This window comes from Balaenoptera physalus (assembly GCF_965194825.1).
Source record: "Balaenoptera physalus genome assembly, chromosome: 5".
Classification (NCBI taxonomy): Eukaryota; Metazoa; Chordata; class Mammalia; order Artiodactyla; family Balaenopteridae; genus Balaenoptera; species Balaenoptera physalus.
In genome coordinates, this window is record NC_138884.1 from 63,357,452 (window position 1) to 63,427,807 (window position 70,356).

The 70,356-nt window shown below is 34.4% G+C and overlaps 1 protein-coding gene, 1 long non-coding RNA gene and 1 pseudogene across 3 annotated transcripts; 2 read left to right on the plus strand and 1 right to left on the minus strand.

The window, feature by feature from the left end:
• Positions 1-2,466: 2,466 nt before the first annotated feature.
• LOC309661900 lies at positions 2,467-7,424 on the minus strand. Its single transcript, XR_014264352.1, has 2 exons — positions 7,352-7,424; positions 2,467-7,131 (listed from the first exon to the last, which is right to left on the minus strand). It is a non-coding gene; the product is annotated as an uncharacterized lncRNA (long non-coding RNA).
• A 138-nt stretch (positions 7,425-7,562) lies between these two features.
• Positions 7,563-60,300, plus strand: LOC309661868 (UDP-glucuronosyltransferase 2A2-like). Its single transcript, XM_082464009.1, is given in 10 exon segments — positions 7,563-7,636; positions 11,108-11,876; positions 24,056-24,327; positions 24,331-24,439; positions 24,442-24,684; positions 48,738-48,886; positions 51,060-51,191; positions 53,685-53,772; positions 54,240-54,459; positions 58,774-60,300. Coding segments are annotated over 9 exon segments (2,211 nt in total). The 5' UTR covers positions 7,563-7,636; positions 11,108-11,158; the 3' UTR covers positions 59,054-60,300.
• Positions 25,050-40,946, plus strand: LOC309661819 (UDP-glucuronosyltransferase 2A3 pseudogene; annotated as a pseudogene). The gene has a single exon. The product of its transcript is annotated as a UDP-glucuronosyltransferase 2A3 pseudogene (transcript).
• Positions 60,301-70,356: the final 10,056 nt, after the last annotated feature.

The window sequence follows — 70,356 nt, forward strand, 5'->3', positions numbered from 1 at the left end:
CGCCCTATCAAATTATATTGTTCTTCCTTGAAACTATTTTTATAGACTTGTTTTTATTTAAAGTTTAATTATTTTTTATTTGGTCAAATGTTCCTATGGAAAGAAGATAAAGAGTTTTGAAACAACATTTTATATTATTACATAGTATATAATTGCCATAGCTTTAGTATCTTTCTTAAGTTTTGCAAACTAAATCCCTCTCTCTCTCTCTTTCTCTCTCAACTTTAAACTAATAAGAAAGTAAAAGATTACCCTGTGATTCCTTCCCCTTTATATCAAGCAGCCATCTCTATGCTCTTACAAGTACCCAGGAAAAGAGATGCCAGGTGATCCTCCTGTTGTAGGCCATTAAGAGAAATAATGTTGTTCAGTTTTATTTTGTTTTGTTTTTCCCTAAGATTAAGAGATTGTCACATCTATGATTATAGGAAGAGTAAGATTCAGACATATTTTTATTACACATTAAATGTGGCATTATTTGAATTATAAAATATGTCTCCACATGTATGCACCAAATTTTAATAGCTATTGATTAAATCCCATATCAATATTCTAATGCTATGATTTTTTCTCTCTTTATTCTACATATGTTTCATTTTATATTTTTATCTTTTAGTAATGTTTCCTTGAGTTTGTTTCCATTGTTCGTGTAATTACCTTTAAACTGATATCATGGTTCTGTACTTGTACTACTATCCTACTACAGAGATAAGTATGGGTCTTGTTATATTTTTAGCAATTGTTAAATTATTCTAGCAGAATATTTATGTTTTAAACTGAAGCTGATTCAGGTGCAAGTTACTGGCATCTTACAATATAATCTTATTAATATGGAGAGTTGTTCAATGGTTATAAAGTTTGTTATGCTAGATGATAAATTCTAGAAATGTGCTGTACAACATAGTGCTTATAGTTAACCAAGTGGTACTGTGCACTTCAAAATGTGTTAGGATGTTAGATCTTATGTTAATTGTTCTCTACACACACACACACACACACACACACACACACACACACACACGTACACACAAAGGGACAAAGGAAACTTTGGGAGGTGTTAGATATATCTATTACCTTGATTGTGGTGATAATATCACTGGTGTTTGTATGTGTCAAAATTCATCAGATTGTATGCGTTACATATTTGCAATTCACTGCATATCAATTTTACCTCAATAAAGCTGTTAGAAGAAAACTAGTGAGAATGGAGGGAAAAAAGAATTTGAAGAATTTAAAGATAATGGGAAGCAAAAGCACCTATTTGATTTAATGAAATGTGACCATTTTTGTGTACTTCTGGAGTGTTTACAATTGCTCCTCATACAGGTTCTGTGTATTTCTTGTTAAATTTATGGCTACTAATTTTATGTTTTTGTTAGAATTATGAACAGCTTATTCATTTCATTGTTTCACTCACTTCAAACGTTCATTAAACATTTCATGTTTATTCTACTGGCTACTTTTGCATATATAAAATTCTACTCATGTTTCAATTTAAATTATATATCTTGCTATTATCCTATACTCTCTTGTATGTTGTACTAGTTTTCCAAATATATATTTATATAAACTGCAACTAAAAATAGATTATCTCTTCCTTTCCAATTTTTTGTAACTGGTTATCTTCTCTTGTTTAATTTTATTGTCTGCATCTCCAAACACATGTTTCATAGCAGTGGAGATATGGCCTTCATATTTTCTTTTTAAATATAGTGGAGTACCACAATGTTCACTGCAGCTCTATTTACAATATCCAGGACATGGAAGCAACCTAAGTGTCCATCAACAGATGAATGGATAAAGAAGATGTGGCACATATATACAATGGAATATTACTCAGCCATAAAAAGAAATGAAATTGAGTTATTTGTAGTGAGGTGGATGGACCTAGAGACTGTCATACAGAGTGAAGTAAGTCAGAAAGAGAAAAACAAATACTGTATGCTAACACATATATATGGAATCTAAAAAAAAAAAAAAGGTTATGAAGAACCTAGGGGCAGGACAGGAATAATGATGCAGATGTAGAGAATGGCCTTGAGGACACAGGGAGGGGGAAGGGTAAGCTGGGATGAAGTGAGAGAGTGGCATGGACTACTATATACTACCAAATGTAAAATAGATAGCTAGTGGGAAGCAGCCGCATAGCACAGGGAGATCAGCTTGGTGCTTTGTGACCAACTAGAGGGGTGGGATAGGGAGGGTGGGAGGGAGATGCAAGAGGGAGGAGATATGGGGATATATGTATATGTATAGCTGATTCACTTTGTTATACAGCAGAAACTAACACACCATTGTAAAGCAATTATACTCCAATAAAGATGTTTTAAAAGAAAATATTAATTGATTTCTCTTTTATTAAATGCATTCTTTGTAAGTTAGAATTGAGTGTCATATTTCATCAACTGCTTTTTTTCATAGAGAGGAAATTATATAAATTTCTCCTTAGTTCTATTAATATATAAATTATATTAATGGATTTCCTTTTTTTTATTAATTAATTTATTCTTATATTTATTTTTGGCTGTGTTGGGTCTTCGTTTCTGTGCAAGGGCTTTCTCTAGTTGTGGCAAGAAGGGGCCGCTCTTCATCGCGGTGTGCGGGCCTCTCACTATCGCAGCCTCTCTTGTTGCAGAGCACAGGCTCCAGACGCGCAGGCTCAGTAGTTGTGGCTCACGGGCCTAGTTGCTCCGCGGCATGTGGGATCTTCCCAGACCAGGGCTCGAACCCGTGTCCCCTGTATTAGCAGGTAGATTCTCAACCACTGCGCCACCAGGGAAGCCCCAATGGATTTCCTTTTAGTGAATCATTTCTGCAACAAACCCCACTTAAGTGTGATGTATTTTTTTTACAATGTTTTTGGAATGTATTTCTAACATTTTACTTGAGATATATTTATAAGCAGTTTACACTTCTGTTATTTATCAGCAACAGATAGATATCATCTAATTCTGTCAATAAGAACAATATTTATTGCTGCACTCAGAATTCACAGGGCATAAAAAGGACAAAAAGACTATGCTTTTTAAAAAGCTCCCTTTAATCGTATTATGGTTAAGCATTCGGTCAGTCTCTGTAGTCAGATAGCCTACATTCAAATTGTGGCTGTGTCATTAAATCTCTGAATGACATGAGCAAGTTACATACTTTTCTATGCCTTGGATTTTTCATCTGAAAATAGAGATAATAACATTACCTTCCTCAAAGGGTTGTAAGAATTAAATGAGTTAAGGTACGTGAAGTACTTAGAATAGCACATGACATATTGGAAATGCTCAATAAATGTTAACTTACAGAAAATGGAAAATGCAATAAGGGATAAAAACTCGTATAGAAATTACTAAAGTGTAAAATTGATCACATGAAAAGAGACTCATTCACGAGGATGTTAAATTTGAGAATCTCTTCAAGGATGTACCCTGTGGTAGACTGTTCGCAATATGGACACCATGATTCCCCTCTCTTTCTGGCTCTAGGTTTGGCCAGATAACTTGTTTGACCTTCAGAACTCTGCAGAAGTAAAACATGACTTTATAGCATAGGCCTTGAGAAGCACTGCAGGTATTGCCTTCACTCTCTTGGAACAGTACTCTGAAATTGTCATTCCAGGATGTTCTATCTGGCTGGATCCTGGAACCAAACAGTCAACAACCAGCACCAACCACTGGACATACCAGTGAGGCTATCTTACATAATCTAGCTAAAGTGGATTATATTGGGGTTCTCCAGAGAAACAGAACTATCAGGAAGTGTAGATAGATAGATAGATAGATAGATAGATAGATAGATAGATAGATAATAGATAGATAGATATAGAGGTATATGTAGAGAGAAAGATTTACTTTAAGGACTTGGCTCATACAATTGTGGTAGCTTGGTAGGTACAAAATCTTTAGGGTAGAACAGAAGGCTGGAGACCCAGGTAGAGTTGTAGTTCAAGTCCAAAGGCAGTCTGTTGGCAGAATTCCTTCTTACTTAGGCAAGATCAGTCTCTGTTCTAATAAGGTTTTCAACTGATTGGATGAGGCCCACACATATTATGGAGGATAATCTGCTTTACTTAAAGTCCACCAATTTAAATGTTGATCTCATCCAAAATACCCCTTTACAGAAACAACCAGAATAATATTTGATCAAATATGTGGGCACTGTGGCCTAGTCAAGTTGACACACAAAATTAGCCATCACATAGAGTCACTAGATGACTTTAACAGAAGGAGGGATATCTAGTGAGGTCAGCAGAACTGCCCAGCACAAATTGCTGACCCACAAAATTGGTAGAAAATAAAATGATTGTCATTTAAATTTTGGAGTAATGTTTTTCACAGCAATACATAAGTGATACACATAGGAAAACAATAACTCAGGTAAGAAAATGTTCAATACAAGTTTTACAATACTGAGATCCAATCGGAATAAGAAAGCACTTTTTTTAAAAATCAAAGTTATCAAAGAAAAATTTTTGAGTTAAAAAGAATACACATATATTGAATGAGTTCGTTACTGATGGAAGAACTTTTTACATATTAAAGTATGGAGAAGTCACTCTGGCTTACACATGATTTAACTTAAACTTTAGGCTAATCAAAACAGCCTGTTTGTAACCTGATTAAAAATGGACAGAAAAACTGAATAGGTATTTTTCCAAAGAGGAAATGCAGATGGCCAACAGGCACATGAAAATATGCTCAACATCACTAATCGTCAGAGAAATGCAAATCAAAACAACAAAGAGATATCGCCTTACACCTGTCAGAATGGCTATCATCAAAAAGAACACAAATAACAAATGTTGGCGAGGATGTGGAGAAAAGGGAACCCTTATACACTATTGGTGGGGATGTAAATTGGTGCAGCAACTGGGGAAAACAGTATGGAAGTTTCTCAAAAAACTAAAAATAGTGGGGAGCTGGCAGGGTCACGTTTCCCTCTTCTCCCATTTCTGCCAGTTTTGACTGTTGTAATCAACACTATTTTAAACATGTTTCAACAGAAAAAAAAAAAAAAACTAAAAATAGAACTACCATATAACCCAGCAATTCCACTCCATGGTATACAGCCTAAAAAAACAAAAACACTGATTTGAAAAGATACATGCACCCCAAAGTTCAAGCAGCATTACTTGCAATGGCCAAGATATGGAAGCAACCTAAGTGTCCATCAACAGATGAATAGATAACGAAGATGTGGTATATATAGACAATGGAATACTATTCAGCCATAAAAAATAATGAAGTTTTGCCATTTGCAGCAACATAGATGGACTTGGAAGGCATTATGCTAAGTGAAATAAGTCAGAAAAAAACAAGTACTGTATAATATCATTTACATGTGGAATCTAAAAAATACTACAAACTTGTGAATATAACAAAAAAGAAGTAGACTCACAAATACAGAGAACAAAATAGTGGCTACCAGTGGGAAGAGGGAAGCGGGGAGGGGAATTATAGGGCTGGGGGAGTAAGAGATACAGACAATTAAGTATAAAATAAGCTACAAGGATATATTGTATGACACAGGGAATATAGCCAATATTTTATAATAACTATAAATGAAGCATAACTTTAAAAATTGTGAATTGCTATATTATACACCTGTAGCTTACTTAATATTGTACAGCAACTATACTTCAAAAAAAACCCAAAAAACAAAACCAATAAACAACCTGTTTGTGCCCAATTAAACATGCATTGTACATCTGCTTTAACCATTAAAGAAAAGAATACATTTAAAAAATCAAAATGTTGTAAATATGGTTCAGGAATTCAAAATGGAGCTGCATGGCCATTGTGGACATGGGTTCAGACAATGTACCTGTGTCGCTGATAACTTACTTGAATTCTCTGAACTGTATTAGGCTCAAGGATATCACGAGTCATTCTCAAAATAATATCTGCCAGAAGTTGCCAACTGCAACCTTCTAGTCTCAAGGTCTCCCCTTGTACCTATGAAATAATTTCAGACCACAACCAATCTTTGTTTAACAAGCACTCTTCTTGCCAGGTCTGGTTATAATCCTTGACAAACAACTTATGTAATTTTACACTTTTTGCTTTTATAAGACTTCTCCATTTTGTAGGCTGGCAGGACACAATTCAAGTCCTTCTTGAATCTGTGTATCCTGGGCGATAGTACTCAGTTTGCCTCAAATAAAACTCTTTTCTATTCCTATTATGGATTTTTTATTGATTGTTTCCATCAACATTACCTAGACAAATTATGACAAAATAATTTATAGGAATAATGTAACTCAAACACACACATGCCAACAACTGCACACACATTGGCATTTTGGCAGAAAAAGTTGTTGACTTCATTGTTGTCTTTTGTAACAAGAGTTGGAAAAGGACAATACAATATGATCTACTAGATATTTAGTGAAAAATGTCAGGGTCAGAGAAATCAGTTATCACCCATGCTGTCATCCAGATGTGAAGGTGAAAAATATATTACTAGATGTGGAAAGATTCAGGAAAGTTTTTACCTATAGACTTATCTTGAAATATTTACTTAGACTTATTCTATTTAGTTGATAGGTAAATTATATTAGCGATTCGAAGATGGAGAATTATTCTATAAAACATGTACAGTACTGATTTTCTTTTATCTAGATTGAACTTTAACTCCACAAATTGAGAAAGAATAGCGGTAGTCACGTGTATGCAATCTAAGGGAATTAAACTTGAAATGCTGTGTGGCACCTCCACTGCTCTCCTTGTTTCCCCTCCATTGCCATCACATAAAATGCATCTCTGTGAGACTAATCCCTATTTACAATCCGTTTGAAATTTATTGCCACATCTGTTTATCAATTACAACAATAAATGGTCCAACAATAAATGGTCATGTTCTATTCCAGTACTTATTTACTAAATGACATATTTGGGACACTGCTAAAAGACATACTCAATTATTATTTTTTCCCCTTCAAAATGGTTGCACAAAGAAATGTCATTGTAATTTTCATTCTCAAGGATATTGCATAATGAAAGTGTGCAGCTTTAAAACACTTATTTAATGGTCTAAATTAGTACCTTTATTAAATATATAAATGCAAAGATCAGTAAAACCACCAAGATTTTCCAGAGATGTTTCTTCATTCTACAGAGCAATTCAGCTCTGCCGTGGTTCCTGTATTTGAATTAACATAAACTATTATCACCATTACAGGACTCAGCAGAAAAGAAGAAAGACACTTCAAATTTTAAAAATTATTCTCTTTATAATTAATAATAATAGTAATAATAATTTTATGTTGCATGAACTTGAGAGATATTAATTTTACCTACTTCTTATAATAACCCGATTATTAATCATTACCAGTAATTATTTCAGATACATCCAGACATACTTGGTTGATGTGGAGGTGGGAGGCCGCAGAGACCATGATAGCAAAGGCAATATTCAATTCAAATAGTTTCCAGGGAACCAGTAGAAGGATACACCTTTAACAAAATGTTAATCTGCTTTATAACGTAATGGGGGGGAATGCAAAGAGTAAAATGATCTGTATAATCTTTTCTCCACTTAAGATCACATTTCTCATCATTTATGCTTCCTCAACTAGCATTTATCTAAGTTCACCTTCTTCCTGGTGGCAAATGAGCACTATTAAAGTTCTGGCTGGAAACTTCAGGTAAGAAATTTTTAAATCTCATGACAAGCAATACATAAGCAATGCGTAATGTACATGTAGACTATATTTTATTCTAAAAGAAATATCAATCATTACAAGTTTGATGGTTAACTTCTGGTTTGTTCCATTGCTTCCCTTTGAAAAAGTTTTCAGTTTTCTGGAAATAACTTGAGGGTCCCTCCCCAACTCCAGTTATACAATTCACAATAATTTTATAGATATTGAGGGAGTTGTATTATAGAGCAGTAAATTGAGAGTTTTATCTAAATGTGAGCCCAAAGGCCTCTTTAAAACTTCACTTACCTCAGTTCCAACCAGTGGAAGACTTATTTCTTCCTGCATTAGCCAACACATAAAGTAACAAGTAAGACTTATACCGATGTATGATGAAGGCAAAGATGATTCTCACAAGTGACCACGATGGTCTTTAAGACAGAACATGTATAAAGATCAAGATGACATCCTTCAATGGGTATTTTATTTTCTTAATAATGTGCAGTGGATTTTTTTATATCTACATATTTTAAATATACATATATCTCAAATAAATCTCAAATAAGTTTATGCCAAGTCAATTTTATTTATTAAAAAAAGAAAATTTAAAGGTTCTCTAAACAAAATCCTGTTGTGCAACCAATTTTGGTATTGTAAATACTGTGTTTGCTTCCTTTGTGCAATTAAGTAAAGCACATTTTTTATTATCATCATCTATGATAAAAATATTCATATATGCTAGCTTCTTTTCAAATATGCTAGCTTTTCCTTAGAATTCAATTGATTTCACAAATATATTAATCATATTTTTAGCTGTAGTCTCTCAAAAATTTTCTGGAAAGAGTATATTAGCTTTTCAGTGCTCTTAAGGTCAGAATAATTAAAATCACATTTTCAGACCCTCACATTTCAAAAAAACCTTTTTTTACAACCTCTTTAAACGTCTATGGTCAATATAATTTCTTCATTTGGTTTTCTATTAAATTTAAGAACACAAACAAATCTAAAATTTAACCTCAATACTTTGACAAATTTCTTAATACTTGTCATATTACTAAGATATTTTTTTAAATCAAAAAGTTTATGACATAACACTGGTTTCTTTTGTGCACATTACTCATCACTAATGTCCAGATACTTTAGACTCCAAGATAAGTGTCATATACCACATCTCTCATGAAGACTCTCCTATCCTTATGCCCCACAAAAAGAAACCTGAAAGCAATCTCTACTCTGTAGAGCTTTGAAACATTTTTTTTACCTGTGTTATTTCATCTGATGGCACTTAGCATTTTCTCTAATTAAGAGAAGGAGAAGGAATTAAAAGAGAAAGATAATAGATTTTAAACATGTCCTTTACTCCAGGGACTATACTTGTTGCTTAATCAATATTATTTTATTTATTTAAATATATATTTATCTTATATATTGTATATATAATTACATAATTTATAGTATTTATTGTAAGTTATTCATTTATTATATATTAATAGATATTTTATTATCTATTTTGTTGTATTATCTTATACTCACAGAAGCATCCTAAGTTTTTTTTAATTTTCATTTTCCAGATGAAAAAACTAAGTTTCATAAATATTAAGCAGCATAATGTTAAGCTAGGACTTCTTCGCCTGATTCTAAAAACTAAATTCTTTTTATAATATCATGCTGACTTTAATATACTATGCCGATTTTTGTTACATTTATGTATGCAATTTTCTTATCTTCCTCTGATAGACTGTAAGATGAATATTAGTATCTCTTTGATTCATCTTTTGCCTAGTAGGGAGTTCTGTGCCTAGTAAGTACCCAGTCAACACATATAACCTGAATAAAGACTATATTTTAGTTGTTTAAACTGGATCTGATTCCCCACTAGTAAATAAAATGAATAAAATAGTAGTACACTGTGACCAGTTTTTCATCCTAGTGGATCAACTATTTGAAAGTCTCCTGGCAAGTAACTGTGGACCAGGGTGACACCAGCAGACAGAAATTTTGTGCATACCATAAAATCCTACTGCACAGAGCCTTGAATTGAAATCCACCCCATGAACTGTCTGATTACTCTGCTAAGCTTTGAATAATACTTTGTAAAAGGTAGTAACTGTTTTAATGAAGCAGTTAATGTTTCACTACAGATTATCTTTGGTGATGGGGAGCTCAGAAGAGACACCACTAAAAAAAAAATAAGATTTCTGATTTCAACAGACATTAAAACAAAAAGATTCATCTCTGCTTACTCATAGACATATGCATGCACATACACAGTTTTCATAGAGATTATGTTACTGGGATGACTTGATCCTACATTATTCAGTGTGACTTACACAAATTTATATTGTGCCGTTTATATTGTCTCAGCATGTTTGGGGTAGTTTATGGTTCATATACATAGGTGTCTTATAGTTGATAAGGGGACATGATATACTCTCATGGGCTAATCTATCCTAGTGTTTAACACAGTAGGCTATGGAAGGTAAGGAGCCTTAAAGCTGTTAATACCAGTTCCTTCTTTATTTTGCTGTATGAACTTGTCAAGTTACTCAGCTTCTCTGAGCAATGGTTCTTTCTTTATGTGGGAATAATTATAGTAACTGCTTCACTGGATCTTTTCTTTAGTGAGAAGTAAATGAGATTAATACATGTAAGACACTTTGCACAATGTCTGACACATAGTGAACACTTAAGTGCCAGTAACAATTTTAAAAATCTGAGTCTAGATGTAAAATAGTTTATTCACATAGGCTTAGCTAGCTTTGGGGCAGCACTTTCAATAGAAGGATGTTTGAATTAGCAATTCTCTTCAAATAGCTCCTATTCACATGTAACATTACCCATCATCTCTTGTATATATTACTTGCACATAGTTTATTTATTTACTTGTAATTTTTTCTCAGTAATTCATTAACATAAAATATTTTCCTAAACATATTATTAAAGTAGTACTAAATATTGCACTCACTATATTTCTTTGTTCTTTACATTTTATAAGTATTCTCTTTGCAATAATCCTATCTATTAACAACTAAGAACTACTTAAAAAGTTTAATGTTACTAATGACATTATATAAAATGTATTAAATTTTGGAAAATCTATAGCATTAGCAACTCTACATTTCTGAGTAAGTTCTAGCCCTGTCTGAGGTTTTGGTTCCTAGGCCTGAGTGTAGAGTTGAGACACACGGTGGCTTTAAGCAGCTTAGTAGTAATAATTTAACAATTATAAGATGCAAAGAAAGGGTTGAAGGATCAACTTCAGGAAAAGGATCGGAGAGCAAGAATCATCACCAAAGCTAAAGCAACAGGTTGAGAGACAAGATACATGATACCCCTAAATCTCCAATTATCACAAAATTATGACTATAGAGCTACCATGACTAATATCATTTTGTAGAGAGAAGGCTCTTAAGAGTATCAGTGGTTTGAATCAAAACTTAGAAATAATTTGTCTCTCCTTTTTTGCTTAAAAAACAGAGAAATTCATTTGCGCCACGCCTCATTGAATCTTCTACATCAAGCGACATCATGTTGAACAAGAACATTCTGCTGTTGGCTCTTCAGATAAGTCTCCTAGGAACCACTCTTGGTGGGAATGTTTTGGTTTGGCCAATGGAAGGTAGTCACTGGCTAAATGTTAAGATAATTATAGATGAGCTAATTAAAAAAGAGCATAATGTGACTGTCCTAGTTTCTTCTGGTGCACTTTTCATCACGCCGACCTCTAACCCACCTCTGATATTTGAAATATATAAGGTGCCCTTTGGCAAAGAAAGAATAGAAGGATTGATCAAGGACTTTGTTTTGACATGGATGGAAAATAGACCATCTCCTTTAACCATTTGGAGATTCTATCAGGAGATGGCCAAAGTCATCAAGGACTTCCATATGGTGGCTAGAGAAGTCTGTGATGGTGTTCTCAAAAACCAAAATCTAATGGAAAAGCTGAAGAAAAGCAAGTTTGAGGTCTTGGTATCAGATCCAGTATTTCCTTGTGGTGATATAATAGCTTTAAAACTGGGAATTCCATTTATATACTCCTTGAGGTTTTCTCCAGCCTCAACAGTGGAAAAACACTGTGGGAAGGTACCATACCCTCCTTCCTATGTTCCTGCTATTTTATCAGAACTTACTGACCAGATGTCTTTCACTGACAGAATAAGAAATTTCATTTCCTACCATCTACAGGACTACATGTTTAATATGCTTTGGAAATCATGGGATTCCTACTATAGTAAAGCTTTGGGTATGTTACCTGTTTTATTATTTAAGTTTGAACAAACAGAGCTTTGTATCACTTCTTCTTTATTTCCCTATGGCTATTCTTCTTCAATCCTACATATTGATTACTGTCTATTACTATCATTTGACAGCAGGAAAGAACATAAAAGACACTATGCTTTGGAACTACAGTGTGTTGTTTTCTAATTTTATGGACTTGAAGGTACCAAATAAGTTCTTTTATGGATAACATCTGGTGACAAATACCTAAGTTTAAAAATAGGACTAAATTCTCATTTAGATATTGCATTGAAAATAGAAATTGCCTAGAAACTTCAGTGGGGTATGGGAAAAGCTGGAAGAAATTAAGCTTTCTACAAGCCCATTATTATAAACATTTGTGCGTGTGTATTTAAAAACATACATGTTTATGGAAAACGTTTGATTATTGCACATAGATTTCCTACTGTTTACTAGGCTCTCCCTTAGATAGAGAGGTTACAACAAAGACTGAGATCAAGTTCTTGGATTCAAGGATTTCACAGTCAAGCAGAAGAGACGTCAGACAGGAAAAGGAATACTTACGGTATGAATGATGTGAGTAATGGAAATATGTATAAAGGACAGAGATAGTATAAAGGAGACAGGCAGTGTGTGATGAGAGAGAGTGGTATTCTGAAAAACTTCAGAGTTGAGGTGTTGCACCTCAAAAAGAAATCTTTAAACAGTGAATATAAATTTTCCTGCAAACTAAGTGTGGGGAAGGAAACAGTGTGCTCAATATTGTGGAGTCTTAAAATAGCATGTGTGTGCTGGGTATTACTGATGATTCAGTATTTATGAAGGTCAAAGTATAAAGTCAGGAAGCATGGGGAAGAATTTTGGAGATGTCAGGATTGCAAGAATGAATTTATTCAATACGTATTTACAAAGCCTCTAGTATGTCATGCTAAGCATTTTAGTGTTTAGCTAAAAAGCAACTGGGGAAAGTTGCATTATGGGAAAGAGATGCATTATGACTGGATTGCGTTTTATGTAAAATACTTGGATAGATGCGGACCTAGAGTGGGAGGGTTGTTAGACAGTAGGTTATTGCATCCCTCCTGGAAAGATGCCATAAGAGCATGCACTAGTGAAGTAGCTTATAGGTGGAGAAAAATAATGCAGATGAGACTATAAAGTAAGGCAGTTAGGAGAGCAGGCTCTTGATAACCAGTTTCCAATTAAGAGTATGTGATCACGGAGGGGTAATTAAGCCTCTTGTACCTGCACTTATTTATCCCATTTCTAACAGGGTTACTGAAAGAACTAAATGAGTTAACATATAAAAGGATTTTAAGATAGTGTCTAGGAACTAGTAACCATTCAAATTAGTGTTAGCTCTTTATCAGGTAAAATTAATAAGAGCTGATAATTGATTGGTGTGGAGTATTAAGAGGGATGAGGAAGAGATTAAAATGGTTTATTCTTGTGATATAATTGACATATAACATTAATTAGTTTCAGATGTACAACATAATGATTCGATATTTGTATATATTTGCTAAATGATCACCACAGTAAGTCTGGTTAACATCTGCCACCACGCATAGTTACAATTTTTTTTCTTGCGATAATAATTTAAAAATATACTCTTTTAGCAACTTTCAAATATACAATACAGCTTATTATCATTAACTATAGTCACCATGCTGTACATTATATTCCCAGGACTTATTTATTTTATAACTGGCATTTTGTACCCTTTGACCCCCTTCACCCATTTCACCCACCCTCTACCCCTCACCTCTGGCAACCACCAATATGTTCTACTGTATCTATGAGTTAAGGGTTTTTTTTGTTTTGTTTTAGGTTACACATATAAATGAGATTGTATGGTATTTGTCTTTTTCTGTCTTATTTCACCTAACATAATGTCCTCAAGGTCCATCCATGTTGTCCCAAATGGCAGGATTTCCTCCTTTGTTATGGCTAATATTCCATTATTTGCGTGTGTGTGTGTGTGTGTGTGTGTGTGTGTGTGTAGCCAAGACATGAAAACAACATTGGTGGATAAATAAAGAAAATGTGATACCACATGTAGCTATTGTAAATAATGCTGAAATGAACATGCGGGTATAGATATCTTTTCAAGTTAGTTTTCATTTCCTTCTATAAATATTCAGAAGTGGAATTGTTGGATCATATGGTAGTTCTATTTCTTATTTTTTGAGGAACCTCCATACTGTTTTCCATAGTGGCTGTACCAATTTACATTCCTACTAACATTACACAAGGGTTCCCTTTTCTCCACATCCTCACCAACATTTATCTTTTATTTTTTTGGTAACAGTCAAGAGGTGTGAGGTAATCGCTCAGTGTGGTTTTGATTTGCATTTCGTTGATGATTAGTGTTGTTGAGCACCTTTTCATGTATCTGTTGGCCATCTGTATGTCTTTGGAAAAATGTCATTTCAGATCCTCTGCCCATTTTCAGTCATATTGTTTGTATTTTTGCTACTAAGTTGTATAAGTTTTCATATATTTTGGATATTAGCCCCTTATCAGATATATGATTTGCAAATATTTTCTCCCATATGATAGGTTGCCTTTTTATTTTGTTGATGGTTTCCTTTTTTGTGCAGAAGCTTTTTACTTTGATGTAGTCCTACTTGTTTATTTTTGCTTTTGTTGCTTTTGCTTTTGGTAGTAAATCCAAAAAACATCATCAAGACCTATGTCAAGGAGCTTAGCGCCTATATTTTCTTCTAGGAGTTTTGTGGTTTCAGTCCAAACCATAAAAGTCTTTAAACCATTTCAAGTTAATTTTTGTACATGATGTAAGATAGGGGTCCAGTTTCATTCTTTCACATGTGGTTGTGCAGGTTTTCCAACATGATTTATTGAAGAGCCTGTCTTCTCCACTGTATATTCTTGGCTCCTTTGTTATAAATTAATTGACCATGTATGAGTGGGTTTATGGGTGAGGAGTATTAAGAGGAATGTAAGTTACAATTGGCTCATCATATTCTCTGGATATATTAAATAGTTACCCCCAAACTCAAAAACAGATATTTATCTCCTGGAATCCAAACAAAAGTCTACCTGTTCTGATTCTTAGAGAGAATAAACTCAGCTAATATGACAATCATGAACTACCTTATGAAGATAAAAGTGAATGGTCAACATCACAGGGCTAAAACTGGACCTTAAAAATTAAGAAAGAGGACAAAGAAATGGCAATTTTATAAGGCAGCAAAGCTGTCAAGATTTTGAAAACTCTTTAATCTCCTCATGCATGTAGTAAACTAACAGTGACATCTGAACATGTGCAGAATCTCAGTTAATGAACTAGAGGAATGTACATGGAGAGTTCCTTGGTCACAGTATGTGTCTACATTTTCATCTCATCACTTACGTTTTTATCAACTACTTGTTCTCAAGCTTGAGATAATAATTATCAGGATTACGATGTTCTTTATTTATGTTGATGAAATTATCCCTAGATAAACCTTCTCCATGCTGGCAATCTCAAGATCACATGTTTCATTGTATTTTGCTTGTAAGTTAATGCTGGTAATAAAACCACACTATTTTCCCGTCTTAAGATATTAGAATAATCTTTCTTAACAATTTGTTCATGGGAATGTAATGAAGATTTCTAGAAAGGTTCTTACCCTCTGATTTTGATAATCTCATGTTTCTAATCAAATTACACTCTTCTGACTTAGAATGGCTATTTAAACTTTGTTTTACTAAAACACAATATTCTTATTGATGTCCAGGGACTTGAGCACTCATAGTCAAAAGGTCAGGTAAAAAAATAAAAGTACTGACATGACAGAGTAATTTATTTTTTTGCAAGACTTTGTACATGTGGATTGATAAATGAGGATGATGAATGGAACTGACTTGAAAAATAACTTATTTCCAATTTGTAATTTGAATTTACCTTTTAATTTAGCTTGACTGCTCTAATCAAAGTCATTTCAACAAATCCATATCTACTCAGTTCTCAAATTGTCACACCTGAGTAAATAAATAGAGGACAACTTTCTTTCTATAAGATTATTTTTCTGCAGTGGTATGCTATAAGAACCTCAGAGTGAGTCTATCTCTGTTAATTGCTATGAATTGGATATTATCATGTGAGAATTACTTCTTTTATTCCAGGTAACAGGTATTTGGTTGAAACTCATGGATATCATTATAGTAAGAGCAGGCAATATTTGTTGATAAGTGCTTCACATGTAATATGTACCTTAATCCTTGCCATGAACTTGTGAAGAAAAATCTACTATCACAAGTGAGAATATTGAGGCTTAGAAATAGTGAACATGTTAAAATCAAATCATATAGCTACTAGGTTGAGAGAATTTTCAAACAAGTCTTTCTGACACCAAAGCATCTAGAACAATTTTTCTCTCCTTTAAAATCTTCAGGTACAAATTCATCAATTATTCAGAATATTTTAGGTTTAAACTTTCTTGGGTACTTTTCTTCTTCCTTTCTATGTATTTAGTTTTTACAGTCTACTATTTTATTTCTCACCTATTTAATTTGCCGAATTGAGTTTAATTGGGCCTTGTTATCACTAGGCACCTTGTTATTCCTTTAGGCATAGCAATTCTGTTGCCTGGGGTAATTTGCCTGAGGATAGCTTTCTGGTCTTAAGAGAGCTTCACTTTAACTGAAAGTTAGAAACGGCTTCTGCAGATTTCAAATATATTTGTCTAAAGTTGATCCACGTAAATTTTATTTTTGTTTATATTAACAACAAAAAAGCTGCCACCAAAATTGTGGAAACATTTAGGGAAATGATAATGTAGCATTTTAATGCCAGTAAAAATATTTATAATCCATAAATATTACCTCTTGCTACCAACAGTTTTACCCTGTGGCTACTATAAAAACAAAGAGTTTTTTTGTGAGTAACATTTACATATTAGATTTATATAAATATACAATGTATTTTTACATATGAATAACCTCTAAAAACGAATGCCATCCATAATAACAATAGACAATCATGCAAATATATTAAGTTCAATAGGAAAAACAGCAGACCTTCATAAAAGAAAAAATCTTGACCGTAGTATTCAGATCTTTACATGAACGAGGTACTCACTAAGCACAGGTAATTAATGTAAAATAAAGTGCTAGAAATGAGACATATTTGAGTGTTTGTATCTGCACAGTGCTTGATTTCCAGTTGTCATTTTAAAGGAGAAAATAATATATTGGAATATACTCTTCTTTTCCCTGAAGAATAATACATTTTGGTTTGGAATGTTCTTTTTCTTTCTTTTATTCTCTTCCTGTTTTTCCTTTGTTTCCCTCTCTCCTTCCTTCCTTTCTTCTTCTATTCAAAATTTAAGTTAATCTTGATTGGTTAGAATTTTTCAAATCACCACTGGTAGCATTCCCTTTTACACAATTACGCATCAGCTGGATGATAGCCATAGGCGGCATGACAACCAAGATGGAACTTGCTGTGGGACATGCACAATTCCCAGGAAGAGCTTTCACTCTTTTTTGCTCCCACTCACTGAAAGGGAATGAAGGTTATAATCTTTATAGGTATAATCTTGAGCTTTATATCTGTGTATTTCTTAAATCATTTTTGAACTTTGCAACTGAATATATTGTTAGTGATAGATCATTTGTGATGTGCCTGGAGTCTGAGCATGACTGACACTTGTGGAGGAAATTGCAAGTGTTTGGGAACATCTGCACTAAAGCTCAGGTGTCCCAGGGGGCTATTGTCTGAGGAGTGGAAGAGAGGAGGTGGGTCTAAGTGATGAGATCTAGGTGATCTGATCTGGTTAAATTGATCATTTTAAAGTCAGATTCTCTCCCTACAATATCAAATATAGCTAACATTTATTGAGTACAAATGCTATTCTGAATAATTTACATGCATTGCTTCATTCAGTCCTCATAACTACAGAAAATATGCACTGTCATTCTCCCCTATTTTGTAATGGTGCTGAGTAACTTGTCTGGGGTTACAATCAAGGAAGTGGTGAAGGATTTAATGCCAGACCAAGGGCTAAAAAGAAAGCTTTAGACAATACTCAGTTTATACAGGGTAAAACAAAGGGGAAAAAAGAAAGCTCACCTAAATTTAAAATTTAAAATTATATTTCTGTGCATTAATTTTGTATCTGGCTACTTTACCAAATTCATTGATTAGCTCTAGTAGTTTTCTGGTAGAATTAATGCACAGAAATCTCTTGCATTCCTATACACTAATGATGCAAAATATGAAAGAGAAATTAAGGAAACACTCCCATTTACCATTGCAACAAAAAGAACAAAATACCTAGGAATAAACCTACCTAAGGAGACAAAACACCTGTATGCAGAAAATTATAAGACACTGATGAAAGAAATTAAAGATGATACAAACAGATGGAGAGATATACCATGTTCTTGGATTGGAAGAATCAACATTGTGAAAATGACTATAGTACTCAAAGCAATCTACAGATTCAATACAGTCTCTATCAAACTACCAATGGCACTTTTCACTAGAACTAGAACCAAAAATTTCACAATTTGTATGGAAACACAAAAGACCTCGAATAGCCAAAGCAATATTGAGAAAGAAAAACAGAGCTGGAGGAATCAGGCTCCCTGACTTCAGACTATACTACAAAGCTACAGTAATCAAGACAGTATGGTACTGGCCAAAAAACAGAAATATAAATCAATGGAACAGGATAGAAAGCCCAGAGATAAACCCATGCACATATGCTCACCTTATCTTTGATAAAAGAGGCAAGAATATACAGTGGAAAAAAGACAGACTCTTCAATAAGTGGTGCTGGGAAAACTGGACAGCTACATGCAAAAGAATGAAATTAGAGCACTCCCTAACACCATACACAAAAATAAACTCAAAATGGATTAAAGACCTAAACGTAAGGTCAGACACTATAAAACTCTAAGAGGAAAACATAGGCAGAACACTCTATGACATAAATCACAGAAAGATCCTTTTTGACCCACCTCCTAGAGAAATGGAAATAAAAACAAATATAAACAAATGGGACTTAATGAAACTTCAAAGCTTTTGCACAGCAAAGGAAACCATAAACAAGATGAAAAGACAACCCTCAGAATGGGAGAAAATATTTGCAAACGAAACAACTGACAAAGGGTTAATCTCAAAATTTACAAGCAGCTCATGCAGCTCAATATCAAAAAAACAAAGAGCCCAATCCAAAAATGGGCAGAAGACCTGAATAGACATTTCTCCAAAGAAGATATACAGATTGCCAGCAAACACATGAAAGGATGCTCAACATCACTAATCATTAGAGAAATTCAAATCCAAACTACAATGAGGTATCACCTCACACTGGTCATGGTCATCATCAAAAAATCTACAAACAATAAATTCTGGAAAGGGTGTGGAGAAAAGGGAACCATCTTGCACTGTTGGTGGGAATGTGAATTGATACCACCACTATGGAGAACAGTATGGAGGTTCCTTAAAAAATTAAAAATAGAACTACCATATGACCCATCAATCCCACTACTGGGCCTATACCCTGAGAAAACCATAATTCAAAAAGAGTCACACAATGTACCACAATGTTCATTGAAGCTCTATTTACAATAGCCAGGACATGGAAGCAATCTAAGTGTCCATTGACAGATGAATGGATAAAGAAGATGTGGCACATATATACAATGGACTATTACTCAGCCATAAAAAGAAACAAAACTGTGTTATTTCTAGTGAGATGGATGGACATAGAGTCTGTCATACAGAGTGAAGGAAGTCAGAAAGATAAAAACAAATACTGTATGCTAACACATATATATGGAATCTAAAAAAATTAAAAATGGTTCTGAAGAACCTAGGGGAAAGACAGGAATAAAGAACAGACATAGAGAATGGACTTGAGAACACAGGGAGGGGTAGGGTAAGCTGGGACAAAGTGAGAGAGTGGCATGGACATATATACACTACCAAATGTAAAATAGATAGCTAGTGGGAAGCAGCTGCATAGCACAGGGAGATCAGTTTGGTGCTTTGTGTCCACCTAGAGGGGTGGGATAGTGAGGGTGGGAGGGAGATGCAAGAGGGATGAGATATGGGGATATATGTATATGTATAGCTGATTCACTTTGTTATACAGCAGAAACTAACACACCATTGTAAAGCAATTATACTCCAATGAAGATGTTAACAAAAAAGAGATAATCCATCATATTAAAAATGTATAAATGAAGAAAATAAAAAATAAAAATAAATAAAATTTCAAATGAATTAACTAAATGACAATCAAGGAACTCAAACAAAATTGAAGTACTAATGTAAGGCTAAAACTTTAAAGTTACTAAAGAGTTGATTACTCAGGTTCCTAAAACAGTGTGAAGACTGGTTTGTAGGCTTTTGTGGCCTCTGGAGCCACCTCCAAATCTGAGTGACAACGAGAAATGATCAGCACAATTAAATCCTAGCATCCAGGGCAATGTACAGAAAGAGGAAAGCTTCAAGCCAGGGCATGTGTTTGGGGAAAAAATTTGTAAGAAAAACTCCTGTACAAAAGTGTTGTTTTAAACATTCTCAATTCAAACTAATAGCATTATACATTTTAAGATACTTTAAGTCTAATTTAGTTTTAAACAGATGATTAACATTCTCCAACAAGTGTTATATACAAAACCTCATTAAATCTTATTCTGAGAAATGTATGTCTGTTTTATTCCCCTTTGGAGTCCTCTCTTTCAAAATAGAGAACGAAAAGGAGCAATTGATTCTGAAGGGGAACAAAATCTTCCACCCCAAAATGTGTCTCTTTGGCTTGAGGATTATCTGGAGCTGATTGCTTTTAAGAGACAAAGACTCAGGAAGTCTTTCTTTTTATCTTCCCTTTAACTGCTTAAAAGAATTTAGATAAGAGGCCCTGTCCAGGAAGTGCCCTCTCACCAGAGAAATCTACAGAGAACAATGGCTACTGTGGTAGGGAAACTCAGCAGGGCCAGGAGAGCAAAGTCCAATCTGCATCCCATTGTCTCTATGGCACAGCAAACATTCGTTTACCAAATATTTGTTTTTCCATCTATATGTGAATTGCCTTCCTCCACTCTAAAGCCCCAAACCCTTACCCCCTTCTCCTTCCCTCAGGTGGCATATAGGCCTCAGTTGCCTAATTTGTTCTTGGGCCTCATAGTCTTGAGGAGACCCCGCATGTCACTAAATTTGGTTTTTCTCCTGTTCATCTGTGTCACGTCGATTTAATTTTTAGATGAGCCAAAAGAACCTAGAAAAGGTAGAGGGAAAGTTTTTTTCCTCTCCAACAATTCAAAGTACAAGAACAATATCATAATTGGTGTAAATTTTCTATGACTATTTTTCACTCATGGTACTTATGTATTGTTTCACAGGCATATGTTTTCTAAATTATTTTCTGAGCTCTTTAGTTATGTTTAAGATGTCATTATCAAATATTCACCATTGTGAAATGTAATGTTTTCTAATTTTTACTGTTATAAAATATATCTCAACTATTCAATTTAAAAAGTAGATTACAGAAGAAGGAACATTGGACTGGGAACCAGAATACTTATGCATTTCCTGCATTGTGACTTTCAGATTATTTAAACCTCTGTTGATCTATTTTCTTACATACAAAATGATGGAGATGGGCAAACTGGATTTATGTTGGCTATAGAATGACAATCTCACATGCTATTACTGAAACCGTATCCAGAAGAGCTATAGTGAACTCATAAAGCAAACAAATACGTGGTCGTTTTAAATTACAGAACTTCATTTTTTCATGAAATTATGCATATTTAGCATATTATTTTTTCACTGATGGAAATTTAAATCTAAGCTTATACTGCATATGTCCCCAAACATAATTTATTTTTTAATCTCTTCATCATTTTTGAATTTGTAAATTATGAAGCATTTCAGGTATACAGGAAACCAGAGAATAAATGGAACAGACACCTACACTGATGGCAATGAGATTAAACACTTAACATCCAAGAATAATTTGAAAACAAAAATAATATATATATATCAGCTACTAATTAATTCTATTATCTCCTATTGTCTTTATTAAATTATATAATTTTGTTATTGTCCTGAAGAGACCACTTAACAGTGGAAAGTTAACTCCTTGAACTCTTGAATTTTTGTTTAAATTCAGGGTAATTTAGGGCTGCCTACCTGCATTTGATTCTTGGGTATATTTTGATAAGCTTTTAAATGTTATCATAGCAGTTGCTAGTGAGTAATGTCTAATTAATTATTATATTATACTTACAAGGACTTCAATAATTGAATAAATCTCAGTATTTTATAAATAAACTTTCAGTTATCCTTTACAGGTTGTTGTTTTTTGTCTCCTTTTTATAAGAAGGTCATGACAGCAACAGATTTCTTTATGAAGCTATTTTAAATTCTCTTCACTAGGCTATTTTAATGGCCATCAAGATTAGTCATACTCTTCTCCTGCTGTTTTGTTTCAAAATCTAATTAATTTTAAAATTACTGCCCCTATAACCAAATTGAGGCTAGCTCTTGAAAGGACACAAATACAATCATTCTAAAAACATCACTTCTCTCTCCCCTCTTTCCCTTTCTCTGCCTTCCTGGTCCTTTTGTTCCTTAAGGTGACACAATGACACAATTCAAGGGCAAAAGATCATAAAGAGAAAACCCAGCACTTAATTTCCAATCTCAGTTCCTGGTTTCTATCCTTTTAATCACTTTATTTGTTCTTATTTTCTCTTTTTAATGGCAGCCTTTAAAGATTTTAACTTTTAAAATAGCACCAGTATACAGTTGCCCTTGTTCAGTTTGGCATTCACTAAGAACCTCAACTAACAGATATCATTACATCCATGTCTAGCCAGTAATTCTGTAGCTAACCCACTGATTTACTGGTCAATCTTTAGACAAATTTATTAAACTGCTAACATTACTAAACTCTTGCTCTGAACCAAGCAGTCTGCAAAGCAGCTTTGCAGATATTATTGCTAATTTACAATGTAATATAACAAATTAGCATCATCTCTCATTTACACATGAGAAAACTAAGGCTGAGAGGGTCTAGATAATTCATCAGGGTCACAAATCTTGTTAAGGGTCAGTTTTTGAATCCGGGGCTGTTGAACTCTAGAGTTCACCTAATTTAAGCTACTAAACAGCTCTGAGTAAAAAGCGTATGGTTTCTCGGGTGCTGGTCGCTATCTCCTTGATTGTGTATAAAGATATCATAGGGAAGAAAATAAAAATTTCCCTGCAACAAGGAGACAGTGATCAATTTGCTTTATCAGAGAAGAAAACTGTCCTCTATCAAATGTGTAGTAATTTACTCTATTACCCAATTAATCTAAAAGTTCTTGAAGTGTTTGAGCAAACCTCCTCTAAGGGAAGCTTATTTTTAATAATTTTCCTAAATATGAGCCATGGGGAAATGATAATAATGCTGGTCACTGGGCATTGCCAAAGTTCCTGAAACTTAACAAAGATGAGACATGACATTGTAAAAAGCCAGAAATGAGTGAAATAGTGTTATGATTATCGTCCCAATTGTACTACTCTGTCAAATATGCTTCTGGATATTCTGAATTGCTTCTGCAATTCAACATTAGTTTCATTATCCATGAAATGGAGTAAATCACGTCTGCTAAGCAAGATTATGAAAAGGATTGAGTTAGACAATGCATGTAGAAATGCCTTATAATAAAGATAGCCAGCTTGAAAGTTCTGCAAGTGTTGGCAAAGTGACTTTAGCAGTGAGAAGTATTATTTTTCATTTAACCTAATTTGGGGAAAGATATACTAAATTGAAGGCACATTTTATAAATTATGGTTATTTTCACAGAGAACACAGATATCAGGCTTATAACCTGCCTGCTTCTTTTTCTTTAAAATAGGGCCAGATTTCATTTCTTTTGTTGGACTAATCATATTAATATATTCAAGAATTTGAGTTATATTGTTTTCCTTTTAATCTATAGATCAATTGACTTATGAATGAGTGTAGCGATCGCATTAGATATTATTTTGTTTGAAAAAATAATCTACCTAAATATACTTTGAAAGTTTCTTTTCGTCTTAAAAGATCTGTAGTAGGATGGTTTCCATAATGGATCTCACCATGCCAAAGAAGTTTTCCCATCTTCTGATTTTTAATTTGACTCTGATTGAAATTGTTCTAAGTGGGAATGTGCTAATTTAGCCAACAGATGATAGCCATTGGTTAAACATTAAGATCATTTTAGAAGAGTTGAATCAAAGAAATCAAAATGTGACTGTACAGGCTTCATCAGCGACTCTATTCGTCAACTCCATTGATGATTCTCTTGTGAATTTTGAGGTGCTATCTGTTTCCTACAAGAAAAGCAACATCGACTCCTTAATTGAACATCTGATAATGCTGTGGATAGATCACAGACCAACTCCTCTCACACTCTGGACTGTCCACAAAGAACTAGGAAAACTCCTACATACTTTTTTTTGAATTAATATACAAACCTGTGATGGAGTATTAAAGAACCCCAAGTTAATGGCAAGACTTCAGAAAGGAGGCTTTGATGTGCTGCTAGCCGACCCAGTAACAATCTGTGGAGAACTGTTGCTCTGAAATCGGGAATTCCATTTATGTACACGTCGAGGTTCTCTCCAGCCTCAGCAGTGGAGAGACACTGTGGAAAAATCCCAGCACCTGCCTCCTATGTACCTGCAGCACTTTCAGAGCTCACTGACCAGATGACCTTTGGTAAAAGGGTTAAAAATACCACATCTTATCCTCTGCAAGACTATATATTTCAGTCCTACTGGGGAGAATGGAATTCATACTACAGCAAAATCCTAGGTAAGTCTCTATAATATTCTCTTACTATTGATTCCAGATATCTTATTTATTCTTATTGTTGTTTTTTTTTTTAATTAATTAATTTTTTTTAATTTTTGGCTGTGTTGGGTCTTCGTTTCTGTGTGAGGACTTTCTCTAGTTGCGGCAAGCGGGGGCCACTCTTCATCGCGGTGCGCGGGCCTCTCACCATCGCGGCCTCTCTTGTTATGGAGCACGGGCTCCAGACGCGCAGGCTCAGCAATTGTGGCTCACGGGCCCAGTCGCTCCGCAGTATGTGGGATCTTCCCAGACCAGGGCTCGAACCCGCGTCCCCTGCATTGGCAGGCAGACTCCCAACCACTGCGCCACCAGGGAAGCCCTATTCTTATTGTTAATACAGCAGAAGGTTTCCATACCACTGCCCATGCCAAGCTGAAGTAAATACACTTATTATATCTTTGTACACATCCTTGAACATTATTTCTGGATAAATTCCTAGAAAAAGGAGTGGTGGTATTAATATGTATGTTGTTGTCTCAAAGCAAATAATGTTGTGCTTATGTAGGTAATAGCTTTTCAATGTGTAAATCAATCTTCAAATATAAATGAAAATACTTTTACTAGGGTAAATTATGACACTGCTAAAAAATACCTTGACACACATTTTGAAGTGATACCTGATTTACTTTCCCTTCTTCATTCTTCACTTTTTCTTTGTCTGAGGAAGCTTTAAAAAGCCTAGGTTTAGGCATTGGAAACTTGAATTTATACTCTTCTCTGCCTCTCACTATCTCTCCATCCTTAGGTTCCCCTGGGTGCTTGTGCCAGCACTGCCTCCAACTTAATTGGTCAGGGACCTTTGGCAAACCTCAAGGTTCCTTGTCTCACAGATCCCGTTATGGGCATCAAACAAAATAAAACAAACTGTCAAGGCCAGTTCTGGTTCATTGTATATATTATTTCTTTTTCTCATCTTCATGAGTCTTCCTTTCTTTATTTTTCTGTTTTCTTTTCTAATTAATGCTTTTTTTCTCTAGATCTATTAGTAGTAGCAGGGATACTAATTAACAGCAAAAATTAATAGTTGATGCTACCAATGGTACTTTCTTACAAAGGTAATATGCAAAATACTATTCTTTTACTCACATTTTGCCCTTCCTCTGTCCCTCCCTTTATTTCTTTTCTTCCTTCTTCCCTCTCTCCCTATCTTCCTTCATTTATTTTACTTTCTTCCTTCCCTCTTCCTTCCTTCCCTCCTCTTTCCCTCCCTCCTTCCTTCCTTCCTTCCATCCATCTCGCTTTCTTTGTGTAGAAAAGTTACCAAATACCAGCCCAGTACCTACCTCTTTTCTATGTACTGGGAATACAACAGTTAGCAAAACAGATCAAAATCTCTACTCTACCCTTATGGAGCTCACACTAGTAAAAGGAGGCAGTCAACAAATAAAATGAATCTATAAAATATACAGGGTGTTAGACTGTGATATATGCTATGTAGTAAAACACGAAGACTAGACAGTTTTGCAAGTAGTGTTATACTTATAAGTAGGGTGGCAAAGGAAGGTCTGAAATGAAAAGATGACATTCAGACAAAGACCTGAGAGCAGTGAGGGTGAGAACCAGTAGGATACCTGGAGGAAAATCATTTCAGGCATAGGTAAAAACAAGTGCAAAAACCCATGGCAGGCCATAGATGCAGGACTTATAAGGATTTACAATAAAGATTTAATATAACTTGACCTTAAATCTTACCTTTCACAAGTAGAATCTGTAAAATTTTTCTCTTTCCTTGATTTTGGAATACTCTTTATCCTGTTTTCCATCACTTTTAAACTTCTTTGTGGAATTAGTCTAGAGGAAAGATATTGAACATATCACACACATATAAATAAAACATATGCAAGGTAATTAAATTTTGCACATACTTTTGTGGATATGGTAGAATTTTGAAAGTAAAATTCTGTGTTTTTATATCTTTTATAATGTAATATAACTATATTTTCTTTTTTTCTGGGTTCCAAATTTCATATGCTTCAAAAACATATTTCGCTTTAAATTTAGGTGTTATTCACATGATTATTTCCCAAGACATTTGAAATGTGTGCTATAATAGTTATCACTGCGCATATATGTATCACACACCAACTACTGTGGGTTTTGAATAAGGTAACTGTCTATAAATAGGGAGATGTAAAAAGTAAAATAGTGAAGGGCCTTGCAAAGCACAGGAGAGTCTGGGTTCAAGTTCCATTTGCTAAATGTGTGATGTCAGGCAGGTAAACTCAAGTCACAGCACATCCTTCTCCTTAAAATGGGGAAATTATTTCACAGTACTCTTTAGGATGATCATATGACACTTTATGGATGGAAATGTTATGTCAATTATGAAGGATTATACTTATGCTGAATATTATTTACACCAAACTACACAAGAACTCTGTAATGACAATGCCCTAATTATACTATCATGGGGCTATGTACATAGAAAATAGTCAGTAAATATTTGTAGAAAATAAACGGCCTCTGGGATATACTAAATCTCCCTTCTCAAAGGAAAGCATGACAAATTATATAACGTGTGAAAAAGCCTTTGTGAAACAGAATGTTCCCAACTTCTCATTTGCACAGTATACTAATCTAGCTTCAGAAATCCCACATATTAAGAAATTAAATATTTTATTTACTTAAATCCTTTACGCTCCTCATGTTACTAAATGTAGTTGAACAACAAATAACTACCTTGAATATTTTATTTCAAATCAAGCTATATTTCCAAGAAGAACTGGTAAAATCCAATTTGTCTTTTGTTTTCAATTACATTCTTAAAGTATTAGAGACACCTGTTAAATGTAAATTGATACTGAAATAGGGCAGGTACCTTATATTTGATATTATTATCTTTGAACACAAGAGATTTCATAACGTCAAATTTCTGGGAAGTTTCCATTTCAATGACTGTTCTTCAGTTCTGTGAGAAAAATAGAAGAGAAAAATAGCATGCTTAAATGTGGTTAAAAAACAAACAAAAACCCTCAAAAATCTATTTTGAAAGAAATAGAAGTAAGTAACAAGGAAATATCTAACTTCACTGGTTAAAAATTCTGTTTTATTTATCAGTGAAGAAATCTTTTATGAATGAAGTAAATTAAAATTATCATCAATTCAATTTTAAATATGCTTCTAACACCTAATGGAACAGGCATATCTGGGAATATGCCGATATTGTTATTCATATTAAGGAGTGAATCTATTAATAAATCTTGCCCTGGCTAATTGTTCTGCAAGGCATCTTCAAATTGCACTGAGTCTGATCTCTCCCCCAACCTCAGAGAGATTTGCTGTACATATAGCACATAGGTAGTTCTCATGTGGGAAGGATTTGAGACTAGCCTTTGCTACAGCTATAGGAAGGCCAAGGACTTGAATGTTGTAATGAAAATAGTTAAACCGGTAAAGAAACTGAATAGTCCCATTTTGCCTGTGTCTTTTGGTTTCCTGGTCTGTCTCCATTTTTCCCAGCACACTGCAGACAGGAGAGAGGAAAGCCCAGTACTAATCTATGTAACACTCATCCAGTGCAGCCTGCTTTTACCTCTAAGTACCATGTGGGTTCCATGTTGGTCCCTCTTTCCCTGCTGCTAAATTTTAGATGGATTCCCTAGAACTATCCCTACCTTTTCCCAGACCATTAAAATAAATAAATTAATTAAATAAATAAGCCTCATAACATTTCCCATCTACCCCACTTGACTGAAACTGGGCTAGGTTACTCACTACGTTTTTTACATTTGATTTCTGGCTCCCTTTCTGGGCCCAATATTTTTTTATTTGTTTGTTTTTCTGTAACTCACTCCCATTCTAATCCTCATTGCCAATATCTCATCCTTTCCCTGGAAAACGTGGATCTCTCTGTTAATCTGCTCTCACATAGGCTTTTAATTCCTTCTCACATACGGTCTTCCTGTGGCCAGTGCTGTGAGATTTTTAAAATTCTCTGTAACCTTTCTTTGGAGGTAAAACATAAATCATAAATTGTACAGCTCATTGCAGTTTTGCAATATAAAGCCACCCATGCAACCAGCACCCAAGCCAATACGCAAAACATTATTACACCCATAACGTCTTATGCCTCCTCACATCAGTCCCTACAACTCCTATCTAAGGGTAACGACTTTCTTGACCTCTAACACCACAGATTAAACTTGCCTGATTTTAAACTGTATAATTGAACCACACATTATGGCTCTTTTGTATTTTGCTCCTTTTATTTAACATCATTTTTTTTTTATTTGTCCAAGTCGTTGCATGTAGGTATAGTATGTTCATTCTCAAATCTGTCTATTGAATTAATATACATTTTACTTACCTATTCTACTGTTGTTGGTCATGTAGGGTATCTTGGTTTTGGCTATGTATGATAAACACTGCTATGAACATTCTTGTGCATTTCTTTTGGTGAATACATGTATGTCATAGTATGGGGTATACACATAAGAGTGGAATTGCTAAGTCATAGGTTATGCATCTGTTTAGCTTTAGAAGATATTGCTAAAGTCTAGTTTCCCAAGCACTTGTGCTGATTGATAATCTCATCAGCCATTTACTAGGATTCCAATTGTTTTCCATTTTCATCTCACTGGGCATTTTCTTTTTTCTTTTATTTTAATTGTAACCATATTGTTGATGTGCTCATTATTATTTTTTATTAAAGGTTTATTTGCATGTTTCTTTTTAAAAAGTACATAAAGCATACAGTGCTTTGTTTTATCAGATGTATATACCTTTGTAACCAACACGTCAATCGATCTCTAAGATCCCTTTCTAACATGGCAGCTCTCCAGAACTTTTTAGACACTTATCAGACTGAATAACTCCTACCATTTAGTTCAGTTTTCTTACTTACTTCCATTTTTCTTTTTTTATTGAACTATAATTGATTTACAATATTATAATATATTTGTTTCAGGTGTATGACAGTGATTCAATATTTTTATAGATGATACCCCATTTAAAGTTGTAAAACACTGGCTATATTCTCTGTGCTGTACAATATATCCTTATTGCTTATTTATTTTACATATAGTAGTTTGTATCTCTTAATCCCACTTCCCCCTCCCCACTGGTAACCACTGGTTTGTTCTCTATGTCTGTGAGTCTGTTTTGTTATGTACATTTGTTTGTTTTATTTTTTAGATTCCAAATATAAGTGATAACTTAGAGCACTTGTCTTTCTCTGTCCAACTTATTTTACTAAGCATAATATCCTCTAGGTCCATCCACATTGTTGCAAATGGCAGATTTCACTCTTTTTTATGGCTGAGTAATATTCCATTGTGTCTATGTATGTGTATATATAAAAACCTCACATCTTCTTTATCCATTCTTCTGTTGGTGAACACTTAGATTACTTCCATAACTTGACTATTGTAAATAATGCTGCTATGAACATTGGGGTGCTTATATCTTTTTGAATTAGTGTTTTTGTTTTCTTTGGACTTCCATTTTTCTTTCTTGAGCTTTTTAATACACCCTATAATCATTTTAACTGTAAAAGTAACATCATTACATTGTCATTCATGTTCAATTTGTGATCCATCAAGCATCTCTGGTCTAGTTTTCTATTCAGTGATTTGGCAGCTAATGCCCTTCCTAGATGTACCAAGTGTACATCTAAATGTGAGTGGACTGGAATACCTAGAGAAGGTGTAACGAAGGGAACAGGAGAGGTGATGCTTGTAATCCCAGCAACTCAGCGCCAGAGAACATGGTTACAGCAGGGAAGGCAGTGCACACGACTCAGGCCTCCTGGCTGCAATGGTGCTTGCAGCCACAGGTAACCAGGCAGCAGTGGGAGCAGTGTCTATGACTCTGTCCCTCTAACCATGGAGACACCCACAACTCCAGGCCCTCGCCCCTGCCTCCAGTGGTAGTGCCTGTGAACCCAATAACCCCGAACACAGCAGAGGAACCTGTGACCCCCACTTCCCTCCATCTTCCCCCACCCCCTGTGGAGAACAAGCCCGTGCGTGACTCAGGAGATGGCAGACAGAGCAGAAGCACCCACTATCCTGGAGCCTCAGGCAGCAATGCCAGTGACATCAGCAGCAGCAAGGCACCAGGGACTCCAAAGCAGTGACAATGCCAGCACTAGGCAACACCCATGACAGAGTTAGCAGAGGGTGGAAAGTGCCTACTCTCAAATATAACCAGTCAGCGCAGGTAAGAGAAACGAAAAACCTTTGCTATGGTGCCACGTACTGGAAAACAATAGAAAGACAGTCACTACTTTGAATGTGCCAGCAGAGGAACAGCTCATCAAGCTCCATGAAGATCCACAGTAACATTGTACCACAAAAAGAAAATGACAGTTGTCCAGGAACCAATCTTAAAATCACTGAATATCACAATCTGATAGAGAATTCAAAATAGCTATCATGAAGAAACCCCAACAAGCTACAAGAGAACTCCGAAAGTCAATTCAATGAGCTCAGGAATAAAATTAATGAATTAATTAACAGAAAGAATAATTTACCAAGGAGATTTAAACTCTCAAAAGAATCAAACAGAAATTCTGGAGCTGAAGAACTCAATACACTGGAGGTACCACACTCCCTGATTTTAAGCTATATTACAAAGTTATAATAATCAAGACACATGGAATTGACTGAAAAACGGATACATAAATCAATGGAACAGAATTGAGAGGTCAGAAATAAACCCACACATATATGGAGAATTAATTTACAACAAAGGAGCAAAGAACATACAATGGAGAAAGGATGATGCTCTCTTCAATAAATGGGTACAGGAAAAACATTTTACACAGAAATTTACATTGCAATATTGAATTACACTTTGTTTTATTGAATATCTATAATGTTTTATTTTTTATTCTTACTGTTTTTTTATTCCAAAATTATCAGTATTATATATATGTGTGTGTGTCTATATTGATATTGATGTTGTATTGTTTAAAGTTGAACATATGCATCTATCTATATAAAGTGGTATTATATAATATTATATATAGTGTATATTATATAGATGTATCAACTTTTTTTCAGTTTATCAAAGCATTTTTATTAATTTTATTTTTACTTTTTAAAAAATTTATTGAGGTATAGTTGATTTACAATATTTTATAGGTTTCAGGTGTACAACATAGTAATTCACAATTTTTAAAGCTTATACTCAATTTATAGTTATTACAAAATATTAGCTATATTTTCTGTGCTGTACAATATATCCTTGTAGCTTACTTATTTTATACATAGTAGATTGTATCTCTTAATCCCCTACCCCTATCTTGCCTCTCCTCCCTTCCCTCTCCCTAAAAAGAATTTTATTTTTAACATTCTGCACTGACTCCCTGAATGAACATTAATATGGAAGTTGGCTTATCAAATGATGAACTCAATCTTCCCATTCAATGTAGGAACCTCTCATATTTACACAATAAGTGGGCCAGTTTTTTTTGGCCCTGTTAAAGGTAAACGTTATACCTGAAGGACCAGGAGATTGGTAATTCTTTGCATAGGGAGTCAGAGTTAAAGTTGAGCTAATTCTTTTTTTTTCTTCATAAGATGACATTTATTACCGTCAGTAAAATATAACACTAAAGACACTAAGTACAAAATAGGTTAAATATGTCACCTCCCCACCCAATTAAGAGCTGACCCACAAGATCCAAGCAGACAACAGCTCTGAGGAAGCAGAAGGGCCATTCATTCTGCAGGAACCAAACTAGACATATCAACTTAAAAACATTACATACGTTTAATATATATGTTTGTGTATGCAATATTATACTATGGATATGTTCAAGTTTGTAAAACATTACATATGCAGAACATCTCTCTATACATTATATATAATATTAAATATATATATATGTATAAGTTGAAAGTTTGTCTCTCTAGGTGCAGAGCTGTAACTTAGCAGTGGCTATATGTTTCTTTGAATTTCAATATAGACAACTATAGCATTTGAAAGTTATGGCAGTTTTATTTTCTTTTATTTTCCCCCTAGTGCATCCTTTTTTAAATACAATTTTTAAAAGTTACTTCCCATTTACAGTTATTACAAAATATTGGCTATATTCCCCATGTTGTTATATGAGTATTAGTATGTGCAAGTATATTTACTAGCTTTGTCTTCTGAATAAGACTAAAACCCCAGTAGCACTGAACACACCTAACATGCTCATCTTGATTTTTAAGTGCCATTCTGTAATAAAATGAACAAGCATTCATTGAAGAAATGGTTGATTTTTAAGGTTGGGGCTGTGAAAATAGTAGAAGATCCTGAAACATTTTGTGGTATCAGAAAGTAAAGAGTGCTTGAAAATGATGGGGCCATATCAAAAGGACATAGGAACTAATATATGAAAAAGTTTCCAAAATCTGTGACAATTTGAGCAATAAAATAAATAATGATAATAAATTAAATAGAATCTATAAAAATAAATTTTTGAGTTATAGCAATATAAGTAAATAAATAATTGAATAAGTAGGAAATTCTTTAAATTCTAATTAATAAATATAGAAGGAACAATTGAATTTTTTAATTGACTGGGTTTTTAACATTACATTTACACAACCATAATAAAATTATCAAAACTAGGAATTCTTATTAAAACATTGTCAATTATCCTGATGATACCCTTTTTTCTTTCCAATATACAATCCAGGTTTCCCCCTTGTGTTTACTTGTCCAGTCTCCCTACTCTTCAATTTGTGACAGTTCCCACAGTCTTTCTTTGTTTTTTCCTTTATGAAGAGTACTGGCTAGTTATTTTTCAGAATATCCCTCAATTTTTTTTTCTGGTATTCTCTTGTGATTAGGGTGAGATGATGCATTTGGGGTAAGAATACTACCAAAGCGATCTTGTGTCCTTCACAGTGTGACATAGCAGAGGCACATCATAGAGATAGGTTATTACTAGTGACCATATTTTGATCACTTAGTTAAGATGGTGTCTGCCAGGATTCTCCCTATTTCACCCTTTGTAATTAATAAGTATCTTGAAGGGAGATACTGTGAGACTATGCAAATCATGCTATTCATATGTTTGCACATATTTTTACAAACCTTTACAGTAAATTTCCAATTAATAGTTACAGAAGGAGTAATGGAAATAGAAAATCACTATTAGGCAAACTCATAGTAATAACTATTGCAGAGTATACAGAAATCTCTATACTTAATTTGAAACTTTTTATGTATAAAATGATTATTTATTTAAAAATTTAAAGTAATTGGAAGATTTGGTTAAAGGAACATAAATGTAGGGCTTAGCTGTGCAGACTGGTTGCATGAAAAATGCACAAGCTTTAAAGAGTGAAAAAAGACTTGAGAGAGGAGGCACCAAGTAGGCAAAACCACTAACTAGATTCAAGTCTTAAGTCTATTCTCCATGCCTCTTCACCATTCTATCATATTTCCTATTTCATTTTTTAATTCAGAACTTAATTCTACATAACATCTTCTGATTTCTCTTTTAGGTCACTGTTCATTTGTACAGTTGCATTTAATCTGCTCTTCAATCAAAATTGACTTTTAAATTTTATTTGTTGAATTCTTAATTTCCAGAAATTCCCTTCATTTCTTTAGCAAATTTTCACAATTATTCTTTTTAATCTCTTGTTCCTTGCCCATATTTTCGGACTTCACTTTCATAGCCTTAAATATATTGTACAAAATAATTTTATTTTTCATTTTAAACAATAATAATATTTCAGATCATTGTGCTAATATTTCTGGTCTCTGTTGCTTTTTCTGGTTCTCAGTCCTGAAGCCTTGTTTCCTTGTGAAAAGGAGCTGTTTATTTCCCTTGAAATTTTATCTGTGGGAACCTTTGAAGCTGGGGTCAAAGTTTCTTCAAAGAGCCTTTTCTAGTTTGAGCTGGAAATCCACACAAAAGCTGACTGTGTTAATTCTAAGGGAAGATTTTTTTCATCCATACAATACGAAGTCAAAAATAGCAAGTTTCCTTGTTGTAAACTTCTGTGTAAAGGAATTATTCATAAAAGTGAAGCCATATCTTGAGAATCTAACATTACATGAACATACGCAGGGTGTGGGGTCTTAGGCAAACCTTCAGACTTTCCTTCTCCCTACTCCTTCCCTATACTGTGTATTCTTCAAAGAAATGACAAGTTTGAACATCAGAAGTCCTGCTTTGATCCTGCTGCCTTTTTACTTTCTTGCCAAATCAAAAATGAATTTTAATGGGGCAATTTTATATTTTATCTAGAATTTTAAATGTTTCAGTTTTATGTAAGTGAAAAAATGCCTATACTTTTAAATTTATGCAAATAAATCCTTCTTCAAAATCTGAGTTCTACCTTAGCTTTCTCATATAATAAAAGAACTTAGAAATATTTCTCTACCAAATTACACATGTATGTTGTGGTCAATTTCTGAACTGTATTATATATCTCTGCTCTCTCTTTGACTTTGTTTAAGCTGTTTACAACATATGAATTTTGTCATAGTGAGTAGATAAATTTATCAGTCTTTTTTTTTGAATCACTTCTGGGTTACTTATCCTGTATAAAAGGACCTTCCTCCTTTAAGATTATAATGTTATCTCAAGTTTTCTTTTCGTGGATTTATGGTTCTGTCCTATCTTCTTGTTTTCTGACTCTCTTTTGGATTCTGCTTTTTACCAATTACTACCAGAACTTAGCCTAACTATGCAACACAGCACAACCCTCAATCCTTGGTCCTGGATTTATCTTGGCATCTTCTAAGCAAACCTACTCTGTGTTTTCATTTTAGCAAAACAAATAAGCTCTCAAGGGATTTGAAATTTCAATATATCTCTTTCAAATTATTGAAATCAGTATAATTTTGTAACTGAATATAACCCTTGGTATAACTATGCCACACTTCTTAGAACACAGATACATTAATATTATCTTTTACTTCTAAGTGATACTTTTCAACCTGCTAAATAGACTCTTAAGCTAACTCATAATTCCATCATTCCCTTCCTCCACTAAGCAACCTCCTTCATGGGCTTTGCCCTTCCTCAATTCATCTCTTCCTTATATGATCCATCTCCCTTATACTTGTAGAATAAGTATTAGGTAACTGGTTAACTTATTTTCTGCAATAATCTGTGAGATCATTTTGAATTAGAACTGTATCTTACTTGTCTCTTTATGCCCTGCGAATAATATAGAATCTGGTATATAATAAGTGCTAAAAATTGCTTGTTGAAGGTATGAAATATCAAGAATTTGGAGAAGAATTGGAATTGGATTGAAATATGGATGGATGATTGGACACAAAATCTGTACTTCTAAATTTTACCCCTCTCTTGGATTCACAGACATGTCCAGTCTTTAACTTACACACCGCAGGTCAAAAATTCTTCTGATAGCTACTCTTCCTTTAGTGTTTCATGATTTTGCTAGTGTCATTATCACACTCTGGTTGCTCAAAGTGTAAACCAAGCACTTCCTTGTTAACTACTGGTCACCTTTCACTTCCCATCAGTCATTAAGACTTTCATTCTATGCTCTCCATTCACAAATCAATATTATATTCTCTCTGATACTCTCATCAAATGTTGCTTTCCTAATATTTAATTTTTAACCACTTACATATTCTTTTTTCTCTACAACTCAAATCCTATTTAGAGGCCAGAATAGTTTTATTAAAGGATATATATGATCATTTTCTGAACCTGATTTGAAAATTTGAGTAGACATATTTTTATGGAGATTAAAACTGAACCCAGAGTATAGCATTCAAGGCTCTCCAAAGTGTCTTATTTTAACTAATATTTTCCTTTTCTGCACAGTTCTTTTGTGATAGCCTCTGCTCCATACATACTGAACTAATAACTGTATACTTAAATGACCATGACTTACATATTCATCTTTTTCTCCTGTTCTTCTATTCACCTTCAGAACCCTTCTCCTGTAATCTTTGCTTCTGGGCTCAGCTGAAATGTCCCCTCCATCTTGAAGCTTTGTCTGATTTTCTTCACATTAGAGTGACAGCATTTTCTGAGGCCCTGAAACTCTGTACCTTTGAACAGTATTTAGTATATTCCTTCTATATTATGTGATGTATGTGTTTTATCCACATACTAACATGTGACCAACCTTATGACAAGACCTACATTTTATGTTTCCCCAAATTATTAATCATCATGTTCCAAAAGATACACCATATTATTTACTAGACCTACTTAAATGGCTTCTTCTATCACATTTTAAAATTGTCATTTAAAAATATCTTTTCTATTTTAACATATTTAAAACAAACTCTTAGAATGTGACAATCATTTCCTCCAAAATATATAAATATTTCATATCTCCTCCTGAACAAATTTCATATAGTACTGTGCACAATTAAAAACACTGGCAAAGTTCTCTGCATGTAAGTGCCATTTCCTAACTCTAGAAATTAATTTTTAACTTGATCTATGTCTAAATTGCCACTTCATTTCTGTGCCCAGCAAATATTCAACGCTTGTAGAACAGTGAGTGAGGGAGCTGCTGTCATGGTGTCTGAGAAATGGGTTTCAGCAATTCTACTGCTGCAGCTCAGCTACACTGGCTGTGGATTCTGTGAGAAGGTCCTGGTGTGGCCCTGTGACATGAGTCATTGGCTCAATCTAAAGGTTATTTTGGAGAAACTCACAAAAAGGGGCTACGAAGTAACTGTGTTGGTGTGTCCACAAAATCTCATCATTGATCACAACAAGCCTTCCACACTGAACTTTGAGGTGGTCCCTGTGCCACAGGACAGAGAGATTGCTGAAAACACACTAAATGACTTTTCAGACCTGTCTGTTAACGTCATGACATCATTGTCACCCTAACAATCAGCAAAACAACTGCAAGAATTTTTTCTTCAAATAAGTAGACATTTAACACTTCTGTGTGAGAGTGTTGTCTACAACCAGTTAATCAGGAAGAAACTCCAGGAAACCAACTATAATGTTATGATTATAGACCCTGTGATGCCCTGTGGAGAGCTGATTGCTGAATTTCTGGGAGTCCCTTTTGTGTACATGCTAAGGCTCTCCTTGGGTAGCACAATGGAGGAATACTGTGGGAAACTTCCAGCTCCGCCTTCTTATGTGCCTGTTGCCGTGGTAGGACTAACAGACAAAATGACATTTCCAGAAAGGGTAAAAAATTTAATACTTTCCATTTTCTTTGACTTCTGGCTCCAACAATATGACACTCAGCTTTGGGACCAGTTTTACAGTAAAGTATTAGGTAAGAGACTCTGCTTTTCATTCTAAAGTAGTTGTCAGAAGAAGCTAAGGAGGTTTAAGAAAAGTCTAGGAAGATGAAAGGAATATATTTTTAAAACTTTCACCTCCACATAAAATTCCACAAGTGATAGCAATGAACTGCTATTCAATAAATAATTGGGAAGGGGAGGCAAGAAATATCTTGCTATGGTTACTCTTTCTCTACAGTCATCTATTTTGTAGGATACTTCAATACTTAAAAGATTGTTACCAAAACAAAATGAAATATAAAACATGCCATTAAATGTCAATCCAGTGGAAGATGTATTTTTGTCAGATGCAGGATATCACAAATAAGTCTAGTACACGAAGTTTTCATAAAGGAGGACATTTGACTTCTTATCGGTAAAGAGAGTGTAATGTTTGTTGAAAGAGGGAGATAATCTTCTTGCCTGGTTCCAGTAATAAACTGAAACCTAAGCTATACTAACAATGGGATTAAATTTGTTTTTTAACTTACTTTGAATTTTGCTCTACAAATTTTGAAAATCATAGATTATTAGATTTAAAATTTATACCATTCTCCTGTTGGACCTGAGTACCTTCTATTCCTATCTCTCTCATAAATTTGGGATGAAACTTCAGTAAGTCCTATGTGAACTGCTTCATCATAGCTGGTCATACTGAAAAGTTTCCTAGTATGTTTTATGTTTCTTGGGGGAGCATAATACAGAAAGCTGGAAAATTGAATAGAAAAACTTAAAAGAGTTTACAGCTTGAGGTGTTAAAAACAGAATATTTTTCACTTCACTAGTTACATACGTTCTACTTTTAATTGCTTGCCTTTTCTAATAAAGAATAGTTTTGCTTTACAATTTTCACATATCTAGCTCTTACCTGATCCCATCGGCTGAGGCTGGCTTTCACTTCAAATATTTTTTTTTTACTGAACTATAGTTGATTTACAATGTTGTGTTAATTTCTGCTGTATAACAAAGTGATTCGGTTATATATATGTATACATTCTTTTTAATATTCTTTTTCTGTTATGGTTTATCTCAGGATATTGAATATAGTTCTCTGTGCTATACAGTAGGACCTTGTTGTTTATCCATTCTATATATAATAATGCATCTGTTAACCCAGAATTCCCACTCTATCCCTTCCCCACCTCCCTTCCCCTTGGCAACCACAAGTCTGTTCTCTATATCTGTGAATCTGTTTCTGTTTCATAGATAGGTTCATATGTGTCATATTTTAGATTCCACATATAAGTGATATCATATGGTATTTGTCTTTCTCTTTCTGACTTACTTAGGATGATAATCTCTAGTTCCAGCCATGTTGCTGCAAATGGCATTATTTCATTCTTTGTTATTGCTGAGTAGTCTTCCATTGTATATATGTGCCACATCTTCTTTATCCATTCATCTGTCGATGGACATTTAGGTTGTTTCCATGTCTTGGCTATTGTGAATAGTGCTGCTATGAACATTGGGGTGCATGTATCTTTTCGAATTATGGTTTTCTCTGGATATATGCCCAGGAGTGGGATTGCTGGACCATATGGTTCTAATTTTCATTTTTTGAGGAACCTCCATACTGTTTTCCATAGTGGCTGCACCAACTTACATTGCCACCAACAATGTAGGAGGGTTCCCTTTTCTCCACACCCTCTCCAGCATTTGTTATCACTCCAAATATTTTTGAGAGTCATGAAGAAACATGAACTAACAAACAAAAGATCATACTGGGTATTAGAAAAATTAACTAATTTAACTTCCTTAATGTAGTAGTTTGCTAGGGATGCTATAACTAAATCTAAAAGACTAGATGGCATAAAAAAACAGAAGTTTATTTTCTCACAGTTCTGGAAACTAGAAGTCCAAGACCAAGGTGTTGTCAAGGCTGGTTTCCCTTGAGGCCTATCTCTCTGGCTTGTAGATGGTCACCTTCTTGCTATGTCCTCTCATGGTCTTTCCTCTGTATATGTACATTCATAGTGTCTCTTTCTGTTCTTATAAGGTGATCTGTCATGTTGGATTAGGGCCCCACTCTTATAACTTCATTTAATTTTAATTACCTCTTTAAAGGACCTATCTTCAAATACAGTCAGACTTCAATATATTAATGTTAGAGGAACATAGTTCAGTCCATAACACTGATTTTTAATAGACACATTGTTTCACAGAGCTAATACTCAAAAGAACCCACTTTAAAAATCCTTAGATTTACACACGATTTTGAATTTACACTGAATTGATTTCACAATAAATAATTTAACAACTGATAGGAACTTCCTGGGTATAGGCAGTGTGTGGATTTAAGGTAAATAAGACCAGGGTCTCGGCCTCAATTCTTCCCTCACAAATAAACACAAAACACAGAATTAGAAATATACTCTGATTGTTAGAGATGCTGCCCTAGTTCTAATCAATAACTTTCTAGGACATTTGTCTTATTATACATAAATAGAAGAAAGGTATAGGATTCTGTATGTATACATATTATGAAACAAATACAGTCCTTAGGATCAATGGCAAATTTTTAACTCTAACATCTTTAATAGGTTTTTCTTTTACTGTAAGTACTGTCATTGATTTTCATTGTTGTACTCTCATGTTCTTTATTTAGCAATTCTGAATGCACTATGAGTATAATTTCATTGCTGATGTCATGATAAAAATAACTAATACAAATTGCTAAAAAATTCAAATGGAACAAAAGTATATATAATGAATGATAATTAGCTTCATGTTTCTCCTACATAAGCACTATTAACTTTTCTTGTTTCTACATCAAGATATTGTCTATGCATTATTAAACATAAATATACATTTTTTTCTTTCTTTTACCAGTAGGAACAATGACTAAATATTCATGTTTACCTATTTTTTCACTTAATATAGATTTGACATCTTTCCACACATTTTAAAATCTACATTATCCTTTATATTGATTTAGTAATATTCATATGAATGGGTATAACAAATCATTGAACTGGTCTAGTCTGAAAGCTATACTTCAATTGTTCCTGCTCTGGTGTTACAAAAAAAGAAAAAAATATTGCCCTAAACTTTGGTACTTATATCTCTGCCACAATGCCCTCTAAAATTTTTGAAACATTTAACCTTTATCTTCAGACCTTTTCTTAGGTGGCCAGCAATTATTCCATTTTCTTATGAGCTGTTTATTCTATTGATCTCTAACTGGTCTGGAATTTTAGGGAATCTAAAGCCTTTTTTTCTATCATATGCATTACAAACATCTTTTTAAGCCCATCAGTTGACTTAGGAATTTTAAGCTATTTTACATCAACATAAAAATATTTTTATATATTTAAAAATATTATACATGACGTTTCAGATTTTAGAAAATATCATACCAATAAAAAGTGAAAAAATGTAAGTATACAGTTGATGTAAATAATAAAATAAACTTCTGTGTGCCCTACAAGCAAGTTAAGAAATAGATAGTCATCAGTTTCTTCGAAACATGCTTCTTCCAGTAAAAACCACAAGTCTGACTTTGGTGAACATTTTCTTGGAAATTTGATGTCTACCGTTATATGTGATTTCCTCAACACTCTATTGTTTATTTAAATATTATACAAATACAAGCATAGACATGTTACTTATGCTCAATACTCTTAAAGATGCAGTCATGGTTTTTTTTTTAAGCTCTATAGATAGTGTTCTGTTGTGTGACTACATCATGACATTCTGTGGATGGACAACTATCTATTTACAATTTTTTAAATATAATGCTGCTATTATGAACATTCTTGTATATGTCCTCTTTTGTAATAACAGAGCAATAGTATCAGTAGGATGTAAATTGTATATATATATATATTTTTTCCCCTAGTAGGTAATTTCAGACTTTTCTCAAAAAATTATACTCCAACCAAGACTATACAAAATTTTACCTTAATCAACACAGCAGTTTAGTCCTCACAGTACCACATCCTTACTTAGCATATGATTGAATGACTTTTATTAACAGTCATCAGCAACTGTCACCATGTTCTAATTTTATAACCCCTCAAAATAATGATTTTTTTTAAGTTTGGTCAATGTGGTAGGTCTGAAATTGCATCTTAGGTTTTATTTAGATTTCTATTACTAAGATTAAGTAACTTTTCATATTTTATAGGCTGTTTTTATTTCTTTTTCAGTGAATATTCTTCTCATGTCTTTTGCCCTTTCTAATGGGTTTGCTTGTGCTTTCATTATTGATTCAATAAATTCCTTGTATACTCTAGATAAGCCTTTGTTAGTTTCATGTATTGCAAACATCTTCTTGGCAGTTTATGATGTGCTTCTCATTCTCCTAAATATCATATGAAGACCTTCAGGTTTTAAACTTAATGGAGTCAAATTAATTAACCATTTTCTTTATGCACTTGAGGAAATCCTTTCTTACTCTGAAAGCATAAAGATTTCCTTTTATATTGTCTCCAAAGAAGCTATGGTCTTGCTTTGCTTTTGAAGATTTTAATCTACTTACTAATTTATTTTTGTGTATTTTGTAGGTTGGGCTCAATTTCTTTTCTTTCCACCTTCCTTCCTTTGCTGTTCCTCCTTCTTCCTTCTTTCCTGCCTCCTTCCCTCTCTTCTTCTCTCCTCTCCTTTCTTTCTTCTTACCCTTGCCCAGGGATAAGGAGTTGTACCATTACTATTTATTCAAGGCTTCTTCTTTTCCCTAGTTAACTACAATGCTTGCTTTATCATTCAGAAATTTCACTACTTAAGTGGTTTTTCTTCTATTCATTAGCTTTCTTTCTTGTACTTGTTCTTTTTTCTAGCTTTATTAAGACATAATTGACATATAACATTGTGTAATTTTAAAGTGCACAACATGATGACTTGATACACACAGAAGTATAGCGAAATGTTTACTACAGTAATGTTAGTTAGCACATCCATCACCCCACCTATTTACTTTTTTTGTGGTGAGAACATTTAATGTCTACTCTCTTAGCAGCTTTCAAGTATATAGTACAGTATTGTTAACCATAGTCATCATACTGAATATTAGATCTCCAGAACTTATTCGTCTAATAACTGAAAGTTTGTACCCTTTGACCAATATCTCCCTAAGTCTCCCTTACCCAGCCCTGACAATCACCAATCTACTCCCCATTTCTTTGAGTTTGGCCTTTTTTTTTTTTTAAGATTCCACATTTCAGTTAGATCATACAGTATTTGTTTTTCTCTGTCTGACTTATTTCACTTAGAATGTTTCATTCATTTTGTCACAAATGTGAAGATTTTCTTCTTTTTCATGGGTGAATAATATTCCATTATGTATATGTGTGTGTGTGTATATCTATATATATATACCACATCTTCTTTACCCACCCATCAAAAATTAGACTTATGGACTGTGGCTGGGAGGGGCTGGAACTAAGTGTATGGCCCTTTCAGTGTCTCTGAGAGCACAGACAGGAGTGTCTCCTACTGGGTCCCTGTGTGGCAGATCTGCTAATGGACATGTAGCTGTGATGGGGTTGCAGCTAAGTAGGGAACTCTTCGGGATCTCTGGGGACCCAGGCTTGAGTGTATTTTGCTGGGTCTGCAAGTTAGCAGGATTTTTCACAGACTATGGCTAGAAGGGGCTAGAGCCAATTTAGGGAGCTTTCCGAATCTCCAGGTTGTAGCTCAAAGTGTCTCCCTCTGGGACCCCGAACCCTCAGGACGGCAGGCAGACTGCGGCTGTGAGCAGGCTGGAGTCAAGTATAGGAGCCTTTCAGGATCTCCTGGGGTGCAGAGAGGAGTGCCTCCTGCCTGGCTGCTGTGCCAGCAAGGCTACTTGAGGACTGTGGCTGGGAGGGGCTGCAGCCCAGTTACAGGGCCCTTTCAGAATCTACAGTCTGACCAAGTTTAGCAAACTTGCCTCCGGGGATCCCATAGGCGCTCAAGCCAGTTCATGGGCCACTTCAGGGCCCGCAGCTGGGACTGAGGTTTGTGTGTTTCTTACTCGACATGCAGGTGGGCATGACTCTTCTTGGGTTCCTTGGCATATGGTGTTGGTGACAGAACCAAAGAGAAACAGGCTGTAGCTGAGTTCTCAGGGGTACAGAGCTTTTTTCCATGTCTGCAACCAGGATCACACTCTGTGGGTTTGTCACCTGATTGCAAACTTGCCTTCTCAAAAGGTCTTTTTCTGTCTAGTACTGCACCTGGATTTCACAATCTCCTATCTGTATCCTGAATCTCCAACAAAGGCACATTTGTCTGTGGATAAATGCCAAGTCATTGTTGTTGAGGGGTGGGGGGATACATGAGAGACATCTTATTTGGTCATCCTGCTCAAAACACTGGAAGGGTAATACCCTCTCCCCTTGTATCTCTTCTAGAGCACCTTGGTTATCCTTAGCTCTTTGCTCTTCTATTATAGATTTTAAAAATTAAATGTAAAATTTTACAAAAATTATCAAGTTTCATGAACCTTGGGATTTTGAGATTTTAATAAGAATTACAAGGAATCTGTAGATTGATTTGGAGAGAATGGGCATCTTTATGAATTTTGATTTTCCTATCAATGAACATGATAGCTCTATTTATTTTTCTAAAATGGGTTTCAATAAGACTTTATAACTCTAATCAGACATAGTTTACACAACTCTTATACAATTATTCAAAAATTAGAAGTTAAAGTATATATTTTAGTTATATTTTCTTTTATTCATACACACAAATTTCAGTTGCCATTTCAGAATATTTTGTATCCACTGAAATTATCAGACTCTTATATTTATTCTAATAATGTATCTGTATATTCTTTTGGAATATACAGAGAGTTTCAGCATATCTGAACACTCAAGAGCAGAGACTCAGGATTGAAAATCACTACAGGAACCAGTGCCTGGGTAGGAACACCTGAAGTATAATTGGTGAATTGCTGGAGGTTCAGTGTGGACAAATCTGAGAGTTAAAAAATCCAGTGGGACTCAGTCATAGGGGAGTCCCCACAATATTGTGAGATTTACTTCCAGGAGCTCAACCAATTTTCCATAGTAAATATCAAAGAAAAATCCCTTACTTCCAGTTAGGGGAGGGGAAGAGGAATCATTCTGAAAGAAGCTAGAGCACTCTGTTCTTCCTAAAAAGGTCTGTCCTCAGGGTAAACTAGTTAACCAGTGCACAGTGTGTTGGGGGTATTATCAGAGCCTAACTGACCTACGGAAGAAAAATACCCAACACCAGGCCCCTCTAGCCTACCACATGGAAAAGGGATATACCCAACTCTAGACCATCCTGCCCCAAATAAAGTGGGAGAATAAATTGAGAAAGAGTTGTGATGAGTCCAGAGGCATAAACTCAGTAAAATACTGAGACCAATCTTAGGGCTATAGACTGCTTCTCTCCCCACAATTTACCAACACATTTAAAAGGCCTATTTACCATAGTTTCTTTTACCCAGTTCATCATGACTGGCTATGAAGAAAAAATTACAAGGCATACCAAAAGGCAAAAACACATTTTGAGTATTCAGAACAATCATCAGAACCAGAGATGGCAAGAATGTTGTAATTATCAAAACAAGGACCTAAAACAACTCTGATTAATATGCTAAAGGCTCTAAATCGATAAAGTGGACAGCATGTAAAAACAGATGAACTGTATAAGCAGAGAGATGCAAATCCTAAGAAAAACCAAAAAAAATGTAACAAAAATGAATTCAAAGATGAAACTATACTAACTCTTTATAGTCATTTTTAGAGGATAAAAGCTGAGGGAATAAGTTCTAACTCATTTTATGAGGATAGCATTACCTAAATGTCAAAACCAGACAAAGACATTACAAGGGAAGAAAGCTACAGATCAATATTTCTCATAAGCATAGAGGCAGAAGTCCTCAACAAAATGTTAGAAAATTCTGCTCTGTGAAAGACAATGTCAAGAGAATGAAAAGACAAGGCACAGACTGGGAGAGAATATTTGCAAAAGACAGGTCTGATAAAGAACTGTTATCCAAAATGTTTTTTCAAAACACTTAAAACTCCACAGTAAGACATCATGAAACCTGATTAAAAAGTAGACCAAAGACAATAACAGATACTGCACAAAGGAGATGTATAGTTGGTAAATAAGCATATAAAAAGATGCTCCATGTCATTGGTTTGGGGGAAATGCAAATTAAAATAATAATGAGATACCACTACACATCTCTTAGAATGGCCAAAATGCAAAACACCGACAACACCAAAAGCTGGAAAGTTGTGGGACAGGAACTCTCCTTATTGCTAGTGGGAATGTAAAATGGTACAGCCACTTGGGAAACACTTTGGTGGTTTCTTATAAAAGTAAAGATACTCTTACCATACTATCACACTCCTTGGTATTTAACTAAAGGAGTTAAAAACATGTTTACACGAAAATGTGCACGTGGATATTTATAGAAGTTTTATTCATAATTGGCAAAACTTGGAAGCAATCACGTTGCCCTTCAGTAGGTGAATGGATAAACTTGGAAGCAACCAAGTTGCAGATCCAAACAAAGGAATATTATTCAGCTCTAAAAAATGAGTTATTGAGCCACAAAGAGACGTGGAACAATGGAAGAACATTAAGTCCCTATTATTAAGGAAAAAATCCAATCTGAAAAGTCTACATACTGTACGATTCAAACTCTGACATTCTGGAAAAGGCAAAACTGTGGAGACCATAAAAAAAAAAAAATCAATGGTTGCTAGGGGGTTGGATAGGGGTGGGGGATTAATAGGCAGAGCACAAAAGAATTTTGGGGTAGTGAAAATACTCTGTATGATACCATAATGATTGATCATGTCTTTATTATTTGTCCAAAATCACAGAATTTATAATACTAGGAGTTAATTATAACGTAAACCACAGACTTTGGATGATTATAATGTTTCAGTGTGGGTTCATCAATTGCAACAAACATACGATTCTGTTGGGAGATGTTGATACTGAGGGAGTCTATGCATGTGTGAAGACAAGGGTACATGGGAGATATCTCCACTTTCCCCTCAGTTTTGCTGTGATCCAAAAATTGCTCTAAAAATGTAAAGTATTAATTTTTTAAAAGTGATACAGAAATTATGCATATTAGTTTTCTCACATGCCTTTGAAAGAAATGAATAAGCTAAGGAGCCTAGAAAAGTTATTTCTAGATTGATATCTGAGGCTTGCATGACTTACCACCGAGAGATTGGTAACTGTCCTCTGCTGAATTCCCTCCATCCAACTCACCTACATTAAGCCTTTTGCCATACATTCAGGCTACCTCTAAGAATTCTTTGAAATTGAAAGGCATCTCAGTAGACTCACCATGTAGGATTAAAGTAATAGATTCAAACAATAACAATATTTACATGGTAATTAAAATTTAATGGCCATTTATCAATTATTTATATAATTTTCCACTGTGTTCATAACTCATTTTGTGTAATAATATAACTATAGGAAAAAGATTGGTGGTAAAGTTTAATTCCATATTTTTGTTTTACAAGTCCTCAGCATAACATTTAGAATGTTTTATGAAAGTATTTAACAACTTTTGCATACTTTTGCTCAGTTTTGTTCTCCTCACATTTGATTGGCTTTGTATTTCATACTGTGCATAACTGTTTCAAATATAGAATTTTAGTGAATACTTTAAGCTAGGTCTTTCTTAAAATGTGGTCTACAGGTTTACACAATAATTTCACCTAAGGACTTAGTAATCAAGGCAGGATGTCACACGCATGGAACAAGACATCTAAAGAACAATAACATATTGGTGGGAAACTGTGAGGCAGTGTTCTCATCCAGTCTCTGGCAATTTCAAGCTCAGTGTCCTTGGAAATTGCTTCCTTATTATCAAATTAAATCATTGCGTATATAACTTCAGACATATATCCAAGCACTACAAAGTAGTAATGATTCTAAAAAGAGGCTATCCAACCTGGGGTATACATGATCACCAATTCTGAATAGAATCCTTAAGAAAGGAACATTCTCATCTGAATTTTTCTTTACTTAGATGCAAAACACGTTTTCTGTGTATATGAATGATTAACTTGGTAATTTGCAAATACTCGTTCTTCTCCACAAATCTCCTAAAATGAATACTTAGAATCTGTCCCTTTCAAAAAAACATCATTTAAAGGTAACACTACAATAAGTGTGTGATATTAATAATGCATGCATGTGTACTCTACATTCCAAAGGGGGTTGTATTAGGTATAAATTACTCAGGGATTTCCCACTGAGAAAATAATGGCAAATCATTATTTGCCATTAGTGATGAGATTTGACTCAGCAAGATAAGGTAAACTGATATTGGTGGGATTCTTCAACAATACGAGTGAACCAGGAATTGTAACAAGCTGAAAGGTAGAAATACAGTCCTGACTGGAAATTAGAAAACAACTGAGAATTGATTTGATGTTAATATGTTGGGGCTAATCTGTCATCTGTCCTTTAATTGGAGAAAAACAGTGAATATTAAATCCATCAGTACTTGGAGTTGTGGCTAAAATTTATTTCCTGAAAGAACTTATTTTTGTAAAAGAATTTTGTTTTTATTTGATTTTATTGATTTTATTTTTATTTTACATATTACTGTTTTTCACTACTCAAACATTCTTTCTCCCTCCTTCCCACCTCCCACCTTCCTCTCTTCCTTCCTATCCTCTTTCCTTTCTTCCTTCCCTCCCTTTCTGCCTCTTTCCTTATTACTTTAAATTCCCTTTCCTTTTAACATCTAGACGTGATAAGTAATCTAGAGAAACTAGATTTATTTTTTTCCTTAATAGAACATCAGAAAATTAGTGGCTCAATTTTTCCCCAGCAAATATTTATGCTAATAACTTCTAGCCAACTTTCTTCATTTTCTCCAGGAAGACCCACTACGTTATGTGAGACTATGGGGAAAGCGGAAATTTGGCTAATCAGGACATATTGGGATTTTGAATTTCCTCGTCCATACTTACCTAATTTTGAGTTTGTAGGAGGATTGCATTGTAAACCTGCCAAACCATTACCTAAGGTAGGTCTATTACAGTGGAGGGATTTTTGTACCTTATGATAAAATCCTGATTTTCCCTTAAAGCTTACAGTGTCAATAACAGAGCTATGCTGCTGGATGTCTTCAGTTTGCTACACCAAATCTATTTTCAAAATCATAGGGGTCTTTTACGAATGATATTACTTTTTTTTTACTTTACTTTGATATTTAAGCAGAGAATGAAGTCTGCCAACTGACATGTTAGAAATATCATTGTGTCCATAGTATAGATATTGGATTGAAGAACAGGAAGCTAGAGCCTTGGAAATCACTAAGAAGACTGCTGTAGTCTTCCTAACAAGCATAATAGAGTTATGAATAGGGACATTTACTACGATCATTTGAGTGATAAAGATGCTTTCGTGAGTCTTGGCAGACTCTTACTGACAGGCTTTGGTCAGTAAGAAGTGTTAATGGAAGGCATGGAATCAGACAGGGCCTCTTGGAGAGCAATGAGATTTACTGAGCCAGGAAACAGTTAGTTGAAAAAGCTTTTTTGAGATGGCAATGATGAGTTCAATTTCAAATTCACTTTAAGCAGTCTAAAGAGTTTTCAGGTGGGGATTTCTAGAAATCATCTGTTAATACAAGGTTTCAGTCTCAGCAGAGAGCATTAGAAATAAATTGGGAGTCATCAACATAAAGTAGAAATCATAAAACTGAGAAACCCAAACGCTGAATTGGTTCTTTATGACCATGATATCAGGGGGTTTTTTGGAGTAAAAAAGAAGATCATATACCCATATTCCAATGTTACCAAAGAATAAATATGGACTGCCAGAAATATTGGAAGAAAACAATAATGAGAAACAAAGGAGAATAATAGGTAAATACAGTAAGAATATTGTATTTATCTTTATCAATAGGCAGCGGAGAGACAGATATTCATTTGCTTGGGTTGTGGGTAAACAAACATAATCTCTGTAGAAGATAGCAGGTTAAATGGTGTTCCCAGGAGAGTTCTTGATTTCTGTTTAGAGTAAGATGGATATTGAAGTTTAAAACTTTACTTCAGGATTCTGAATATGCTTTTCATACCAACTAAGGTATAGCTGAAGACAAGCTCTATTGAGTGTTATCACTGGAGATAGTAAACCAATATCTAAAATAAATAAAGGTACAGAAAGAGATAGGACATATCCCATGGCTCATTAGGTAATACCTTGCCACATATTATGTTTATCTTTCCAACCCCACTTTTCACATGCAGACAATTTCACAAAAATGACTCAGACATGTTTCACAAGATGGGAAAATTATTCCATCCCAAACCCAATTATTAATATAGATATTCGGGCAATACCAATCTTGGCTTATATCTCTGACGAAAGAATTATGCCAGTCACTGGATACACAGAATAGAAAAGAAATGAGAGTTAAATCGGGTGACATTTACATAGATTATGTGAAAGACCCCAATCCCAGACTTTGCTATGCCTAGTTTGCACAACTGTAAGTGATGATCAAGAGAATTTTATTTGCAGAGAACCTGTGCTAAGGCTCAAATTTTGGGCACGCAGTTAGTATAACACTCTTGTGGGAAGGCAGAAAAACAGTCTCATTAATGTTATCATGATTGTAGCAGGAATTTAACTGCATTATCATCTTTTCAAATATATTACTATATATACCATTTCTTAAAAAATCTTTTTTAGCCCTATTAATCAGGGAAATAATAAACATGACAAAAATATTCTGAACGCCTAACAGGAAGTTAGATCAAGTTATTCATAATTTATTGGATGTAAACTGGCATGCTAAAAATTTTAAAAGCCTCATTCAGAACACTTCTTTGGGCTTCCTCCCAAGGAATATTTTTACAAGTTTGCAAACAGCTCTGTTGGTTCATAAAATTAAGCCTTGGGAGTAATAGTTCCATGTACCATGAGAACATCTGCCTCTTATCGCCTATTCATTTTGTATAATGGTTTGGTTCCATGTCTTTATGTGTAATCACTCATTATATATTTAAGCTGTAGTTTTCAGAAATACATTTCCTCTTAAAGAGACTAGATGGTTCTATGTGGCAGAAGACAGAATCAGTCTAACAATGTCCCTGACACTTCTCTTGAGTCTGCCTATTTAGAAATGTAGGAGAGCCTTTTTCCCCCTGTGATCCTGCACTTGTGTAAGAGAGAGAATTTTATCTCTGCAGGAAATGGAAGAATTTGTCCAAAGTTCAGGCGAAGATGGTATTGTGGTGTTTTCTCTGGGGTCAATGGTCAAAAACCTCACAGAAGAAAAAGCCAATCTCATTGCCTCAGCCCTTGCCCAGATTCCACAGAAGGTTAGTACAAACTCCAGTCATGGTGGGCAGCTGCTCTGCCAACTGGAGAGAGTGTGTGGTTAATAGTACTCTTTCTAGATGGAAGTTGTAACTCATCATACACCGAGCAGAACTGGCACCACCTTTAAGTAAAAATGTCTCAAAACATTAAAATGTATTTTGGGCACATTTTACTATTTGCCTACTGAGCCTTTGCATTACTATGAAAATACATCTTTTTATGAAGTCACTTATTTTCAATGAAATAGAGATGAAAATGTTAAGATTCTAATAACTTTTTACTCTTTGAAACCTTATGACTTGCACTGACTCTTCCCAAAAGTTCTAAAGTGTGTTAGCTTCAAGGTCCAGGAAAAGAGAGATTACACATACAGTAGAGTAGAATCATGTTCAAGAATATACTTTATATTTCTAGGCTTTATTAGGATTCAATTAAAGTATAGTTGGTTTAGAAATAGAAGCCTAATCTTTCTAAAATAAATTTTCTACAGTTAAAACAATTAAAGATCCTAATGTTATTGTCAAACAGTATATATTTTCTAATTTATGACATTCAATTAACTTTAGGTTTGTTAATTCTAGATTTCTACTCTTTATATACTTCCATTCACAAAATACCCTGTCTCTTTATATTTTTATACTAAAGTACATAAAACTCTATAATTGTAAGTGTACTATTTAGGCCTGTTAAAACTCTGGATTTTTATTTTTAAACTTTGCTGTTAAAGTTTGCCACCTATTAGTATTTAATCTGAAAATCGTCATACAGAAAAGAAAAAAGAAGAAAGAAAAAAAAATTATGTAACAAAATGTTAGCATCCTAACAAGATACTTCATTAAATAATAGAGTATAAACAAATCCTCTATTTCATTCCCCCTCAAAAACAAAAAAGGGAGAAAGAGAGAAAAAGAGAGAGAGAAAGGAAGGAAGGCAGGAAGGAAGGAAGAAAGAAAGAAAGAAAAAAGGAGGAAGGAAGGGAGGGAGAGCAGAAAGACAACAAATCATCCAAAAAGCAGCCAAAAAAATTTTAAAGCTAATTATATTTTTGGAAAACATTACATTTGAAACTTAAGAACTAGGATGGCCTCATGACAAGTAAAGTTACGTAGTATTCATGTTCATTTTAATGCTTTTTAACCCTCATATTCTGCCTAAACTAGTCCTATTTATTTTCTATTTCTTCACACACAATCTCACTTCCAAAAGCTTTTAAGCAATAATACTATATTTAATAGACTATTAGTACAAGCCCTTTCAAAAAAAGTAAAGGCAAACAGTTTTACCTTATCTCTCAATGTTTGCAAACTACCTCTTTTGTATGTTCCTCTCAATTATCACATAAAGGAGGATGGGCTAAGAAAGGGCAGGTTTGTGCACCACCTGCCGGCCATTGAGGGCAGAACAGGATGCTTAGAACTCAGAATTTGGAGGACATGTGCACCCCTCACACCCGCCTGGCTGGGATGTTAAGTCATTCAATATGTCAATGTCCCAGACTCTTTGCTGATGGCACTGGTGATGCTCTGCTCCAGTCATGCCTGGTTTCCTGCCTGGGACGTGCCTGAGTCCTTGGAGCCATAGCCTGGGGAACAAGAGAGTCAGCCTTTTAGGCTACCTGAAAAAAAAATCCCTCTATCCTGTCCCTAGAAAAGAGCTGCCGGTTTCCACCATCAGATTCTCCACTAGATCTTCAGCCTGTTAGGCACAGAGAACTGCAGCTCTGCTTAGAATAAAATCTTCCTTGATAAACTACTATACAACCTGGATCAGTTTCACAAATAACTGAAACAGAAGATGAAAGTGAAAAATGTTTGGATTTGTCTCCATTTGGGAATTGAGGTCCAGAGTTGATTCCAAGAAAGCAGGAGCCATCTGAAGCATGTGGAATACAACTGTCATGCCTTGGAGCTTGTCAGGGAGGGAGGCAAACTGCACTTTTCTCTCATTTATCAATTCCTCTCAAAATACAAAGAAATAAGGAAGGACATTATGCCCATGACCCTCTCTATTCAATTATATTTTTATGCAAGAAAAGTAATCTGCGCTCATACCAGCTATAAAATATCTGAAAACAAAATAATGGTTATAGATTTAAATATGATATATTATATCTTGAATATCCAACAAATTATTTAGAACCCAATCTATGTTTCTTAAATTAATAAAACTTACAAATTATAATTTTTCTCCTTTCAGAACATCAAGTGGTATTTGCTGTTTTCAGATTTTAGTATACTTTTTCTTGAAAAACTTTCTTCACAATATTCTTTTGTTTATGACTTAAAGTTAACTGCTGTAACAGATATAAGTGAACATCAGTTGTTTGAACTTTTTATGAACTTCTGTATGCTTCATGTAATACCTCAACACAGGCTTTCAAATAGTCAAAAAAAAAACTAAGATGGACTATATGATTTCTAAATAACTCTATGGCCTTAAAATGCCTTAATTTTGTGTTTTTACTTGAAAAATTAAAGCATTGTCTTCCACAGGTTTTATGGAGATACAAAGGAAAGAAACCGGCCACATTAGGAGCCAATACTCGGCTCTATGACTGGATACCACAGAATGATCTTCTTGGTAAGACCAAGAAAAAAAAGCTGTACAGTTGGATGATGGGCAAGTAACTGTTTAACAGCAAGTAAATTCAATAAACATTTTAAATATTTAAATTTCCACATTTTACTTGCAGTTTTAAAGCAGATATAATTAAGGAATTGGCCATTAATTTTATAGATTGATGCTTACTCTGGTTCATAAAAGAGAATCTTCAGTTAAGACTCTCATCACTCTTCAAGTTTCAATTTCAGTTCTGATATGACCTCCTCAGTAAGTCTTTCTAGACAACACAGAGGAAGTTAATTCCACCTTTTTCAGGGATCACGATTTTCTGAGATAGCAATTCCCCATGTTCTTGGCTTTTGTAGAAAACACTGCCTTCTTCATTGAGTTATCCAATAGTTTTTTCCCCATCTCTCTCTGAAATTCTGTTAATGTATTATGTAGCATGAAATCCTCACCCACTTCTCATCCAATCCCCAAACTAGGTCATCCCAAAGCAAAAGGTTTTATCACTCATGGTGGAACCAATGGGATCTATGAAGCTATCTATCATGGGGTGCCTATGGTGGGAGTTCCCATGTTTGCTGATCAGCCTGACAACATTGCTCACATGAAGGCCAAAGGAGCGGCTGTGGAGGTGAACATAAACACAATGACAAGTGCAGATTTGCTCAACGCCTTGAGAACAGTCATTAATGAACCTTCGTAAGTACTACTACTTTTAAAGGCTTGTCATTAATTATGCTCCCCAGCATACTCAAAAATGTCCAATGTTTCATGCATTTCTAAGTAGTGTATTTTCAAATAAGAACTATAACATGACCATTTAAAAACTATTTTATTATTTCATTTCCCAAATTGCTGAAGTGATTGAGATGAAAAAACAAACTAAGATTTCAAATATTCTATTAATGTTTTTTCAAAATAAATAATGTTGGTGATTACATAAATTCTTAGATATTTTTCTGGATAATCTGCTTATTTTATAAATAAATATATATGTTTATTTAAATATTATAACCATTCAGTAAGTACAAAAATGGAAGTGATAATTCACCCAATATTGATCATTCAAAAATAATCATTGTTAACACTCTGTGTATATCATTAATCAGTATATGCATATATACAGGGAGGAGTAGTTAGAGTAGTTAATAATTTTATAAATATCGATTGATACTATATATGTATTTTTAAACAAAATTTTAAATTTATCTGATTCAGCTAAAGATAAAATAAATTTGTAAACTACATTTATAAACTATATGAACTTTAGATACAGATCATTATATCTTAATATTTTTCTCTGAAAGGTCTCACCAAGGTTGAGAATTAATATATATATACATAGTGTTTATTTTTAACAATGTGTTTTAATTTTAGCCACTAATAGTTGAATTGGAAGTTATCTCATCTCTAATATATATTACTTAAATTCTTGATTTGTCAATATTTATGGCACTTATTTTCCTCACAGTAATTCAATCTTTTCACATATTTTAAGAGAATCAATGTTCACCATTGAATCAGAGATTCTTCAAAATATTTTGAATTCATTCTTAACTGAATGCTTCATGTGGAATTTTCTTTCATCAAAGAGTTGTGGACTCCCTGAAATCACAGTTAACAATATTTGCTCATTGCCTTGATGGGAGGATGACACCTATCTGAATATAACATACTTAGATCTCACTTTCTTCCCTTTTGAACTGTGCAGGGTTACTTATGATCTTCTGGCTTTAAATGCTGCTGTAGGGTTTTGAGGACTTTCTGATCAGTATTACTTTTTAAGAGTTTCTTGTTCAGCCTGGAAATAGTATTTTTTAAATTCAGAAACTTAAACATGGTATATCCTTACCATTTGTTTTCTACATTTTTCTGGGATTATAGTGTGTTCTTTTATCACTGTTAATCTAGGATGAAAATTATTCAATTTTTCTTTTCAGAAATTAATTTTTTTTGTTTATTAAAATGTCTTTTAGTTCCATTTTTTAACTTTATTTCAGGGACATCAGATTTTAATATTCCCTATGTTAAAATATTTGAGTTTGTTTTCTTTCTCTATTATTTTCTAACTGTTCTAATCATTTTTTGCTTTTCTTAATTTACTGAGATTCCGTCAAATAGTCCATAAATTAGTAAATTCACTTTTTCATGAACATTGCTTGCTATTTGTAACTTTCTTATTAATCCTTTAAAGTGCTATTTTTAACAACTAATTTCAATAGCTCACCTTGTCTTTTGTTACCTCCTCTTGTTTCATAATCTGATCCTCGAGCTCTTATTCATAACTCTCACATTCTTACTCTACTCAAACTTTCCTCTTCTTTTGAATTATGTATTATGCCTAATTACATTCTAAGTCCATCATTTTTATGTTCTTTTCCCCAATACTGTGTAAGTTGCTGTCATGTTTTTCATCTTGCTTTCACTATTCGCTCCACATTTGTATAGATACCTTATTTTAAAATTTGTTTCCAGTTTATCTCAGACTCAATTATTTTTATTCAGAGGCAAAACTTGAAGGATAGTTGTAATATTCCATTCACATTACTGAAACCTGCAATTTAGGAGGTAGGAGAGAAGGTAAACTTAAATGGAATTTTTTGCAGCTTTTTTTAGTGGAACTAGTCTGTGAAAAACCATCTGTTAAAACCCTAGCAGCAAGGTTTTCTAGACAAAGTGGTCAATGTATTCATTTCCAAAAGGGAAGACACTCAATATCTGCCTTGAACTCATCCTAAAAAGTCAGCCCTGGCGCAGTGGTTGGGAATCCGCCTGCCAATGCAGGGGACACGGGTTCGAGCCCTGGTCCGGGAGGATCCCACATGCTGTGGAGCAACTAAGCCCGCGCGCCACAGCTGCTGAAGCCCGCGCGCCTGGAGCCCATGCTCCAAAACAAGAGAAGCCACTGCAAAAACAAGAGAAGCCACTGCAAAGAGAAGCCCGCGCACCGCAGGGAGGGGTGGCCCCCGCTCGCCGCAACTAGAGAAAACCGGCACGCAGCAACGAAGACCCAGCGCAGCCAAAAATAAATAAATAAAATAAATTTTAAAAGTCAGCCCTGGGGGTCCATTTTCCCCTCCCACTCACATTGCAGTCAAAAGATTTTTGTTAAGATACATATTCAAATCATAAATTTCAGAATATTATAGATATCCTCAGGATCTGGAAAGGGAGGTTAGGAGTTTCAGCGAGGCTTACTATGATCTTTTGTTTCTCATAAATGATGATCTTGATGTCTAATCTATTAGGCTATTACCAAGTTGTTAATTGCTGATAATTTGGTTCATTTTACTAAATATCAGAGTAGGTAAATTCTGTAATTTTTAAAAATTCTACGTCGTTTTATAGAAGGCTTACTAAATTTTCTTGTTGATTTGAAAACTATTGATGTGAAAAAATTATACTCTTAGAATTTCCCAGGAAAATACCTGAAATTACTTATTTTAAAAATACCTTAACTTTAACCCTAAACTTTATTCAAGTCTGAAATTATCTGGGAACAAAAGTGTTTAGTGTAGAGTATATATATAATGTATTTATATTCCATTTTCTTATTCCTTAAAGGAATTCAGGAACACGAAGATTACATTTAAATACATAAACCATAGCACTTTCATAATATTTTAACATAACAGTCATAAAACAGTGTACAACAAATATTAAGTAATCATCTTAATGGGCATAGTCATATTTTATCTTATCTCATTTGTAGGAAAGCTTACTGTATTTTTATTTGTATTCACATGTACAAGTGTATCTGTCAAGTATATGCATATTTCAGATTTTAAATCTCTATCTATAAATGGAGAAAACCTTGAATAAAAATATGATTTGGACAGAGAGTCTCTTATCACCACTGTAGTTTGCCTAAAATGTATTAGGATGAAACTTGTGTAACTACTCTTCTAGTCCTACCTATATTTCAATCCGGTTGAAAGAGAGTATGAAAACAACAACAAAAAGCAAAACAAACAAACAAACAAAAAAGAGAGAGTATGACTATTCTTTCTCACTGTGCACAAAAAAAGAACACAAGTAAATTACCTCTTGCTGCTGGGTGTTGTGTACCATGTTCACTGGTGAATGATGATTACATTTCTTCTTCTCTGATCCCAACAATGTCCAACTTGCACCAGGACATCTCTTCACATCTCTACCTTCTGTCATCTTCATGTCTCCAGGTTGGAACTTTTATCTCTAACACAAAACCAAAGGTAAACATACTAATTCTGGCTCAGCCACCAAGAAATCTCCAGTGAAGACAGAACATGCCTTTTGAAGACATACCTATAACTATTGTTGTTTGAGAGACTATTAGAGTTGTTAACTATTGCTCTTGTGGTGCCACATTGATTATGGGCTTTATACTAGTGAGATATTTCTATTTACCTTAAAAACTCAAAACCCATGTCCTTGTCATTTCTAAAATTACCTTAATATCTTCATCCAATCTTGACACTGCCAATATATAGACACTGTCTTTTGCATCACAAAGGCACAGGTGTGCGCAATGGAGGAATTATCACAGTGTCAAGATCTCAGACATTGCAAAAATGTCTCACTACTGTTGACTATCAGTTTCTGTTTCTGTCATCATTAGATAGTCTGACATTAGAGGCCATGCTTATGGACTCTCTAATGGGTATTTTCTCTCAAAATAGGGTTATTCAGAGTCTTGGTCTGGAACAGTCCTGGAAACTATAATTCACACAATACCAAAATTCCTTCTTGGAAAAATGAGGCTATACATTTACAACTGACTTATTCCATCTTTTTTATACGTTTGCATTTTACCACATTCCGTTAAGAATATATTTCTTCCACACCCCTCTTTCACAACTCTTAACATGCTATGCGACCAGCAAATTTCATGTCACAGCAAGAATTAAAATGTTTTTCTCAACATACCTATGGCTTTTGGCTTGCATAGCGCATATCATGTATCGTATACTTACTTTTAATGAAAACAAAAGCTCTATAATTTCTATGTTTTTGTTTGTTTTTGCCTACCAGTTATAAAGAGAATGCTATGAGGTTATCAAGGATTCACCATGATCAGCCTGTAAAGCCCCTGGACCGAGCAGTCTTCTGGATCGAGTTTGTCATGCGCCACAAAGGAGCCAAGCACCTGAGGCCAGCTGCCCACGACCTCACCTGGTTCCAGTACCACTCTTTGGATGTGATTGGGTTCTTGCTGGCCTGTGTGGCAACTGCTGTATTCTTGGTCACAAAATGTTGTTTGTTTTCTTGTGTAAAATTTGTTAAAACAGGAAAGAAGAAAAAGAGAGAATAGATCTTTCTAAGTTTGGTAAAGGCTTGTATGGGCAATTCTGTTCATTCTAGCCACAATGGCCTTAATGAAAACATAACATCTTCATCCTGTTTTCAAAATTCCCATTCCTCTCTACCTTAAGCTAGAGATAAAGTCTAGAATTCAACAATAGCATTAACTGGTGGGCATGTCCCATTTTCTTCTGTCTTTTCCCAGGTGGCTTTACCCTCTTCCCAAACATTCCTGACAAAGGTTCACTAATAATTTTATGTTTATTCTATTAATAATATCAATTTTTTCTTTATTTTTAACCTTAAGTGATATGCTGACTGACAATATGCTGAATCCTGGGGAACACACAAAATGTAAGCCAAAGTTGATAGATGCAGGGACCACAGAGAAAAAAATTCACAAGTTCCTCTAGAACATACAAATTAGGAAACCATCACAGGAGACTAGTATATCATAAGAGTAATGATTTCATTTGTCATAAAAATAAGTCTTTCTGCTTGCCCAGTGTTACTGGGGTCAGAGCACGAATTGATAATAATTGTGACGGCACATCACACCAGGAAAGGTCTACAAATTTCCATTAAACACATAGATAATCATACCCACATTCCTGCCTTTAGTCAGCAAGTATTCTTGTGTGCCCTTTAGTGCAAGAGACTGAGCACTGCCTTCAAACAAGAGATCGATTGAATCATTGATTTTTTTCTCAGGGACAGAGAATGTAAGCAATATGTTAAGGGGGAACAGATAATTTTTAGAAAAAAATAACAAGAAATATAGGAAAATTTTAAAATAATTTTATGAAAATTTTAATTTACAGTACAATTGATAATCTTAAAGTTAAATGTCAATTCATTATATTTAAAAATCATTATGCTCATAATCTACAATTGCTGTTTATAATCAAAGGTGTAGTTTTCTGTCAAAAACAAATATTTACCTGAAAGATACGATTATTATATTAGTTTTCAGTCTCTATCTCCTACAAATTTAAATTCATCAATAATTGTTATGCCAAGGATATAAGATGTTAGCAGACCTGTTTGACCAAAGATATGTTGTAGTAAACATGCATCAATGCAGAGCACTAAAGAGAAATGTTCATATTGGATTCAGCTTTGCATTAATTTAACAAATAGATTAAAGATTTTACTTTCTTTACCCATCATAAACTTAATGACATGTCTAATTAAAGTTTTAATTTCAGTATTTGATATATAATTGAAGCAATAAATGACATCTATCAGCTTACTGAACTTTTTGAAATTCTTTTTTATTTCAATATGGTTTATCGAAAATTACTTCCAATTTAAAAATAATTGTATCACCAGAACATACAGGTATTTCCTCTTGAATATGTACATTACTGAAAATGCAAATAAATTTTACAAATTTTTTTGTGAAGGCTGAAAATGTGTTTGTTAAATGCTGTCTTTCTAAAAGAGTGATTCATGCGGATACGTTTTGACTTTTACAATTATGTTTGGAGAAGAGTTGTTTATGTTTGTTCTATGCTCAATTTATTTCTGGTAATTAGAATGTAGCAAATAGCTAAGATCTAATGAGAGGTGGGCTGGCCATCCCTGGCCCTGAACACTGCCCAAGTGCAGGCACCCATTTGGTTTGACTTACTTCAGCTCTATAGCTGCTGCTCACCTGATTTCTCCCTTTCTGCCCTCTGATCATCTACAGGTTTCTTCCTTTGCCTGAGAATCATCAGAAGTCATCTGGCAAAACTTCCTGGGTGATACCAACTGCATTAGCTAGAATAACTGCAGCATATATTTGGATTTTTTTTAAAAAAAAGGTTAAGAATGGACTTTCCTTAGCAGTCATTCATAAAACTGTTCATTCTAGGATAATAAAGCAGAAACCAAGTCCCATCAGCCAGGGTACTTATACATAAATCTTACTTTCTCAGACCTTAGGTATGACCAAGAGACTGAACTTAATAGTTTTATTTACTTTGTTCATAAACATTCCACATGCCGTTTATCCTCTGGTCAGGGTTCTTTACCTGATAGGATGATCCAAATCTTTCTCCACTCCAAATCAATGTGAAAATATGTCTTGTCTGACTGGTTTGCCACAGCTTTCCACTGACTTTTACTATTGGACATCAGAGTATTGAGATGGATACTAGGCATAATTTTGCCTACACTTATCATGTGTCAGCAACCTAGTTTATCTTTGGTATTTTGGATAAATTATCACAGCCAGGAGAGTAAGCCCTTCTCTAAGTGAATTCTGATGCAGAGGAGCTCAAAATAATTAAGAAGTATGCATGCTTCCAATCTAAGTAAATTATGTCCATATGCCTGGGTGGAATCACTGGTCTCTTGAGAAATGCAACCTCCAAACTGCCTGTCTCCAAGTTGTAGTAATGAAAAACAAACTTGTCTAAGGGAAATAGGGAAGCATACTTGTTAGAGGATCCATTCCCACTTTTAACCCCTTGATATCGTAACCCATGTGTATTCAAACAGAAATACAGAATATATCGTATATCAGGCCATAATTTAAAGCATACACTGCCTCCTTTAAGACAGAACCTAAAATATACAGGGTATTAACCCCCAGCTAAAACCCTGAAAAGCTTTCATTACCTAATGGGGAACCTGGTAAAATCAGCAAATTCCATGGATATTAGACTTTGTGGAATTTCCTCAGCTATAAATACGTTTCCTGCTCATACACAATGTTGATATCATTACCATGACTTTTATTAAGACTATGTCCCTGGTTTGTGATGCTGGCAGAACTACTATAGAGAGGTTTTAAAAGCACTGGTAGGTTCCACAAAAGTCTAAGCCACCTGCAGAGACAATTTACTTGTTTTTCTGGACCTGCTTTGGCCTGTTCTCATATATACTATATCTATTTAATTGTAGAATGTTGCTGCTAATGTTCAGTTATATTTTTGTTATTGCAAAATAATAGTCATCATAAGTAACATAGTCACTTGGTACCCATGATCAGGTATTCATTCTCAACCAGAGCTCAATAACAAGCCAGGGACTGTTTCTTCTAATGGAGAAGAGACATCAGAAAAATAGGTCATAGTAGTGCTCCAGAATCCTAGGACTTCTATTTTTCTGACACTTATCGAACATTTATTTAACTATCTGCTATCTGCTACAAGCACAGCAGGTACACTTGGATATTCTTTCTTTTTTTTTTAATTGTGGTAAAAAAAAGATGATATCTACCTTCTTAGATTTTTGCATGTACAACACAGTATTGTTAGCTATATGCACAATGTTGTATGACAGATCTCTAGAACTTGTGCATCTTGCAGAACTGAAACTCATACTTCTTGATAGCTACTCCCATTGTCCCTTCCCTCCAGCTGCTGGCATCCACCACTCTACTTTCTGCTACTATGAGTTTGACTATTTAAGATACCTCATATAAATGGAATTACGCAGTATTTTATTCTTCTATGACTGGCCTATTTCACTTAGCATAATGTCCTCAAGTTTCTTCCCTGTTGTAGCATGTGACAGGATTTCCTTCATTTTTGACGCTGAATAATATTCCATTGTATGTATATACCACATTTTCCTTATCCATTCATCTGTGGATTTACATTTAGTTTGCTCCTATATCTTAGTTATTGTGAATAATGCTGCAATGAACATGTAAGTGCAGATATCTCTTTGAGATAGTGATTTCAATTATTTTGGATAAATACCCAGAAGAGAAATTGCTGCATCATATGGTAATTCAATTTTTATTGTTTGGGGGAATCCCCTTACTGTTTCTAATAGTGGACACACCATTTTACATTCTCACCAACAGTGCATAAAGATTCCAACTTCTGCAGATCCCTGCCAATACTTGTTATTTTTTGTTTGTTTGTTTGTTTTATAATTGCCATCCTAACAGGTATGAGGTGATATCAAACTGGTTTTTATTTGCATTTTCCTAATTATTAGGGATGTTGAACATATTTTCATATACACATACATGTTCACCATTTGTATATTATCTTTGCAGAAATGTTTATTCAAGTCTTTTTCCTATTTTGTAATTAAGTTTTGTGGGGATTTTTGCTACTGAGTTGTAGGAGTCCCTTATATAGTTTGGATATTAACCCCTTATCAGATATGTGATTTGCAAATCTTTTTTCCATTTCATTAAGTTGCCTTCTAAATCTTCTAATGGTTTCCTTTGTTTTGTAGAAGTTTTTAGTGAGATTTAGTCTTACTTGTCTATTTTTGTCTTTTTTTTCCTGTGCTTTTGGTGTTGTATCCAATAAATCATGGTCAATACCAATGCCATGAAACTTTTCCTCTGTTTTGCTCTTGGGGGTTTGCAATTTCAGGTCTTACATTTAAGTCTTTAATGCATTTTGAGTTAATCTTTGTGCATGATGTAAGATAAGAGTCCGATCTCATTTTTTTGCATGTGGATATCCAGTTTTCACAACACTATTTTTTAAAGACACTGTCTTTTCCCCACCGTGTATTCTTGGTGCCTTGTCAAAAATCAGTTGACCATATATGTGTGGGTTTATTTTTGGACTCTTTATTCTGTTTCATTGGTCTATATGTCTGTCTTTAAGTCAGAACCATACTATTTGCAATATGTTTGAAATCAGGTAGTGTGATGCCTCCAGCTTTGTTATTCTTTCTTGAAATTGTTTTGGATATTTGGGGCCTTTTGTGGTTCCAAATCAATTTTAGAATTTTTTTCTATTTCTGTAAAAATTTGCATTTGGATTTTGATAAGGATTTCATTGAATCTGTAGATCGTTTAGGGTAGTATGGACACTTAATAATGTTAGTACTTCCAATGCATGAGCACAGGATGTCTTTCCACTTATTTGTGTCCTCTTTAATTTCCTTTATCAATGTTTTGTAGTCTTAACTATCCAAGTCTTTCACCTCTTTGGCTAAGTTTATGCCTAAGTATATTTGGCTAAGTATATTCCTTTTAATGTTGTTATAAATGGGACTGTTTTTTAAATTTCCTTTTCAGATGGTTCATTGTTAGTGTGTAGGAAACAATTTTTTTAAAATAAATTTATTTATTTATTTTTGGCTGCGTTGGGTCTTCGTTGCTACGTGTGGGCTTTTCTCTAGTTGCGGCGAGCGGGGGCTACTCTTTGTTGTGGTGCACAGCCTTCTCACTGTGGTGGCTTCCCTTGCTGCGGAGCACGGGGTCTAGGCGTGCAGGCTTCAGCAGTTGTGGCACGGGGGCTCAGTAGTTGTGGCTCGAGGGCTCTAGAGCGCAGGCTCAGTAGCTGTGGCGCGCGGGCTTAGTTGCTCCGTGGCATGTGGGATCTTCCCAGACCAGGGCTCAAACCCATGTCCCCTGCATTGGCAGGCGGATTCTTAACCACTGCGCCACCAGGGAAGTCCAGGGAAAAATTTTTATATTGATTTTGTAATCTGCAAACTTACTGAATCAGTTGATTTGTTCTAACAGTTTTCTGTGGAATCTTTAGGGTTTTCCACATAGAAGATCATGCCTTCTATGGATAGATTTTACTTCTTCCGTTTCAATTTGAATGGATATTATATCTATTTCTTTCCTGATTGCTCTGGCTAGAACATCCAGTACTGTATTGAATATATGTGGCAAAAGTGAGCATCGTTGCCCTGTTTCTGATCTTTAGAGGAAAAATTTTCATTTTTTCACCATTGAGTATGACATTAGCTGTGAGCTTTTCATATGTGACCTTTGTTATGTTAGGTAATTTCCTTCTATTCCTAGTTTGCTGAAAGTTTTTATCATGAAAAGGTGTAGGATTTGTCAATTCTTTTTCTGCATATTGAGATGATTATGTGATTTTTTTAGCCTTCATTTTGTAATGTGGTGTATCATATTGATTGATTTGCTTATGTTGAAACATCCTAGGAATAGAGCCTACTTGGTAAGAGTGTGTGATCTTTTTTTAACATGCTGTTGAGTCTTCTTTGATAGTATTTTGTTGAGGATTTTGCATCTATATTCATCAGAGATATTGGCCTATAGTTTTCTTTTAAGCGTCCTTATCTGGCTTTGGTATCAGGATAATGCTGGCCACATGAAATGAATTTGGGTGTGTTTTCTTCTCTTCAAATTTTTGGAAGAGTTGCGAAGGATTGACATTAATTTTTCTTTAAATGTTGGTAGGATTCATCAGTGAAGTCACCTGTTCCTGGGCTTTGCTTTGTTGGGAGACTTTTGATTACTGATTCAATGCCCTTACTACTTATAGATCTGCTCAGATTTTCAATTTCTTCATGATTCAGTCTTGGTAAGTTGTATGTTTCTAGAAATTTATTCATTTCTTTTAAGTTCACCAATTTGTTGTCATATAATTGTTCATAATAGTCTCAATATTCTTTTTATTTCTGTGGCATAATTTTTAGTGTCTCCTTTTTCATTTCTGATTTTGAGTTTTCTGTTTATTTATTTTAGTCTAGCTAAAATTTTGTTGAGTTTGTTGATCTTTTCGAAAACAACTCAGTTTTATTGATTTTTAATACTGCTTTTCTATCCTCTAGTTCATTTATTTCTGCTCTAATTTTTATTATTTTCTTCTCTCTACTAATTTTGGGCATAGTTTGTTCTTCTTTTTCTACTTCCTTGAGGTGTAAAGTTAGGTTTTATTTGAGATCTTTCTTCTTTTTTAATGTAGGTGTTTATCATTAAAAACTTTCCTCTTGGAACAGCTTTTGCTGCATCTCACAAGTTTCGGTATCTTGTATTTTCACTCTTGTTTATCTTAAGATATTTTCTAATTTCACTTTTAATTTCTCCTTTGATCCATTGATTTTTCAAGAGTGTGTTGTTTCATTTCCACATATTTGAATATTTTCCAGTGTTCCTTCTACTATTAATTCCTAGTTTCATTCCATTGTAATAGAAAAGGATACTTGGTATATTTTCAATCTTCTTAAATTTGTTAGGACTTGTGTTTGACCTAATATGTGATCTATTGTGAAGAACATTCTGTTGCTCTTAAGAAGAATATGTATTCTACTGCTGTTGGGTGCTATGTTTTATATATGTCTGCTAGGTCCATTTGGTCTATTGTTTCATTTGAGTATGCTACTTCCTTATTGATCTTCTGTCTAGATTTCTATCTATTATTGATAGGGGGATATTAAATACTATTATTGTATTGCTATCTATTTCTCTCTTCAGTTCTGTCAATGTTTCCTTCACATATTTGGGTGTTCTGATACTGGGTGTGTATATATTTATAATTTTTATATTTTCCTGGTGTATTGACACTTATCATTATCTAGTGTCCTTCTTTGTCTTTTCAGCAGTTTTTGATTTAAAATCTATTTTGTCTATGTTGTCTAATGTCATTACAACTGCTCTCTTTATTTTAGTGTTTGATCTTTTAAAAAAAATTTATTGAAATATAGTTGATTTAAAATATTGTTAGTTTCAGGTGTACAGCAAAGTGAGTCAGTCGTGTATATATATATATATATATATATATATACTCTTTTTAAGATTCTTTTCCATTATAGGTTATTATAAGATACTGAGTATAGTTCCCTGTACTATACAGTATGTCCTTGTTCTATATATATATATATATATATATATATATATATATATATATATATACTAGTGTGTATATTTTAATCTCTAACTCCTAATTTATCCCTCCCTTCCCCCTTTGATAACTATAAATTTGTTTTCTATGTCTGTGAGTCTGTTTCTGTTTTGTAAATAAGTTCATCTGTATCATTTTTTTAGATTGCACATATAAGTGATATATGATACTTGTCTTTGTTTGATTTACTTCACTTAGTATGATCATCTCTAGGTCCATCCATGTTGTTGCAAATGGCATTATTTCATTCTTTTTATGGCTGAGTAATATTCCATTGTGTATATGTACTGCATCTTCTTTATTCATTTATCTGTCAATGGACACAGGTTGCTTCCCTTTCTTGGTTATTGTAAATAGTGTTACTATGAACATTGGGGTGCATGTATCTTTTCAAATGAAAGGTAAAACTATAATGACTGTTCTCTTTTTTGGTACCATTTGCATGGAATAACATCTTTCATCCCGTCACTTTCAGTCTGTGTGTCCATATAGCTGAAATGAGTCTCTTGTAGACAGCATATAGTTAAGTGTTTTTTAAAAAAATAATCATTCAGGCAAGTCATTTGCTGGCTCTAAGAATTAGCTAGACCTGGGAGGAGCTAGCTCCAGGATCCCTCCAGGATCAAGGTCCCAAATACCAGAGCATCAAGTACACAGAAAATAAGGAAACATAGTCAATACAAACACATAAAGAGAAAGAACACTATGTGAACAAGAAGATAGCCATCTAAATGCCAAGAAGAGAGATCCCAGAGAAAGCAACTCTGGAAACACCTTGATTTCAGACTTCTAGCCTTCAGAACTCAGGAAAAAAATTTACTGTCTAAACCACACAATCTGTGGTACTTTTTTATGGCAGCCCTAGAAACCTAATCCAATGAGCATTGTAATTTACCGCCGCTATTAGATTTGGGGACTGATAGTCATGATTTCAATTCAGCTACATCACATAAGGTATTATTTTACAACTTCCATACAGGATTTTGTTTCTTCATCCATGAGTTATGAGTTCAAGGTCTTAACCTAATCTTTTCTGTTTCTGTGTTTTTCAACTTAGTCAGAAGCACTCATCTCCATCTGAAACTTCCATTAAAATCACAGTGAGCTAATTTGAACTCACAAAGCTTACTCACTATAAACATTTCAACACGTTTCAAATTATAACACATTTCAAACCAAGATTATTTGAAGAGTCATGATACAACTTTATATAGACTGAATTGTGTCCCTCCCCAAATTTCATATGTTGAAGCCTTAACCAGCTATGTGACAGTGTTTAGAGACAGGGCCTATAAGAATGTAATTAAGGTTAAGTGAGGTCATAAATGTGGAGCCCTAATCCAATGGATTAGTTTCCTTTTAGGAAGAGACTATAGAGCTTGCTCTCTCTCTCTCTTTCTCTCTCTCTCTCTCCACCATGCAAGGACACAAGAAAAAAGTAGCTGTCTGCAAGCCAGAAAGAGAGTCCTCAGCTCTCACCAAAGACAGAATCAGCCAGCACCTTGATTTTCGGTATCCCAGCTTTCAGAACTGTGAAGAAATAAAATTCCTGTTGTTCAAGCCACCTTGTCTATTTTGCTATGGCAACCTGAGCAGACTAATACACCACTATATGAAAACATTACAATGTTTTAGCTTCTTCTGTCAAGGAAGGTATCCATATATTAATCAAATATGATAACAACCTCAGATTCTAACTATATAGTCTCTTTCCTGAGGCCATGACTATCACCAAACCAGAATCACTGAGTTTCCATGCAGATAAAAAAATTCACCTCAGATATTTCGAATTGGGATACTTTAATGAAAAGAGTACTTAACAAATATCTGGACAATGTGAAGGGAACTGAAAGGAATAGTGAGGCACCCAAAGACTAGCAAAAGTGGAAGCCATTAATATCCCATTAGGCTAAACCATAAAGGAAAGCAGTAACGTTCCAAGAAATTAGTGAGAATTGGAACATGGAGGAAGAAACAGATGGCAAAAAATGTAGTAATGGAAGGATAAAGCAATTACTGAAGACACGGTCCCAATCCAGGAAGAGAACAGTGACGAAATACAATTACTCTTCCCCCATTGTCTAAATCCAGCCAGAAGCCACATAGCAGAGGAATTTAGTTGATATAGTGCACAAAGCTGAGCATCCTGAGATCCAAAATTAGAAAATAAAATTGAGGATAATAGATCTGGGGAGATAAATGAAGAATAATTAAAGCATTCCAGGGTCACCATTGAGAGCAGAGACAGAGTAACAGGAGCTATGAAGTGAGAATAAGAAAGAGTGGCTAGTTATTAGGAGCAAAACTGGGGGTTCTGTTGTTAGGGAACCAGGAGAGGATGATTCAAGAATAAAGGAATTAACAATTGTGAAATAATTTAAGTATTCTAACTGATACATGGTATAAAACCAAGGAACTTTGTGCCTTCGTTGATATGAACTTGAACATGAAAAAAAAATCAATAACAAGCACACTGCCATACAATGGCTATATCTGAGAAGTAGCTGAGCTGAACTTTGAATCATAGGCTAAACCGCAAAATACTTATATAAACTAATTTTTGCAGCAGCTCCCTTTAGAGCCATTGAAACAAAGACACTTAAAATACATTTGGATATTTTCTTGTAAAACTGCTTTAAATTTTAAAAATCATTTCGTTTAGCAAATGCTGTCTGAATGTATTAATTTTCTATTTCAAAGATAGAGTATAAGTTTTTTTCACATTTCCTTCAAGTTCTACAGGCACTCAAGTGTTTTAAACTCAAGCTAGGCACTGCTTATGTTCTTCCATATACTGAGAAGCACTCTCTTTATCTTACCTACCATCAAATTACAGCTGGCAGCACTTCAGAAACCTTCCAGCACTCCTGGTGAACTCTGTGTCCTTTGCCAGCTCTAGGCAGTGACCTTCGCTCCTGTTCTACTGGGAATGTGTCCAGGCTTTATGAACCACTTCATACTCCCCTGTCTCCATCTGAGGCCCCACTTCTCTTTCTCCATATTTCGCCATCCTCATGTAGTAGTAGGAGAGGCTTGTGTCAATTGCAGTCACCACTCATAGTAAATGAGTAGGGGCTGCAAAAAATAGAATTATTTTTGATTTCCAGCTCCAGTGATAAGGATCAAACACTTATCAAAGTAAAGAAAATAAGTTCTTTTCATATAATCTTATCTCTTTCCCATCATTTCCCTAAAACGTCAATGTAATCCCATACCTAATTCAGTGATAATCCTCGGGATTTTTGTTAGAAGTTAACACTACCTTTTTAAAACTCTTTCACTAACGCTTCAATTGTCCGGCTTCCTAAGTGCTGCCAGTCGTGTTTGTTTCCTTGTATATAACTGCTGGTCTTACCCATTAGCTTTTTGGAAAAGCAAACAAAGTACTTGCACAGGCCACAGAATGACAAATACCAGCGCAGGCCACAGAATGACAAATACCACTACACCTGAGACTGTGAAGTGGAAATCTTTATATCTTGCTTTGGTGTTACTCATCTGGAATTAATAAAATAGCAGAGATGTGACCCTTTCATTATCTCTGGCTAATGAGGCAAAGTCTGTGTGGCTGTACAATTGTGTGAATAAAGCAGTTTGATTACAAAATATCCCATGTTTAACTTCCTTGATATGTTTTCTGATTTACAGACATTTTTTTGCAATAACAGTAGCTTGTTCGTTTTCACCATTGTAATATCCCATTACATCAATATACCACAATTATTTACCCAAATTTGTGTGTATA